Source organism: Strix aluco, chromosome 6 (assembly GCF_031877795.1).
Source record: "Strix aluco isolate bStrAlu1 chromosome 6, bStrAlu1.hap1, whole genome shotgun sequence".
In the NCBI taxonomy this organism is placed as follows: domain Eukaryota; kingdom Metazoa; phylum Chordata; class Aves; order Strigiformes; family Strigidae; genus Strix; species Strix aluco.
Window position 1 is genome coordinate 8,065,058 of NC_133936.1, and position 72,089 is coordinate 8,137,146.

General features: G+C 37.4%; 1 protein-coding gene across 12 annotated transcripts; it reads right to left on the reverse strand.

Annotated features, from left to right (window-relative positions):
• Window positions 1-3,141: 3,141 nt before the first annotated feature.
• On the reverse strand, window positions 3,142-57,988 carry R3HDM1 (R3H domain containing 1). Of its 12 annotated transcripts, none has more exons than XM_074828569.1 (27): window positions 57,783-57,988; window positions 56,161-56,371; window positions 47,875-47,916; window positions 47,338-47,427; window positions 42,025-42,139; window positions 39,402-39,480; window positions 37,861-37,920; window positions 37,639-37,779; window positions 34,979-35,087; window positions 34,786-34,881; window positions 33,374-33,411; window positions 33,241-33,291; window positions 32,871-33,097; window positions 29,904-30,158; window positions 26,411-26,565; window positions 24,756-24,854; window positions 20,935-21,195; window positions 20,326-20,446; window positions 15,294-15,448; window positions 14,576-14,724; window positions 12,241-12,344; window positions 11,457-11,624; window positions 8,252-8,421; window positions 7,887-8,037; window positions 6,361-6,443; window positions 5,496-5,580; window positions 3,142-4,554 (listed from the first exon to the last, which is right to left on the reverse strand). In XM_074828569.1, exons 2-27 carry the CDS (start codon window positions 56,329-56,331, stop codon window positions 4,184-4,186), a joined length of 3,546 nt encoding a protein of 1,181 aa, XP_074684670.1. In that variant the 5' UTR covers window positions 56,332-56,371; window positions 57,783-57,988; the 3' UTR covers window positions 3,142-4,183. The 12 variants fall into 12 exon arrangements, with proteins under 12 accessions (XP_074684670.1, XP_074684669.1, XP_074684678.1 ...); XM_074828568.1 differs by having other exon boundaries at window positions 24,753-24,854; window positions 57,783-57,987; XM_074828577.1 differs by lacking the exon at window positions 11,457-11,624.
• Window positions 57,989-72,089: the final 14,101 nt, after the last annotated feature.

Consider the following 72,089-nt stretch of genomic DNA (forward strand, 5'->3'; position numbering starts at 1 on the left):
CCAGTCTTCTAGGGAAAAAAATATGTTGTGGAGCTGAAATAGGTATTTATAAAAGAAGTTAGTTGCAATTTTAATTATGACTTCCTTTCAGACATCCAAACAAGTTCATACAAGATTAACTCATACCAACAAACATGTCAAATGTGAAGTTTTAAGGCACAAATCAGTGTCATAGCATGAGAATGTAGCTATTTATGCCACCTTGAGAGGGAAGCGGCTTGCATTACCGCATAGGGAAAGTGTATAGTTATTTGAATAGGGCAAGGAAAAAAAAAGGATGAAAGGCATGTTGCATATCAAAGTACCTTATTGGATTCATCAAGCTAAACAATTCTTCTTGTGATTTGACAAAACTGAACTCCCACCTACATACCACTGTCCTGTACCACCTGGATCTTGAAACAACGTGTTTACAGAAGGCCAGTAGGACTAGGGGTGGTTGCAGGTAGACACACTTAAGCCCTGCGGTCTTCAGTACACCACACTGCCACATTTCTTTCTTTGTAGATGTTCCCCTACTTCTCTTCTTAGGTAATTTTTCTAAGTGTGTGAATGAAAGAAAAGGATTTCAGATTATAATGGGTTAAATTTTCTCAGGGAGTCTCAGGTAAGACGCAAGATGCCCATTGCCAACATTTCACTTCATATCAGTCCAGTCTGACTGAAGCACGAGGCACGTGAGGCCGTAGCTCAGCAGCGGAGGCTGTGAGCGGATTCACAGGTGTGCCGTCACCATCCACTCGAATCCAACCGCTGGGCTGGAGGCTTAGAGTGTTCCCAGAGTGTGGAGCTTAAATTTGTTTTCTTAATACTGAATTATCATTTTCACTGTAATATCACAGATAACGCTGAATCTGTTCACAGCTCAGGGATGCATTTCACACAGTAATATAACAGTATTAATTAAAAATTAAAATCAAGACATAGTAGCCTTTGGTGGAGTAAGTAATAGCCAGATTTGTTTGGCTTTTCTGGTTGTTCTTCCAGTGCTTTTTCCTCAGCTGTGAAAGCTGTAAGATGTGTTCCCAACCAAATGAAATGTATTAAATTAAATTACTGCAATATAATTTAAGTCCCCACTTAATCTCTTTTGCCACTATTTGCTTTTAAAATGGCTTTAATGTTAAATGACAGGAAACTCAAATACACTAGAGTACTAGAAAATTTGTTGAGAATGCTAGTTTCACGTACTACGTCTATTTCATGCTACAAAGTGCATTTATTTGCTTTCTCGAACATGATCCACATCTATGGAACAAATCTAGCGCCAGAGGTTTTGTACACAGTCCTGAGACTTGTGTGTTTTAAGTAACGAAAAGGGGCAGAAGTGTGAAAGCCAGGAAGGTACAAATGGTCTTGGTTAGTTTACACCCCATTCACTTACTAGAGTGTATGAAATAGCACAAAATCAAGAATGAACAAGATTGTAAAGCAGAAATATTGATTTCTGTGCCCCCTGTAGACATCAGAGGCCTTTGACACTTCCAAAGTTCTGTTAATTGTAATCTCTGTGGCTCATATCTGTATGTCCAGATCAAAAAAAATGTAACTGCCCCTGTTTTGCAGAGGGAAATGTACTCAGAAAGGGGGACCTGCCTGTAGTAATTGTAGGTAAGTATCACATTCAGGATTTGAATGCAAGTGGCTTGTTAAATCTTCTAATTCTTTCTTCCAGGGCAAGTTTACAACTTACTCGATAAGAATTATCTTATGTAGGCTGTCTTTCCTGTGAAAGGTTGGACCAGATGATCTTTTGAGGTCCCTTCCAACCTGGGTTGTTCGATGATTCTATGAATTAAATATTTGCTGGGCCTTGTTCCTAATCAGTGCATCCCTCCCCTCCCTTTGTTTGGATTGCTTGTGTTCTCCATGCTTACCCCTCATTACACTTGCTTCTTTGTGGTTATTATGGGGAGAGTTATGAAATGAAGTCATGCAGCATTCTTTGGAAATGGTTTGATGTTAGATTTAGTTCTTAGGTCGTTCAGAATAGATGGAAGCTCTCAGCTCTTGACTACTCTTCAACATCTGTGGAAAACCTTGTCCTGGAATGTGTTAGCCACAGGAGGCAGCTGCCTCGCTGGGCTGTGACACCTGTCATTACAGACCTTTAATCTGTTAACTACTTTTACAGGATTAAAACCATAATCTTAAACTACCACTGGAAATGGGCAAGAGGTCATGATGGAACCTGTGTTACTCATGTTCTCTCAGGGCTGTTCAGAGGAGGAGAATTTTATCATCTGCCTAAGCTGGGGCTCTTATCTTTGGTTTTGGGGGCAGTGAACTACAGCAATCCAACCGGAGGAGGAAGAAATATATCCCCTCATTCAAGTAGTATATTCAGTCAAGCAGTACCCTAAGAACTCAAATGCTGAGAAATACCATCCTTTTAGAAAAGCAGACAGGGATAAGTCAGTTTGGCTTTCGGCTAGGGGCTCGAAGCAGAACATTTCCCCCTCTTTGAGGGGAACATCTGTGTGTAAGTTTACGGTTAGTCACGTAAATGCCTGTTGCTACAGCATTTTGCAGAATCAAGTCCCATAGACCTAGTTTATTAGGCTACGTTATTCCCAGACAGGTCAGTTTTCTTCCCAGTACTTTGATTCATCACACGAAGGATTTAAGAATTGAACATGCATAGGACTGTTCTTGCCACATCATGTGTTTATGTGTGGTTGTTCAGGGCTAGGAATTTTTGTATACAAGATTGAAATCAATGCTTTACTTGTCCTCTGTAAAATGTTTTTAAACATAACTTCTACCTTGAGTTCCTGCTTACAGAAGTTACAAATGCATCTTTCAAAAAGTGATAGCCTTAAGAAAGAAACAAGTAGTTGCTCATCTACACAACAAATCAATGCCTGGCCTAAAAATAAAAAAACCAGGAGCAGTCCCTTATGGTGTCTAATCAATTTCTCTCTCTTTTTACTTACACTGGGAAACATTTTAAAATGATGAAGGGCAGGATAACATAAATAAATGCTTCAAGAGGAACAGCAATAGTGGTTCTTTGAGAAGTTACAGTATTTGTGTTATTTTAAAGTTCTTTTCTCATGTTTGAAGGGATCCAAACCATTAACACGTGTTCATCCAGGTTTCAGAAGACTCCTAGAAGTTTAAACAAGGGCACTGAAAAAGTTTGTGTTTGTAAACATTTATTTTCTTGAACTGAAAAAGGCTTGCATCAGCACACATTGTACAGCCTTGCAAATTACACAAATTGAAAAAAGTTTGTTTCATTTATGTGCAATGAATCTTTAACGTCCAGTGAGCATCTGCAAATGATGAAAACTTAAACCATTAAAAAGGTTTCCAGCACTTAAACACAATTATCTTAGCGTGAAAAGGAAGAGAAAGAGATCCATACTGGTGGGAACACAATTAAAGTGCAAACATTTTGTCACTTGTGAAGATACATTTTAGTTTCTTCACATTTTCGCTAAAAAGAAGAAATATTAAAATGTGATTCAGTGAATATTCTTTGAAACTTATTCCCCTTTAAATAATTACTAAACTTGCTGGATCAGAAGTGAATCCTTCAAGGGTACAACCTACTTGTAATTTCTTTTGACATTGCTTGAATGAATCTCAAAAGAAAATGACCATCTAAGGAATTAGTTACTAAAATTATATATATTTTTTTTCTTAAGAAAAAAAAAAGCCACAAGGGACAAAGAACAGGTTAACTTGAAGATTTGGGGTAGTTTGCTAGAAAATGAGTGTAATTTCTTGAAAATGGTTCTCTTTTCCCCTCTACCAATCCTCAGGTTCCTGCCTTGGAATGGACAGCTGTGTGCTGGCTGTGAAAAGGGCTTATAAAATACAAATCTGAATATGGATTTTTATGAATGTTTGCTGTACAATAGAACTTTGGATCTGATACAAGAATTCAAAAATATAAAACAAAACTACTATAAAAGTAGGGGGCATTCCAACAGCATTCCTTGTAGAAAGCTGCCTGTCTCAAAGATGATTCCTTGCTATTGTCTGGGATTAACTCTGTATTTTTTTTTTCTTCATCTTGCTGGATCACTGGGTTATTTATTCTTCAATGGCTAATGTCATATGACAAAACATCCCCGGCATCTCTGCGAAGAGACCAGCAACCCCAAAACATCAAGCCAATCAAGGAGCGGAGGACATGGAAGTAGTAAAGGCTGAGTGTCCACTGATGTAACTGCTACTGAGAACTAGCCCTTTCCAGAACATGAAAGTCGTAGTGCTTCTTGCTTGTTCTCAGCCTGAACTTGTTCACTGAGGTACTACTTTGTTTCTTCAACGCATTCTGAGCAGCTGACATGGTAGGGAACGTAGCTAGAACCGTGTAAGTGGAAGCCAAGTCACTAGGTTTGGATGGCTCAGTGTTCACGCCACTGTCTCCGCTGCCACAGTAACGACGATGGTGCTGCTGCTGCTGTGTTTGTAGACACTGTGAATCCCTTAGCCACCGGATCTTGGCACCAACTTTTAAAAGTTCTCCAAATAGTTTTTCCGCTTCCATACGAGTTATGCCTTCTGGCAGCTCAGTAATTTCTAGAACTTTTCCCACAACTGAAACAAGAAAAGCATTGAATCTAAATTGGTCATTGTACTTAATGATACGACAAACACAATGGAAAGAGTTATTTCATAATTGTATCTCCACTTGGCTGATACCAAATACACAGGCATTCCATTTTTGGTGTTCTAGAGCCTTTTGCTTTCACATTTAGCACTGTGTACAGCTACAAGTGTACAAATAAAAGCTGAATACAGAGGGCCCTCAGAGAGGGAAGAATAATCAACACCTAATTTTGCAGCAGGTCTGAGAACTCACTAGAGCATATCTCACTGGCTTTACCTGTTAACTCTTCACACACCACCGTGCTAAGAAACTAGTCTCTCTTCTCTCAGAAAATCCTCTCCAGTAAACTGTTAGAAAAAGCTGATTTATCTGTAACTTTCTGCAAAGAGTTAATAGCAGGTAACACTTACAACAAAAATTCTTTCCAGTAAAGATATGAAGATAGATGTCAGGTTTTATTTGGATGACATCTTTCCTTACTCAAGCAGCTAATCTGTAGCTGTCCTAATATGTCCCCTGAAATCCATTTGGGAGAAAAGTACAAACTAATTTGTAGTTTATGTTCGATTTTACTCTTCATGCCAGTAAAAGGAAGCAGGGGTACGTATATTTAATGTAACAATATAATAGAACTTACGTCCAGTAAAGTGACCAACTTGCTTTTCCTTTTAGTACCGTCCAATCCTGTCTTCTCTGGTCTTTTCTGCAGCCTTCAAAACTACCCTTTTCTCATTTAACCTCCCCCCTCCCCTCTCTCCAAATCAAGTCCTCCTGGTCCATCCTTACATCTCCAGTGTTTGCCACGTCCATTTCCATCCAATTACTCTTAATTCTGGCCCTTTTCTCCCCTGTGCTCTTCTTGTTACATTCCCAGCCCATCACCATAATTCACTTTTCCGGAGGACTGTGTCAATCAGCAATTTTATACCTGGTTCTCCTGCACCAAGATCTGCTGAAGCAGCCTTCTTTGCTGGTTTCTTTCCCCTGTTTCCATGTCTGTTTCCAGGTTGACACTGGAAAGATTGACATAAATGATGTGTTTTAATGACAATACACCAATATTTTAAAATTTCTAGGTTAGCTCAGTGAAAAACAGTGCAGAGGACTGTCTGGAAAATAATGACCTGTGCTACCATGGTACAGAAAAGATTTTCATGTCCAATTTTAGTCTTGGAGATTATCAGTCCTGCAGTGAGGCACATTCAATCCTTGGCTTCACAACAAAGGGAAGAAATGATGAAAAAAAAAGTCACCTCAAATCTTCTTGGAAAAACACTTCCCCCCCCCCCCCCCCCCCCCAATCCCATCACATCTTCTGGCTGATCCCAGGTAGAACTGAGCAAGGTAGAGGTAGGGGGTCTGTGTGCCTGTCCCAAAAATTAAATACATGGCAAAACTTTCTAGTTTGCTAACACTAATATTTTGGGTTTAGGTTTTTTTTTTTTTAATAAGAAACAAAACCCAGTTTGTTTAGAAATACCCACATGGGGTTTTTTTGTTTGTTTGTGGGTGGTTGGTTGTGTGGGTGTTTTGTTTTGTTTTGGTGGGGGTTTTTTGTATTGTTGGTTTGTTTTGGTTTTTTAAGTTGTTATTCATACAAAAGAAAATCCTTTTAGCATATATTCTCTCTGATTTTTGGAAGTGCTGGCAAATGAATAAACTGTTACTGGAAAGCAAGCACCTTCCACTCATTTCCTTTTCTCATGCGATAGCATATTCCCCTATTCATGGTGGTTATAAAGGTAGTCCTGAACCATTTTTTTTCAGTGTTGCCAGGAGATTGTTCTCAATACCTGTTGGCTTGTTACTTGTCCACGTAACAAAGATGGTGGATTGTATTGCAGGGGTTGGCCAAGCAATGGGTATCTGGCGTCTCCTTGAAGAGAAAGGTAATTACAAGGGTTTTTGTTATATGAAATCTTCCTCCAAGTTCCTCTTACGATGTATGTCTTACACAGAAGAAAAAGCAGAATAACTCTGCACCAAGTACGGCATTTGGCTAGGCTAACAAAATAACATTTGGCATGATCAAATAAATGTCAGCCAGTCACGTACCAATCACAAGGTGAAAAGGTACAAGCTTTCTTGCATTTAAGGATTACACTGAAACACACACTGAAAGTTTTTCTTCACTGCAGTCTTATCTAAATCCTCTCATTTCAAAATGAGCTTAATAAGGCTAAAGCTCCTCTCAGAGTACTAATTTAATCCTTTCCATGGTTATATCCCTGATTAGAGCCAGGTACATCTTCACATTCCTGTTTGCTCCAAGGATCCACAAAGACAATGGAATAGAAGTTTCTAATAATCACAGAAAATTAAGAAAGTTGAGTGGTATACTTCAGAACAGGCAACCTGCAATTTTTACAACAACCTCAGAATACAAAGCAATAAATAACTGAAAGATTATGCAGCAGATAAGACAGACAAGAAATTAAGGTTTTCTTTATCAATAAGGAAGACATACAGAATTTTCCGTAAGTTTTGCTTTAAAGTAAATCTTTCTGTAAAACAGACCCACTAATTTTGAGTTTGTCTTTGCTCACTGGGATTTTTTATCATTCGGTTGTTAAACATTATCAACTGTCACATCTCCGAAAATTCCCTATTTTCTGTTTTTCTGTTAACATGGCAGCAGAGGATTGAAATTCTTCTACAAGGAATTTTTTCTGTCTTTGGGTGGGTACTATCTGAAATACTAACTGAAGTAGCAACAGCATTGGCTAGAGGCTCTAATCCCATCACACTACTTTTTCTACAAAGGAATGAAGAATTCCTGATAAGGCAATGGTTTGATTCAGTGCATCATCAACTAATAAGTGAGTCTGGCAGAACATTTGTCTCGCCATCGCATTTCTATATCCTTTCCCCCAAAAGATAATATGCTCACCTAATGTATTACAGTCAACTAGTCCCACGTTATTTATTTTATCTTTGTAGTTCTAAAGTTATATGCTTTCTGACATTGTGTGTCAAGTTCATGATTTATGGTTAAAGCTTGAAGCTAAATTGTATCAAACATTTTATTAATATTTTCAGTGCTGAAATGGGGAGTTTCACCTGTGAGAAAGCTAGTGGGTTATAGAAGCTCTCACAATAACAAGATGATCAAAAGCTTTTGAGAGTACAGGGAACGGTATCAGTGCAGAGAAAAAAGGTTAAGTTTTACATGATGCTTGAGTGGATTATTTTGATGATCCTGCTTCAATAGCAATACTACTGAAGTGAGCCACAGTTCATCAGAAAATCCTCATATAACTTGTATTTTAAAACATTCAAATAGAAAACATACACACATTTTAGTTAACTAAAAATATACCTTGTCCAGGGACAAAAGGTCTAGAAAACTGGGGCACAATAGAAAGAGGTGTCAGTGTGGGACGGATGTTCTTCATGTTTGATAGCTGAGCTGGTGCTGGTGATTGGGCCGGTGAGGTGACAGGACTACCTAGTTGAGGACTGTGCTGCAACTGGAATAAACAGGTTAGTGCTTTAAAAAGTACCTCGTTGGACAAGCTAACCACCACCTGCACCATTCAAAGACTGAAGTAAAGTTAAAATAGCTATATTAAGTATTCTCAGAGCAGATTTTTATTCTGCAAAAAGAACTTTTGAAAAAACATGCAAAGATGCAATTTATGCAATTTGTAAGTCGCCCTGGAAAACAAACCAAAAGCCTCCTACCTGTGCAGCACTGTCTAAAGTGCTAAGTTCTGCAGACTTCTGCCCCCTTTGATGATCACAGTAATATTTATTCTGTTTCCACTGTGGAGGTGAATGGTTGCGAGGCTGAGGGTTGTTAGGGATATTGAGCTGCATCATTACTACTCCTCCACCTGGTGGTGGTGCTACCGCTACAAGACAAGAAAGCAGTAGGATACAGTTAGTTCATCATGCACTTTAATTTTCATTTTAGCAGAACAGACATGAATTTAAAAAAAAATAAAAGGGAAGTAACAATGTTTTCCTTAAGAAGCTGCTGAATTCTAGAAAACTAGAACAGTATCTTCTGTAAAATTACACTTCCACTATCAGATAGATGTGTGATAGTTAACTTAGAGAGGGCTTCCCAGAACTAGGAGAGAGTGGAACCACTGAAACTCATTAGTGAGAATATTTTCAAAAGAAATTATTCTATTTAATAGTAGTTGAAACTATTCACCATTCACCATAGTTACTGTCAGAGCACTGTCTTGAAGAACGTGATAGTAAGCAAAAATATGCTTTATTTAAAAATAGAAATTGCCTGGTTAGTTTTACATGACATACAGCAAGGCCTGGAATCAGTTTTAGTCTGAGGCAAAATCGCCCTCATTTACAAGTCCTATATAGGAATGTTTTTCTGGGCAGAGCCTGCACACTGATCCCCACACCACCTGGCTGCTGCAGTGGCTACAGGAAGGCCAAGCCAGGGGAGAAGAGCTCCAGAGCCAGCGCTGTTCCATAGGGTTTCTCATGAGGAGCTGTGACGAGAGGCTGCCCGCAAGAGCAGCTGTGTCCTCCCCCTTTGACCTGGCTCTGGCCCAGGTAACTTCTATAATGTCCTGTTTACTTGTAAATGGTTGGTTGCAATTTCCTTCTCTGCTCTACCCACTCTTTACAGCATTTCTCAGAGACCACAATTAATACGCATGGTTTAAACATCATTTAATCATCCACCTTTAAAGGAGAACTCTTCAATCTTCTCAATTTACCACCTACGTCACAGCATCAGTTAGAAGCAGTCAGATACAGATTATAAAATGCATCCACCTTGCATTTTTTAAAATGGGCTATTGTTTTAACTACCCCTGGGCTTCACAAAAAGACTCCTTCGAAAAGCAAACCAAACAATGTAGAATATAATGACCTCCGAATATTAAAATGGTATTAGCTTTTTTAAATTGCATGCTGAAATATTTACTATATTGATATTTATAGAAATAAATGAAGTAATATTAACAAAGTTTTCACATCTATACTTTCTTTTTAATGGCAAAAAGTTTTACCCATGTGTTAGACTGCAATGGAAGCATCAGATATCTGGCCAACTTTAGCAGAGGATATATTAAGAGTCCCTGCTTTGTCCCTATAAAAGCCACATTGTGAATATTTCTATTTTGTTGCACAGCAAAATAAAATATAAAACTACTACAAATCTACTACATAATCAGAATAACATATACCATAACAGTTTCCAGGTGGTAAAGCTGTAATCCCTAAATGTAAACCTGAGATGTAACAGACAAACGTCTATATACACACACCACATTTTACACAAGAAAATTGATTTCAGTTTAATATTTTATGCATATATTTATAAATATTATAAATGCACTTACGTATTACTGGTTTATATTACAGTATTTCGTTCTGCAGCACTCTAGCATACTCTTTTGAATTACCTCTGTTCTGTGAGAACTGAACACCGAACAAAACCATGCTTGTCTTTTGAAACCATCTGCAGCACCATTTCTAAAAGTGTCACAATCCGAAAATGCTATTTAAACTGCAAAAGAAAACTCTGTACATCCAGAAAAATTTGTTCTTTCTACTACTACTAGTTCCACAGCATTTCAGGAAATGAAAATAAATGAAATTATTTTCCTAAACCAGCGTCCTGCAAAATGAAGTGTCATAGAACGCATGAGTCAGTTTGCAGACACTTTATCACCTGTCAAAACCCATGAGAAGGGAAACCCAGAAGAAATCCTTGAAAGGCTTCCCAGATTTGCAGTCTGGTCCTCTGTAACTTTTTCAAATGAAAAGAAACACAACTCTGCTGCTTGGCTGTGTACGTCCTCATTGTCCTTACCTCAGTGGCCCTGATTCATCATCTCATCGCTTACCGAAAAGCATGCTTTTCTTTATTCTCTCAAGATTTGTCTCCCTATGTAATACAGGGCTTCCCCCTTGCCCAAACTTAAGTTGCAGTTTTAAGTCACAGTTTAACATGTTTGAACCAGGCCTTCAAAACTGTATGAAACCAGCACTTCCAGAATAAATTAGGAAGGTAGAAGAACAAACTAGTGTGAGAGCGATTTCAGACATCCTGAAGCGACAGTCTTCCAGAATTAAAGCCAAACAAACTTGAAGCAAAATGGAACCAAAACCAAACCTGCCTGTGAACTGTAATACACTGCTAACCTGGCTATCTTGCCACTTCACTGCATGTTATCTATTTACTAATAAACAGGCTCTAAAAATATCTTAGAAGATAAATGTTTGTAAGAAACACCACATCTCTAGTGGAATCTAGGTCATTGACCTTGGGTTGTTTAATCTGTTGCTTGCGAAATACTGAGACAGCAGGATCTGAGATTGCCCCTTTTTGGCCAGCCAAACCTCTCATCTACCCAGTTTCCTATTGGTGAAATAAAGACAGTACTGCTGCGCTCACAGGATCGTTCTACAATCTCTTGTCTGGAGACTAACCCTAGTGCTCTTAATTTCCCCATCAGTCCATCAATTTTATGGTTGGAAATTCAGAGTTTTTAAGTGTTTGGATCTTAACCTTCATAAACATTCCATGGATATGACAAGCTCTATGTCACTACTGTTTTCACACGCCATCAACACTGCCATTTATACACCTCCTAAAAATTACCCAAATACTTTGTAGATCAAAACATTCCAGACCTTATTTAAGTGCTTCTGCTAAGTGACACTTATCTGTTGAAGGCTGCCGCCAGGCTGCCCCCATGAAGCTGGCTATTTTTTCACTTAAGTTCAGAGTTGTCATTGAAAAAATTACAATAATAGCAATTCAGATGAAGAAATACAAAAAAGGTCTTTGCAGAGAAGGCACTCAGGTTGCAGTTGTTCTGGCAGTTAGCCATGAAATCAATCTGATAATTTACAACAGATTTCTAGACAGAATGGCTTAGATGAAAATCCCAATAAAATATACCTTTTATTGGCTGCATGATGGAAAGACCAGTGGGCGAACTTTTACATGATGAGGGTGGAGACACTATGCTGTAGTGCACAATGGAAGCAGCCTGTTGTGGCTTTGACTTTGATGAAGGTGGCAATAATGTAGGAGGTGATGGCTTCTGACTCGAATGGTTGCTATAAACTATGGAAGTAAAAGCAGTAAATAAGGCTACCATAAAAACAAAACCAAAACACCCCACACAGCTTTGGAGTATTTCATTTAGCTTTTCAGCAGGTCAAAGAGCTACCTCTCCTCTCTGTCCAAACCCAGAATGCTTAGTTTTCACCCTCTTCTCAGGAACTCTTAAGAAAATTGTTCCTCCTACTCCATTAAGTGAAATCTAGAGTGCTTCTTGAGTAGAAGAGCCAGGTATACTGCTTCCAAAATGTACCTTGCTTGTCCTATCAAATGTAAACCCAAATCTCAAAACACCCGTGTGGCTATTCAGGAAAAGATGGAAGTCATTCTGCTGACAACATATAGTTCCCATGTCTGTCTCCACTCACCAGCAGATGTGTAAAGCATTATGATGTACATTATTGAATTCTAAGGAAGTAACGTGAGAGCTTTCAATGATAAACAACTTGAGATGTCAAGTTAATCTACCTCCAACATAACTTCAAAAAATGGAACACAGAAGGAAATATATTACAGTAGTTAACTCTAATCAAACCCTTAATAGCAAATATCCAATCACCCAGCATAATAATAGCTAGACATTTTTGAAGTCTTTCAGTAAAAACTGTATTCCCCCGACCTGCACACTGCTGTCCTTGAAGCTGCTGAGAGTTGCACGGTGATGATGTTCTAGGAAACTGTATTTGCTCTGATCCAGGAGGCTGCAAATATCCTACTGATGAACTGCAATAATAATAATAATAATAAAAAGAACATCACTAACAGGCATTTATGCTACACATCTGATCATGACTGCTGCATTTGCTGTCTACACGTACTGCAAATCACTGAGATTTTATTAATTTTAAAATCAGTATTATTCCCACCTACACCTGAATCTACTAATTCTTCAGAAGACTGAAGTTTCACCTCTTCCTTGGCAAGAACTTACGCCCTGCATACATTAAGAAGCTGTATTAATTCACCTCTTTTGATATACTGTTTTTGTGTCGATAGTGCTGTATCAGTATAAAGACATGTAGAATAATCATAAAAAGACAATTTGTTGTCTTGCCCAGTTAACCAGAATTAACTCCGAGTTAAATCCCCACAGAACCAGCCATGAGGATTTCAGGTGCAGTCCCTCAGGTGGAGGCTGGCCCCGTGCAGCGAGCCAGCTTAGTGAGCACACCAAGGGAGCACACTTCTGCTTCAGGGTGAAGTAACCCAGCTTAAAGAGACGATTGCCTTCCCATGGCTTTTGCAAAGCAGGTGTGGGAAAAGAAAGATAAGGAGATAAATGACCTTTCATTTGTTTGTAATATGTAGGAAAAGGATAACTTTAAAAGTTTATTTATTCCAGGTATTTTTCAAGGCATTCAGGGGAAAAACAGGTAAGTAACAGACACTGGTGAATTCTGTCATACCACTAACTGACCATACAGCCAGAGCCAGGACATCAGGCTGGTGGACCACAATCAGAATGGTGCCTACAAAATCCTGTACTTCATTTCTGTACTAACTGATAAAGCAAACATTCTGAGGGAATGAGAAAAAAAAATTACTTCAAACTGTGGAAAAAAAGTAGGTGTAAACCTGTTGGACTTGCCATTTCATCACAAGAAGTTTGTTCCATCCTTTGTCCCATAGTTCAATTATATAGCTCTTATTTAAAGATTCCCTTCCATTAAAGCCAACAAAACTCAGTGAAAACTAAACCAGATGGTTTTCTATCTGCATGGGATGTGTGCTCTCACACAGCTCCTCATCCCTCTACTGATTATAGTTTTCAATAGTGACCTGTAGCTTTTACACTATTCAGTTCCTGCAGAACAGTATCCTGCTTTCCTTGTCAAAGTGCAGCAACATAACTATTTTGATAAAAGCAAGATGCTGTCATTAGTTGCTAGCCTGCTCTGAATTCTTAACAAATGTTTCCCTGTTCAAAAGAGAGAGACATTCTAAATGATGCAAAAGATCAAGCGACAAAACTTACTTCAAAAAAAGTCTGGGATTATGTCTACCTATGACTTCATTGAACCTCAAATATAACTACAGAGGGATAAAAAGAACCTTCAGATACAAAGAACAGGAATTCAGATTTAAGTAGATGAAGCCATGCAGTGATGACACAAATACTATTTAAGTCTCTGCACTTACAAAAGGATGAAGCAAGCTTCATACTGTTGCTGCTTGTTTAAAAGCTGCAAGTGAGGTATTTTTAAACGATGCACATTTGTAAGTTCAGAAAACTAGAGAAAGAAAAATTTGTAACAAGGATTAATCCTAATGAATTCTTTTAGGTATCTCTATCCGTTCTCTCACAAATACTCAAACTGTGTTGGGGACACATACGTATACACAGGGTGGTCTGTACATGCAGACCAATTTGCTGTTACCAAGGTAGGTAAAAAAAAAGTTATTTATCAAACAAAAGCCAAGCATAGGAAGAAGTTCCTATACTTGTTTCATCGACAGCTTTGTGCCAGCAGGCCTCATTAGCAACACAAAGTAAACCAAGCTCCTTCCAGACACAGCTCCAAAAACCAGGAATAAAAGTCAGTCTCTCTGAGATTCAAATTCTCTTTTCTCTGCACCTTATTAAAGTATTATCTTTGACAAAACCAGTGAATACGGACGGTCATCTTAAACGTTGCAGCAAAAAGGCACTGCTACTGAACACACTGGTGTTTCATGTACAAGAAAAGGAACACAGAAAACTTAAGACGTGAAACTGTGGTAAAGTATCGCTGAAAGTGATATGGAAACAATGTTTTCCAGTCTAACAAGTATGTCCCAATTAAAGCAGTACTGGTTGCTTTAGTTCATTGCATAAGAGCAAAAATAAATAACGTGTCTGTAACTCTGCCTTTAAAATCTATTTTAATATATGCAATACTATAGCAGATCCTGTCAGTTATTACAAGCCAATTAAGCGTAGTTGCTGAGAAATCAAATAACCGAGTTCACCTCACCTTAAATTATTCTGTTGACCTGATGGAATGACACTGTAGTAGACTGGCATCCCTGTTGTGGGCAATCCTTGATTTGACTGACCCGGAATTATAACAGGCTGTTGATATGTCTGCTGGGGCACTGCTTGGGAACCTTGAGGCACCGAAACCTGAAATTGAGATCACATTAAGATTTTCTTCTGCAGACAAGGTTTCTTTCTGTCTCTTGACCATCACCTAGTTTGTGTAAGAATTTTTTAAAAAAATCCAGAAACTGAAAGATTTGGAGTTCTCTAAATGCAGAAGACTAGTGATAACAGTAGTTGAAATAATGGTGCTTTATTTAAAAAAACCCACTTTTTTATCCCCCACTCCCCCCCCCCCCCCAGTGGAAATGGTGGTTCCAAGGGACTCCATCCATTAATAAAAGAGATTCTCTCTACAACAGGAAGTGGGGTGGTGGGGAGGGAAATATTATGAGCTTTTTCTTCCCCATCCTTTGAATCACAATTAACACAGCACTTGACTTTCACCAGGATACAACTTGTGCCCTTGTGATAGATTTTCTTTTCACTTCAACTGTGGAATTTTTTGTTTTTTAATTTCTGTCCCCAGTCACCCTTGACACCTGCTTGCAGCTTTCTACCATTTACAAAGCAATGCACAAAAAAAAAAAAAGAAAAAAAAAGCACTCAAACACAGAGAAGAACGATTGGAAAGTTCTGAATATATTACCCACCTGATAAGATGGCACTGAAGGATATGGAACAATCACACCTTGAATTTGATTCCCAACGTTGTTGTGTTGGCCACTGACTAGATTTTGATTCTGAGACTGATGAACTCCAACTAAACCCTGGTAGTTTTGCTGCTGGCTAGGCAAAACCTGGTAACCTGAAATTATACATTTAAATCTTATTTTGAAATAATGAACACAGTTTACACACAACTGCCCATGTGAAAATGTATGTATAGCATTTTCCAATGACTTTTTAGATCTGACAACTTCATAGCAGTTGAACTTATCATGCATATTAAAAGAAGCCAACATTACAATTAACAGATCTATTCATTTGGATCCAGCATGAAATATTATACGTACTATTTGCAATGCTGCTCCCATGCTTGCAATATTTATTTACACTTTGAGTTACATGCATTAACACCTTGATTTGGTTGGTGAAAGCTGAAAGCATTTGAACAAAGCATGCTAGATAGTATCAAAGCCAATTAATTGTCTATTATTATGAACAAGGCCATTCTAGGTACTTTAGTTTTGAAATTCTACTTATGCTAAATTCTACTGGTACCTCTGGTGCCCTAGGGATGAGAGCATCTTGGCTATGATTCAAAACTGAATCCCATTTCAAGGAAATTTGTGTAAGGCACATGGGCAAATCTTTTGAAAAAGGACAATTTCTACTGAAATCTGTAATGCTAAAAACAACTGGGAACTGAGAAAAATCTTCCAGTTAAAAGCCACGTTCATATACAGTGGAAGACATATTCAAAGTTATCTTGGGGAAAAAAAAGAAAGATTTTCATATTCACACCTCTATAGTGCCTCTACAACAATTTATTATTACTTAAACTGGTATCCTCTGCTATCTTTCCAAAATGGCCTAAAAAAACCCAAAAAACCCGTAAGATACCAAGCATGAGTGCCAAACCCAAACAGGAAATCTGCATATTTATTAGGTCCAACCTTAACGCCCACTTTTTTTTTTTTTTTTTTTTTTAAAAGCCTATAGTGGGTAACTGCTACCATGATCAAAACACATGCAGAACACAAGTAAAGTTCTTCTTCTTGTATTCTATTATACAGGTATGTGCTACTTAACACATCAGCAAAAAACCCATAACTATCAGTGTTTCTGAGACAAAGCCAGTTATTGCTCCAGAATAACAAAACTGGGCTTGTCAAGATGCACTGACGGCAAGAAAAGTCTGTATTGAACTTGGACACATTCACATTCTACTGACCTTGACATTGCCCATGCTCCCTACCTGGGTATGGGACTATAATAAAAGCAAATATAGCTGCAAGCACTCACTGCATTTTTTTTTTTTAAACTGTGTTTAAAAAATTGCATGGTCTATTTTGAAAAGAAATCAGTTAACACAAACCACTTCTTTTGTAAACAAAATCCAATGTTCATTGATTACATACATAGAAGGTACAATGAACACTGTGAATTAACAGTCTCAGCTGGCTGTCTCTGCAGAAATTGCAACAATGAAGACTAAAAAACTTCATACAATCCCATATTGCTTCAGAAAATTGAAGGGAGGGAAGAAGGTTCAGTTTGTTAAAACAGAGAGAGCTATTCATTAGAAACACACAACACACTAGAAATGTTTTCAGAGTACTACACAAAACTTCAGAACAATGCATGCTTGAATTAGGATTAGTAATTAGAAATTTTAATAACTCTTAAGTTTGAACTGTGCACAAAAATCAATCTGTAATAAACAAAATGCTTAAATGTACTTTGTTACAAAATTATCTACAGCACCTAAAAAGCAACAGAATGCGAAATTGCGGTATATGACGGATCCAATCAATACATCTGCAACCTAAACCCCTCATTTCCCAGAAATTGCAACGTAGCTGTGAATATTTTTCAGCTTTTTCTGGCACTTCCAGAGACAGACATGATCAATTTGGCAAGCAGAGAGAACTGGAACAATATAAATTGACTGCCAAGACGGTTCCCCACAGCGTTGAAGAATGCTCTATTTTTAGCTTCACAGTTTCACCTCTGCATAGCGAGTGGTCTGGCAGAAATGCAGCACTCAGCACAAAACCCACACGTGCCATAGCAGACTGTCTCATTACACAGAAATACTCCGAAACAGCAGATAAAAAGGCATGCTTCTTAATATTTACATAATGAAAAAGAAATCACTGTTAATGGAAGAAAAGTTAACTTACAGGATACAGAAATACATTTTCTGTATAACACATTAAGAGTGAGAAACAGCCTTTATTCAAGAACAGAAAAGCAAGTACAATCACTTGGTTAACAGGCTCCGAGCATAGCTTGATTACAACTACTACAGCTACAGCTATTACTACAACTGTAATAGTTTTATCACGGGCCATTCTGAAGCAGAAGCTAGTTGAACTTCAGCTGATGTTCCTACAGTAATCATAGTTCAGAGAAGATTTTTCATCAACCTGTAGTTAGGTTTCATGGTAACGGAGCCCTCATTATCATGGTGATCAGAAATGCCTTTTGTGTAAAGAGTTTTCTTCTCCCAACATCTTTTGGGCAACCAAAGCATTTTTAATAAAAGTGAATCCCCCAAATGTTTCACTTGAAATCCTTTACAACGGAAGCCAGGAAGCAGCTGAAAAAGAGACCGGTTCACTGTGAGAAATGTAAACCTCTCAGACAGTGTTACGGCCCCGAATCCAACAGCTCATAAATAAAGTCAGGCCGCTGCATGATGTTAAACCAAAAGTGGCTTCAGTTGCCATGCTCTCAGAAGCTGCCATCTTTTATCTAAATTTGTGTTTGCAAAGTTATTTCATTGTTAGTAACCACTTTATATAAGATGAATAAACCCCACAGCTTTTATGTAATCCAAGATTTGTAAATTCTCATTTTTGACCAGACACATTGCTACATTAGCCAAGTAACATGCTGCCTTTTGTCTCAAAAATAGCTGTCGCTAATACACATCAACCATTTCAGACGTAGCTGTGTCATCTTAATACAAATATTTCTGGTTTAAAATAAATCTACAAGAGAGACAATTTCAAAATGCACCATCTCATGAGCAGTTCACAGAATAGAAAACATGACACGGAACCTTCCATCTCTAGAATGCTGATTCTAATTTGCCTATAAAGCAGTAAATGAGAGCCTGCAAAGGCTAGCTAGCAATTTGGGAGATTTTGAGTTAAACACTATTATACAGTTGCTAGTAAAATACTTCTCTCTACCATCAGTGCTAGTAAACACCAGGTAATCAAACAAGACTGAATGGAATTATTGGCTGGACCACCCCTTCACTACTTAAATACGATCCCTTGGTGTCAGGGTTACAGGTACATTATCAAAGCAGTAAAGTTGCTCTCTGCATAGCTTTCTTATTTTATTTCTTCTAGGACACAGAGGGATATTTTAGCTGCTGATGCTTTTCACCCTGTCCACATTACAGGCAGCAAAATTCAGTTAAAACTTAAAGAGCTAAAAACATACAAGAAAGAAACTTACTTACCTAATAGCAACGGTTTCCTCCCTTTGCATCTTGGTGCTGATGCACCGTCACCCCGTGCTTTCAAATTCAGATTGTTTTGTTTAGCTACACACGTACACTGGGCTCTCTCCGATTTAGAGAGTTTGTGTGCTATTCACAGAGGGTGTCCCCGTAAACGGGCAGCTAACCCCAGTGGAGCCTCACTTTTTGCTATTAAGTAGTCTAGGCATGAAAAATTCTGAGGAAGGAAAGCAGGTTGTGTAATGCAGTGGGATAACACACCTTTAACACTAGTGGATAAAACAAGTTGTAAAAACAAGTAATTTGTTTTTCTTTGAAAAATGTCAATATACTTTCACTTCAGAAGAGTGAAAAGTGGTGATCTATTTTGCAGGAAACAGGTACTAACAGTATTTTAAAATGATCTGACAACCCTCCCATAAGTGGGCATCACATCTTGATGATTCTGCAATGAAATAATCCTGTGTAAGTTTGTGAACTGAACCCCGAATAACAACTTCAAGTGTTGCTGCTGTTGGAACACTTCCTAGACGAGGAAGAGGGAGCTAACCCTCTTACAGGCTACTTCATAGAACAGCTATAAAGAAATCCAGTTGTTATTTGTAAAAGCTGATCTTTCATCCTATTTCTGTAGAGCAACATATAGGGGTGAGGGGAGAAATTAAAACATCCTTCTTCCTGAAGGAAACTCAAAAGGACACTAGGTGCAATGTATTCAACTAAGACATGGTATAAAAGCCTTATTTTTTAAGGATCTCTGCCACTAAACATCACTAGTTACTTCTCAAAGTTTTGACTGAGTCAAGATATTACTCAGAAGTAACTTTGCTTCAGGAATCCAAACCTTACTGAAGAAGTCATAACAATATTTGTAAGTATAGATTATCAGAATAATGGTAGCTACAGTTACAATTTGTAAGGAAAAAAGAAAACAGGAAAAAAAGGAGACAAATACAGCTTGATAATATTCATAGAAAAGTAACTCAGAAACAGTTGAAAAGTCTTTACTAAAAATAGGAGGAGCAGAAAACTAATTCCAACCACTGAAGTCTCATTATATATTCTATTCAATACCCAGATACCTTTAACCGTTGGACAGAAAGACAAATTAAAACAGTATCACCAGTATCTTCTGCACAGCACTACTTTCATGCCACAACATCTAAAATTAGTATCCTTTGTTTAGAACTTTCAGCTAAGGTACTCCTCTGCAACCTTACATCATTTAAAGGTACTAATTCATCTTACTTTGCAAGTTAGTAACAAGTTAGTAACTAAGTTACAAGTTTAAGTTATTCAGTTCTAAACTTAAAAAATATTATCCTCCTATAATTAAAGTTACAGCATGAACCACTCATAGTAATGGCTCAAATCTCAAGTTTCATGAAGAGCTGATTCATATTTTCCACCTTAGTTACACTTTCTATCCCATATTTGAACTCCCTTATTTGAAAATTTAGAGCAAAATACGTTTCAAAAGCAAAACCAGGAGGAAATGCACAGGAGGTGTTCTAATGAAATGCTGAAAGAGTTCCACAAACCTGTCTGCTGCCCAGGCTGTGCCAGTGGTTGGTTTTGTTGTGTGTTGTAATGGACAGAAACAGGTCGGTATTGTTGACTGGAGTGCGGATACTGATTGGGGGTACAATAACAAGCTGGCATCTAAAAACGAACAATTAAAAAGATTTACTGACTGCAAGTTTATAGAAGGCAGACACCTAAACAAACAATTACATGATAGAAGAAAGATGCAAAACGTATTAAGAGGTGCAGCTGATGATAAATAGCAGTTAAAAATACTTATACTACATAAATTCCCTCTTTAACAGCCAATTTCTTCTACTTTCAGTGCAGAAGTAACAGTTCCCAATTTCCACAAAGAAACATCCAAGACACTAGTAAACGCTGCAGAACATGAGTTTTACCAGCTACAGGTAAACAGGAAAACCTGGGTGATTATTGCTCCTCGAGTAAACTGAAGTCATTCATTTCAAAGCACATAAACCAGAAAACCCTCCCCAACCCCAGAATAAACACACACAGCTGCAGTTTAACAGGGAGCCTCACACCATATAAAAAGCTCATTAATGGAGGAGTGTAATCAGTTTTTAAATACAGGTTGTGGGAGGATGGAAATGGAGCCCTTGTACCTGTGGCACAGGTTGCTGCATATATCCCTGCTGCTGGAGTACTTGCTGGTTGACAGGGTGGCTAGATGTTGAGTAGCCTGGAGCAGAAACTGGCTGCCCAGAAGGTGGTGGAGGTGGGGCAGCTGCGATGATATAACCAGACTGCTGTGGGGGCTGGAGGACTACCGTGGACTGGAACATCGCAGTATGAGGTTCAGCGGGATCAGCAGGTGGCTGGCGGGCAAGACTCATATGGCTAAATTGTGATCCTAGGTTGTCTTGCTGCAGTAGTTCAAAAAAGGGAAAAAATTACATTCACAAATGTACGTTCATGAAAGAAAAGAATAAAATAGCCAAGTATCTCATTAAGTTTCAGATATGCATGTCTCAAATTATTGTGCAATAGCAACATCAGCCAAAGAACAACAGGAAAGACCGAGATGGAACACAGTAGTAAATTATCTTCACAGCTGACAGCAGGAGAACATCCACATTCAGAGACTTCACTCATTTCACTGCAAATATTCCATTTCTGGATTACATCTGCCTCTACTTATTGTAAGAATTCAACTGTCAAAATTAAACTCAGAATTTGTGTCACTAACATTTTCTGTCTGGACTCCAAAGCTTGAGTGAAAACATCTAACCCCAGTTAAAATAGCAGAAGGCATTAGTATTGCTAAAGTAATTTTTGGTTTTAAGAGCTTAAGTTAATGAGGCTCTAATCCTCAGTAACAAGGCACATTCCTCAAACTTGGTATTATACTACATGCAAGGATTAATTTTTTTAGCCTGAAATCAAGTAACAGCTGCAAGAAATGTCTTCAAGTGGTTACCTACTATCTGTATTTTACTAACATCTGGAATGATGATACTGATTGCACTGAGCACTGCAGGAGTTCTGGGAAATTTGAAGTGTCTATTACTGTAACCCCAAGCTCCTTTTCTTTGCAAGCAATTCAGCATCAAATTATCAACATGCTGGAAATTAGAAGTGATCACTAGTATTGTATTTGTCTGCTAAACAGGAAGATATGGTTCATCAAAAGCGGACTCTCCAAACATAGAGAAACATTAGAAATATTTTAAGACCACCTGATCTTCTCTTAGATCATCCTGAAGAAGATAGCAGTTAATCAAGAAAGAGTAAGTGCAAGCTCTGTCTTTTACTGATTAGCTGTGTTCCATTTTATGATGAAATTTTATCCTTCTGAGGCTAAAGATATTCTTAATTACTACTGGAAATATGATTTTGCACCAAAAACTTTATTTAGAATACCTTTACAGCTTAAAAAGCTGTATTTTCATTAGATTAACAATCTAACTTCGGCTTGGGCATTTCATTCTTTAATGATGTTTATTAATGCAACTATAATGCTTTTCTACGTTGGATTTTACATTCTGCTTTTCATAGTACCTAGTTTAGAGAGTAGATACTGACATTTAATTATGAGTTAATATTATCTCTAAAAATGTCCAAAGGATAAACCCAAGCAATGCCCATTTATTTCTGTTACACTACCAATATGAGTAAATTCTGATCTGGTCAGTTTGTCTTACAGTGCTGTACAGTGCAACCACGACTAACTACTGAAACATGGTATTATCAATAATGAATAAAGCAAACTTTCCTGGTACTGACCACACGTGTTGCATTTAGATTATGAACCAAGACCATCAAATCCTTCTCACTAGGTTACTTAAGTTACCATCAGCAGGAATAAATTTTTGAAACTGCCAGCACACTTCGGATTTAAACCCATTTCCTGAATGTGAAATGCTTTGAAGTTATTATAAACCTGAAAGGAGTTTCATTCTCTGCTTTAACAACTGTATGTCTAACAATGATTGTGAGTCACAGCATAGAGACCCCTGAACTAGCTGCTACTAACAGCTATTTAGTCATACGCTGCATAGGAAGCTCACGCTGGTTAATTAACCATTCTCATGTCATTACTACAGAGGTAAGTTACGCTAACTGCAGTCCACAGGTATGCAAACTCTAAAGTAACAGGAGAAACAACATCGCTAACAACAAAACACCCTCCCTGAAGTGCAAATCCTTTTAGAATTGTATACCTAAAGTACACATAACAGTTCCAATAGTCTTAATTATATGCATGCTATAGAATTCAGATAAATCTATATCTATCATTACAAGATATTTCTAATTAACGTTGAAAATAATAACAAAACCAAACCTCTGAATACATACTAAAATGGCTATTGTATAACACTGTGGTGGGTTTACCCTGGCTGGCTCCTAGGTGCCCACCACGCTGCTCTATCATTCCCCCATCCTTAGCAATACAGGGGAAAGAAAGAAGATGAAAAGCTCATGGGTCAAGAAAAGGACTGGGAGATCGCTCACCGGTTACCATCACAGGCTACACAGACCCGACTTGGGGAAGATTCATTTCATTTATTGCCAATCAGTGAGCAAGTAGGATAGTGAAAAATAAAAACAAAACTAAAATCAGCTTCCCCAACCCCCCTGCTTCTTCCCAGGCTCAACTTCACTCCCAACTCTTCTACCTTCTCCCCCTGCATGTCACGGGGACAGGGAATGGGGGCCATGATTGGTTTGTATCACTTTGTCTTTGCTGCTCCTTCCTCCTCAGGGGGAGGACTCCTCACACTCTTCCCCTGCTCCAGCGCGGGTCCTTCCCACGGGCTGCAGCCCTTCAGGAACGGGCTGCTCCAGCGTGGGTCCCCCGCGGGGTCACAAGTGCTGCCAGGAGCCTGCTCCTGCCCTCCATGGTCTGCAGGTTCCTTCAGGGCACCCCTACCCGCTCTGCTGTGGGATCCTCCCCGGGCTGCAGGGGGAGAACCTGCTTCACAGTCATCTTCTCCCCAGGCTGCGGGGGAATCTCTGCTCCAGCAGCTGGAGCACCTCCTCCCTTTTCTCCTTCCCACCTTGATGTCTGCAGAGTTGTTTCTCACTCCTCTCCCTCACAGCATTTTTTCCCCTCTCAAATACATTATCACAGAGATGCCACCAGTGTCGATGACTGACTCAGTTTCGCGCAGCGCAGGGTCAGTCTTGGAGCTGCCTGAAATTGGCTCTGACATGGGGGCAGCTCCCGGTCTCTCCTTGCAGAACCACTCCTGCTACCAAAACCCTGCCACATAAACACAACTCAAACATGTATTCATTAGAGTACCAGAGCAGTGTGGGGAGTTGGGAAGCCTCAAATTTTTGACCTGGACTCTAGTTCAGATTTTGCCTTGAATAACTCTTCTCCTTTACAAGGTTTCAGTTTCAATTTATGTCGGGTTCTTTTTTGTTTATCTGTTTTGGTTTTTTTTTTAAAACACAAAAGACTACTATTATTCATTCCCAGCTTCTATTTATTAAACAAGGGATGCTAGTGAAGCAGGATCATTAAGAGTTCTGGCAAAGAGTTTAGAAAAAGGTAACCTCAAAAACCAGAACAATGATCCCTCAAAATGTATTAGTGTTCAGCAGAAGAGCAAGCAATCAAAGAAACAACAAGAAAGGATGGAAAGAGATTAATCCAGAGACATAAAAAGGTACTGACTGGCCAACAATAGCAAAAAACAATAGCATTGAAAGGCTGTTCCTTTTCAAAGGGAAATAATATATATCTAGAGATATATAGACATAGTCCTAATTGTATACATTTCTGCTGAACTTGAAATAAATACGTTAAAATCTCCGGAACTATTTCCCCCCGCTCAGGTAATATTTTACTGTGACTGAAAAGCTAGCCAGTCATTACACTGGTATCACACACCATCTTCAAACAACCAAGCAAAGGTCAGCATCCACTAAAGATTAACCCGTGCAGAGAGGAGATGAACAGATGATATAATACCACAGAATATTGCTGTGTAGAGGAGACTGGCAGGAGCGGGGGTGGATAAGAGACTGCAGAGTACTGAACAGGCTGGGAAGAAGGCTGCAGAGGCCGCATAGGCTGAAGAAATAACAGGTTTATAAACACAGTTAACATCAGAGCAAGAGAAGTGAAAACAAAGTCAAAGTCTTTTGTAATAGAAAAAAGCAACTCTGCTCCATTACCAGAAAGGGAATGGATACATTTTTTTTTAAGTTCAAGACTGTGGAGAATGAAAACAGAGGTGATTTTCAGTATCTCTGTCTCTCAGCAGAAATACATTTGCTTTATTAGTTATACATTATATTAGCTATGAGTCAGCAAATAGCTTTTATTTGACATTCACTAGTTCTTTAAGAGATTTTCAAAATTATAAAATAAAAACCACATGTGCATTCTAAATACAAGCTGTTTCAAAGCATCTAAAGACAGAATGAATCTACTACTAACCCCAGATTAAACCATATTACTTTCACTTATTCAACAATACTAAAATATTTTCTCTAGATCATGGTTATTTGAACATCAGAGAGGTATAATTGCTGACAATGTTTTGGGCAGGTTCAAATCCAGTATCCCTAAGAAGGCAATCACAGAAGTAGTAAAGAATTTGTGAAGAAAACCACAAATACCACATATAAAACCACATACCACTTCCATAAACTAGATAGTGAGAAAGAGTACAAATAAACCTTTTTCAAAACAGACCATCTCTACTGTGGCATACGCAGGTATCCTGAGCAGAAGACGTGAATAGGGAAAACGAACAAAGATAAAGGTTTAGATGAAGGTCTATAAATAACTTTTTGATAAAATTTGAGAACAATTTGAAAATACCACAGGAGACTACAGCCAGTAGCTTGGTGCCTGAAATAGCTACTGTGAAAAGAGGTAGAACCCTGCATTCTGCTGCCCATACACACTCTTTGCTTTGCTTTTCTTCAAGGGCTGAGGTTATCTTTAATCTGGCCCATTATACTGAATTCCTCTTGTACAAGACGAGAATAAAATACATCCCGTACTTCTGTGTGCAGTTTTGTGAGCAGAGTAAGCCAAACTGCTACTAAAGAGGCATTCATGCTCCATCAGTCCTGTGGTGGTTTGACCTTGGCTAAATGCCAGGTACTCACCAAGTCGCTCTATCACTTCCCCCCCCCTTCTCCCTGGTCCCCCAAGTCCTAAGGCACCTCTTTTGTGCCATGAGTACTGCTTGGGCAGTACAGCCCAAGAATTCATCCAGCTAAAAAATAACCTTAAGACAAGGAGACAGAGATTTCAGTTGGATTAACTCTCTTCCCAGATTGCTGACTAATGCCAGGAGTAACCACACAGCATGCCTAAGGACGAAGGCAGAGCCACTTTTCCAGAGCAATCTAGGCTTGGTATGTTTTTTGATACCGTAACGTTTTCATACTAAAACATTTGTATTTTTAAGAAAAGCTGCCTACCATGTTCAGTTATTAGCAGAACTGATAGTTCTGAAGTCTGGAGCGGAAAAAGTCCAGTTACCCATACCTGTGTAGCTATTACTTCTTAACTTACGCTTCGACAGAACAAACCTACTGATCCCCTGTTATCAGACAACAATACGACAGTATCAGTCATCAACACGAGTGTCATGTGTTTGACATGTGCACCTGTGAGAGGATGTGATTAGCTGCTGGCTGTTGCTGAGGTGGTGCGGGAAGAGGTGGCTGTTGCGGAGGTCCAGGCACTTGGGTCCTAACAGGTTGCTGAGGCATAGGAGGATTGTACACAACTGGAGTGCCATCTGGATTAAGGAATGGCTGACCTGGGAAGTTGAAAGAGAACAAACACAAGCAAATGACAGCCAGCTGCATCATCTAAGTTTGGAGAAAATAAAGACAAATGTATCTACAGTAGGCAAAGTGAATACAATAATAAGATTTGAAAATAAGTCATACTGTTTTATACGACACATTTATGCCAAATCCCCACAAATATATTTATAATACCAATAACTAAAGAGACCTCATTTGACAAACTACATGCAGTTAAAGAACAAAACATTTAAGATAAACAAAGATACCACAGTCTTTACTTAGTGAACACAAATAAATATTTGTTGTATCCTGCTTGTCTTGAAAACTCATTTATAATTAAGTGGATTGAAAAGGACGGGAGTAATAAAGGAAAACCCTACTTTTAAAAATACTACTTTAAGGACCTTTTAAAAGGCCATTAAATGAATCTCCTTTAATCAGTTTGAACACCAGTCAGAACACAGGACAGCTTAAAGGCAAATATTTTAAAAATATATATAAAGCAGTAGCTGTAATAGTATTCCCATAACTGCTAATGAGATTACTGTTAAAGGACTCTCTTCCCCTATTTATAAATGAATTGGCCTTCAGCTTTCAAATACAATAATGTAGTATTGTTCTCCTATTTGTTTGCAACTTCAGTATTACAGCAGTAGACTAGTGAAAAAGAATTAAAAAATAAACTACTTAAAAGTAAATCATAAACAAATAGTGATTTATGTTGGTGCCTGGGTTGGGAAAACCCAAAACAAATCAATGGAACAACAGATTAGCTAGCAAGGACCTGTGTCCAGCTGCTTAATGACACCTCTTGCACTGGCTTATTTTGATGCTTAAGGTCCAAATACTGATATAAATTTTTCACTCCTCTGATACAAATATTTTCTTGTCTGAGATTCTTTCCATAAAGGTATAAACTGAGACTAAAGCCTTTGCACCCTCGCCAGGGTCCTGTCGAAGTACACTAATGCTCCTTCAGACTTCTTCATCCCATCATACTTAAATGCAACTGGCCAACGTAAAACTGTAGAAGTGACTGAAGAGAGGACTGAGGCAAGACATAGACAGGAAGCATGAACTGACTTGCAAAAATAAGCTACATATCATGCAGGTGATCAAGATATATCCAATTTAGCTTAATGGATTTCTCTTTAATGCTCAAGAATTGGGAATGTTCACATAAATAGAGAGTCAGATTTTCTTCTTTGCTTGTACCACTTCCTGGTAATCATGGGAGCTTAACTTGTTTCTGGTCATGACTGAATAAGAACTGCCTTTTCCTAATTACCATCTGCAACTACTGAGAAGAATGACTCTCTAGGCCTAAGGTCACAAGATGCTCTGTCAGAAATGCTGAGAAACTAATCTGTGTTTCTTGAACTCTGTCATTTGGAACAATAAAGCCAGTTATTGAACAGTTACAGAATATGATTTGAGTACACTAAGTCAAAAGTTTATCTGGACCTAGATATTCCTTCCTCTGGAAGTGTACTTTATCTTCTATTAGACACTCATTAGACATCAACATAAACTTCTGTTATGAAAGGCTATTGAGTGGTTTAAATACATAAAAGATGGATAAAATGTAGGAAGAATCACAATTCTGAAAATCACACTAGTTTTAAGGAGAGTCAAGTCTGCCTTTTCTGAGGGGGGTGCAAATAAAGATGCTTTCAGATGAAAAACTCTCACAATCGCATTTGTTTCTCTGCCCTTCCCTGTTGCTATGTGGAAGTCCCATCAATGTAACAGGGAAAATGACCAACAGTACAGGAGGAAGAAAGTGAAACCAATCACACACAGAATATTGACAAGCATGTAACTGAAATGAAGATGACTCAAAAGCTGCTATTTTTTAAATGACAAAACTATCATGTTTTACATGAAATCACTTTCAAGCTGATGATATCATTTCAGTGCCTGCAATAGCTGTTTTGCTGTACAGTAACTCTAAAGATTTTAGCATGGTCATGCTATAAACTCATAATATGAAAAATGACAGCCAACATTCTTCATATTTAATGTAGACTATGAAGTACTCTAGTGTATACGGACACCAAAACCACTTATTTTGCTAGCAAAAGTTCTTCACTAATCATCATACTTGTCTTCAGATGCTCAACACACAATGCAAAATTCACGTGTAAGATGTACAACTGTTGCATTAGCACTAGAAAAACTAAGTCAATAATGCTGTTGTCCAGAACCTAGATCTAAGATGGCAAATACATCCTCCTTCAAATCCAATGGCTATCTGTGAAAATTAGATGCTACAGCTAGTCAATTGTAACCAATTTTTTAGCAGGGTTAGCTTAAACCATTTATACAGTATAGCATTTAAGAGAAACCTTAGGCAGCATATCAATATGCCGAATCAATTAAAAAATATAAAATTTTGTATATAACAGCAATTGATTTATATTAAGGAAAAATAAATTTATCTAATTCAATGTTAAACCTTTTAGTTATAGAAGAGAAATAATTTAATAACTGATCATTTTAACAACCCCAATGAGAAAGCTTTAGTTTAAAACATCACATGCAGTTATATTCAAACACAATAAAGTCCATCTACAGAATGATGAGAAATATATCCTGAAGTATTTTCTTTTCTACAAGGAAAACAAACCTTTAAACTAAAATTTTTAGGATTTCTTAACCTCTACAATGAAGTAAAAGTTTGCCCAGGGAATGCTAATGAATCATTTAATCCAGACAAGTAGTTACACATCTCCTTGCACCTACATTATCAATTTCCTACTACTTACTAAAAATATCAGTATTGGCCAATTACACCAACATTGACTTAATCCTGTTTTAAAACTGACAAACAGAAGTTTAGAAATAGCATATAGTCTCATGCTTATTTCTTTAACTTGTATTAAGTCAGTGTCATGAGCATAGACACAAGAATATGCTACAACAAACAAAATGAAGGATGATAAATTCTTTCAAGTCAATATGAATACTTCAGGCTCTCTCACCTCACTGAAACTGTTTTATAGTATAACTGGGAAAGACTTTTTCCTCTCCCGAAAAAAGCCAAAACAATTAAAGTTATTCCAGATAATAAATCATGGGATCTTCATATTCTGTGCAAGTCACTCATTTAAAATTTTACATATGTTAAAACTCTACTAGAGAAAAATCAAGTGAGTTTACTTATGCCTTTGATCCTACAGTCATGCTTTCTTTTTAAATTAAGTGCAGTGAACAAACACAACCACAGAAAAAAAATAAAGAGAAAAAGAAAAGGACAGTACTGACACTCAGCCTTATGTAAACACTCGTGCATTCTTCTCCAAGCTCTCAATTGTAACAAACACATCCACAAGCGTGTACCAACCTGTTTGAGGGTTGATCAGAATACTGCCAGGCGGTATGCCTGCCGCTTCCAAGGGAAGCAAAAAGAAGCTAGTGCTAGTAGGTGCCACTTGCCCGCTTATGCCACCATCAAAGGAAAGAGAGTTACTAGTGCTGACAGTTGGATAGACGGCAGGCGTGCCATGAGAAGGCTGGCTTAGAGCTGGCACTGGAAGAGGCTGCTGGGTGTGAGAAAGAGAACCCGTGGATGACCCTACACTACTAGAAGACTCTGAACCTAGGAAAGGAGTAACGAGAAATTGTTTTTACCTAGAGACAGAAACATTGTGCTCACTTAAAATATATACTTGTAAAAGCTTACCCTTAAAGCTTAGTGTTAATACATTATTAAACAGTGGCCTTTTCAATAACTCCCCCTTCATCTCCCCTGCAATACCATTACAAGATTCCTTCTGTGAACCAAGGGTCAATTCAGCACTGCTTTGCACTGTAAAGTGAGGCTTTCATATCTAGCTCTGATTTTCTGCACAGAAAATACATGCCTGTGCATGTGCTAATGTTCAGTTCATCCACAATTCATTTAAGGGATTGGTCACTCACTCCAAAATGATGCATGCACGTGTATCAGTTGGATACACCGAAGCGATGGACACACAGCCTGCAACTATCTCAGCAGGCCATGGGGTAATGTGGATGCAGAGGGCCCAAATGCCCTTTCAGATACGCTGGCTAAATTCACATGCTCTGTAGACAGCCTGCATGCAAGCAATGACCATTTTTGCTTTACTACTAGATGTCAGAGATCTCCTCTGACTCACCTGTTGGACAAATTGTGGAATACTAAAATGCCCAAAACTATTTTTTTCCTCCTCTGACAATTTTCAGACTGAAATCAAGAATACAGCTGGAAAAAATGATGGCAATAGGGTAGCTTTAGCCTAGTTTTATGCAACAATTCAAAGTTCAAAAGGAGTATAAAATAGCTCATTGAAAGCAATAATCATTTTACAGATATGAATGACTATAAACATTGCAAGGCAGTGGAGAACCAGGCCCTGAGCTTCCTGAAAGCCAATGCATGCAGCTAAAAGCAATATTCCAAAAGTCCAATATAGAGAGATCTGTACAACTGCACTGTTGCTAGATCACTCTATACCTAGAGCTCTAGGTATACAGTTTATCATACTTTTTATTAAGTCTTTGCTATGATACTTGCAGTACTTGGAAATAACAGAATATAGTTGCTTAAATTTAAGAACTCTTCATTACCAGCCTCTATACAATCTAGAAGAGAAAGCAAGACTCAAAAATGGCTGTGAGGAAATTCATCTACTGTTTGAAGTTACTTTGCAGTCCTTCATAAAAATTACTAATTGTAACCCTTTTACTTGTGTGTATGAAAAGATAGTATAGCTTGAAGCATTCGCTGATGCTATTAACTTTTTTTATTACTAGATTAAGTGAAACACAAAGCTATTAATTGTAAACTGGGCAAAACAGCATATCCCAGCTCTGTAAAGTGATCTTCATCTGAGCAGAGTTGCTTTGATTAGAATGTTTACAAGTGTATCCACTTCTAGATTACATAGAGAAATTAGGCTGAAGCCATCATAATTAAAGGCAATTACATCCTTGATCAAAATGAATAAACAAAACCAAACTCAACACATGCAAAATCACCACAACCTGTTAACTGCAGTGAAGCAACAGCCATCAGGATAGGCATTCTGAACTTTGAATGTTAACTCTCAGAGTGCCAAAATAAAGTTTCCAGTGAAATTTTAAGAACCCATTTATGTTCTTGCAATTCAGAAAACAAAGATTTCTAAGAATGTATTTTATATATACACTATGGTCAGGTTGTAGTTTCTTTTCAAGCTGTGCCAGATAGTACTACTACATTGCTAAATGAAATAACTCAATATGATGGCACAATTTTACAGCATATGCAGAAGTACCTTGGAATGCATTTTTTTTATACAATCATACAATGGACAAACAGAATTTGTAACTGTTTTACTACATTAAGGTATAAAAGATATAGAATGCCTATAAGGTAGTGGTGGTTTAAGGGAAAGCAAAAAATTTGAACAGATCCTCATTAGAAACAAGTTTTATAAATAAGATCAAAGCCAAGCACAATACAGGCAAGCAATAATATTCTGCTTTTTTACAGTTCTACTTCAAATTCTGAAGTAGCGCATCCGTAACCCACCCATATATTACAAGCCTCAAAAATCTCCACAACCAAGATTATCTATTGGATCAAAACTACTTTGGCATTTGGAATACAAATATTTACTAAATTTCATTTTTGACCCACAAAAGATTTATATCCATATTTTCTGAGATTTTGTTTTGACATTAATTACAAGTTAACATACGTTTGAAACCCAGACTCTTGTAATTTTCCCCAACATTTCTGAATCTTAAACAGTACACTTCATTCCACTGATCTTATTTTTCAGCAATCTAAGAATTAAGTAAGCTTTTTAGCCATATTCACTTAACAATGGCACTGAAAGATGACATAATAAATATAACTAAAAATTGATAGGCTTTAATGCTGTTCTCCTCCTAGGTAGTAGGATATCAGTGCACAGCTAAGACTGCACGATGCAGCTTTGCCACACTGAAACTAAAGACTTGAACTCTAGATTTTTAGTTTGTGTAAAGTACTTATGTTGATAAATGTTTTCAAAGCCTTCGTGTGAGAAGAAATGCATTTAGCTTAAAGCCAGCTATAACGCACTTGAAAATTCTACTTCCGAAGTCAGAAGTCTCCATTTAATCAGCTCTCCGAGGCAGTTCTGCACTACAGGGCTAGGTCTTTAGTCGTTCTGTGTACGCAGCACCCACTGTACCCAGAGGGAGCTGTATGCACAGAGCACCTGCGAGACTGAGGCCTCTACATATGCACATATCAAGTATCAAACCACCAGGTACGTCACCACTATGTAACTATGCATTTGTACAGATTTTATTATACCTGTCTTAGACAGCCTGCCTGTGCTTTTGCTGCTTCCAGAGCTATCTCCTCTTGTCAGAACTGATATCCCACTGAAGCTGCTGGCTTTCGTTACAGCTGGCTTCAGATTGCGGATGGAGCTATCAGAGTCGGTGCTGCTCCAGGGACGGGGTTCACAATACTTCAGCTCATTCTCAGTACTGCTCTGATGGCTGTTGGCTGATCTCCCTGATGTTTCCTTATTGATTCTGTAAGTTATAAACTAAACTTTTAGCACAAGCATCAATTGCAAAATAAGGGAAAAGAAAAAAAGAAAAAAAAAGAAAGAAAAGGTGAAATGCATGCATAATACTTTGGGATTTTGTTTTTTTTTAAAGAAAGCATCAAATACCTAAGTATCTGTCGTCTTTGTTGTGTACTATTAGTTTCTTCCTCCTGGATTCTGTTGACATTTTAATAAGATAGCTTAATATTTATGAAGAAAATAGGAAAATGAAACAGAATTAAACTGCAAATTTTCTTACCTTTTATCAGTGAAATAATTCTCTTGGGAACACAGGGACTGAGGGGCAAAGAAGTGTAGAAATTAATATGAATGGCATCCAGAACCCCTACTACAGCGCAGTAACAAAACATGCTGCAATTTGGAGTCTTTTGTATTACACATGCACTTTTAGAGCATCCTCTTTGTATTAAGCTGCCTGAAAACTTAACCACTTTGGTGGATAATTTCCATGTTATGGGAAAAAAAAAGACGATATAAAAAGGCCCATCTACAGGAAGTAAAAGTTAGCATTTGAATAGTTACAATGCTGACCATTTTGTTTATATCAGTATTTTTCTGAGGTTACAATTCTTCCATTGGGCCTTCGCTGCCTTATGTAACTTCCAGCTGATGTGAGACTTCACAAGTCTGTTACCACCACCTGAGTTGCCTTGTCTTCTGCTTGAAAGTGTGAAGTAGAAGATGATGCTGGCTACTGCAATAACTGCACTGAATTCTTTGGGTACGAGTACACATATGCTAAAAAGCAGACAGAATATACAATCAAAAAGGCTATTATTAACTTCAATTATGTTGTCCCTTTGACTCGTAAGATTTGGTACAAAGCTTCTAAGGGTACAATACATGATAAATAAGTACGCAAAAGGAAAAGGTAACTTTTACATCCGAAAGTTCATTCTTTTGTTGGTAACTAAGGTGAACAAAAAAAAGGCTTTTGGAAAACATTTGGATATGGCAAATTTGCCTCTCTGAGAGTCTGGTTTTGGATCTGTAAGAGCTACAGATAAATGTCAAAAAAAGGGCATTATTAGAAGTAAGCATATTTTTTAAGACTATTTGTTCTGTTTCACTCAAAATATAATCACTACTAGCAACTGAATTATAGTTTACAATGTCGTCCTGCTTGATAACTCCAGTAAAGAGAGACTAGACTTCTAGATTTCTGATTGAAGTTTTGCATATGAGGATTTAAATCATTTTACTGTGACCAGTCACAAGATGTGTTTGATATAGACACAAGTGAGAAAAAACATTTTGGGTTTGTATTTTGTTTTGGGTTTTTTTTCTTTTTTAAATAATTAGTGCTCTGAGCCACAACTGAAACGATTGCAGTACCAAAACTCTGTAACTCAAATTTCAGTAAGGGGCAAAATAATGCATTGAAATAGGTAATGCTAGATAACACACCAAAGTAATTCTTGAAGGTTGCTTGAGTTCCATACAGTAGCGATTAGAGAAAACAGAAGATTTCTCAGTAACTTCAATATCATTTAGAAGTCACTCAGGCCACACTAATTATTCTGATCTGCTCAGTCCCTTTCAAAAACAGAAAGTTTCCTGCAAAGAAATATCTTTTAACAAAAACCACATGTGCACATATGTGTGTGAAGTATTCGTACAAAACACCAGAAGATTTTCTTTGATACATACATCTTGTGCAAATATTCTTTCTCTAGCTCTCTGATACTCTTCTTCACGTTCTTCTATGGATTTACTTCTTCTGTCATCTTTTAATCGTATTCTCATCTAAATTAAGTGATACAGTGTCAACTTCTACAGGAAAATAGTATAAATACACAGTCAAATACAGCAAGTGGAAGGAAATAATCCACATGTATTTTACCTGGTTGTCATCTTTGTCTAAACTAGAGTTATCTCTTTTAAGGATGTACCGCTTCTGGAAATCATCACTCTTCTCATCCTTTATATGCTCACAAAACTTTTGGTCAGGTCTGTGAAAAGTCGTTAGAAAGAAAAGATTTATGGTTTTGTAAACATATACTGTACACAGTGGAACAAACTGAAATATACTCAAGATTAATGTTAAATATACTTAATATTCTAACTGAAGTGATAGATTTTGGTTGTCCAGGCAATGGAAAAGGTACCAAAAAACAAAAGATGATGTGTACCCCTGACAAGTCCTGTTCCTGAGGCGTAACAAACCTGCTTTTAAAATCTCTTCCTCCTTCAAAGCTTTTGCTTCAATTTCCATTTAAGGTGGCAAGCAAACCGCATGCCCTTGGGGAATCAGAAGTGCTCTTGAATCCAGACTGGTGCCATGCAATGGATATTGGGCATGCATGGAAGTGAAGATAGGTGCTTTCTGCTAGAGCTGTAATACCTCAGAATTCATTTCAAGGGAAAACAGAAGATAAAAAGATAGGGGAGAAAGCATTGAAACTTACAAACTTCTAAATCAAAATTAGGTGGAAATAAGCAAAAGAAGAACAGTACAATGCAGGCAAGCAAGAGCTTCATAAGATCATGGTGAGAGGATGAAGGAACAGATTATATATATTGTTTTGGCATTTTATCTACTTTGTGAAAGAAAATGAGATCTTTTGCAAACTCTTGTTATTAAAAATAGATACCAAGTACCTAGACAATAAAACTACTACTACCGTAAGAGAAGTTCTCAGACAGACAGTCAGGAAATATTTGTCTAATAAAAGACAAAACATATGTATACTCTTCTCTATTTCTGTTTCTTTATTCATTACCCAGGACATCTGTATAGAGTCAGGAGATCTTTTTCTATAAAACAGCCAAGCCTAACTATTAGTTACTGGATGCCCAAACATAATTAGCAGGCATTTCAGAGAACCTTTAGACTGTCTTACCTCTTTCTTTTAAAGGTCCCTGAATTTACTGCCCTGCAATCACCAACTTCCCACTCCACTGAGACGTCCCAGTATGCACTGGGTTGTTGATGTCAGTAACATCACTGATCAGCGATGGAGCCGGGAATCTGCCTATGAGGAAAAGGTAAGTTTGGTTTTATTCAACATGGAGCAGATCTCCAAGGTTTTCTTTCTAAATTCTTATTTTATATCCAAAGTGATTTAAAATAAGAATACTGAAAACATTAAGAATCTTAATGTCTGCAGGTTAGATGAAATGCCTGCTAATTAGTAACTACACCTATAGGGGGCTTCCAGAGGCCATAAGCTATTTAAATAGGGTCTAGGAAAAAAAATGGACAAAAATGAAGAAATCATCTTTTAACAGTTCTTGTTCCACATTTGAAGTGCTAGGCTGAAGCTTCAGTCTGGAGATGCTGGTAGATGCAAAGGCAATAGATTTGAAAAGTATGGCTTTATAAGTCAATTTAGATAAAGAATGTATAGCCAAAGCAAAAGCACATACATGAATACATAAGTTATTTAACATATATTTAGGCTCTACAGATTTTTCTAGAAACTTTTGAGGATGAAACTGTTCACTTGAGTGAAATTTCAGTGTGGCATATTATTTCAGTTCTACTAACTCTAAAATTAGGGTGGATAATTAGATTTTTTTTTCTCCCAAAGCTACAGAGAGTGTATGTACATAGAGACTAGGATTAGGATTCAGGCACTGCAAATTCCTATTTCCATGTTCAAATCATAGAGCACTTAAAAACCCAACAAAAAAATGGTGTCAGGCAAATGCTTTAAGTTAAATCTAGAAACTAGGTGGCATAAATATACCAACACATTAGTCCTTTGTCTTTCTGAGAGAGAATGAGGAGACAGAGCAAGTGCAGAGGACAGAGAGAACAGCTGGGTCCTTTGAATGAAAAGCTCAACTATGCATGGGTTTTGGAGTTGCTGTGGCCCCACTGCTACTTTTTTTGTAATATTGATTTGCCTAGTGTTTTCTTCAAAAACTCCCCAGCCCTCCAGTAAAGCAGCATGCCATGACTTGTTAACCTGGTTGACACTTCCACTGATGAGATGTCTGTCTTCCCTGCTATGTTTATTTTGTAAGGCCATGTGAGATCTGTAAGCAACATTATTCCAATAAAACACTTCAATGCCTGAATTGTCCCAGTAGAATTTTACAGTACAAAAGCCACAGTTGTGCAAGTCTTGTCCCCTCCCTTCACCAAATCAGAAGTGACCCCTGTTCTAAGTTAAGGACTGGTTCTGCTTTTCAAAAGAAACAAAGAATGTACTTTGTACACTTTACTGGTGTAAAACTTCAAACAGATAAATAGTTGATATAAATTCATAGTTCATGGAAACACAGTTATCAATGCATCTCTGCAAGGAACGCAACAGAAATTCATAGGTTACAGATAACCTTTTTTTTCCCAAAAAAAGTTTAAACATGAAACAGATCACATTATTACACAGCACCGGAGCATGAACAATAAAGATCTTGCAACTACCTCTCCTTGATGCATGGTTCCCAATGAGTAGACCGACCCCTGCTGCTATAGATGCAGCATCATTACATAATATATCCCAGGTGTTTAATCTATGCATCAAAAAGTTTTTTCAAGACTTTTACACTTACATTCTTGTATTGCTAGTTTTATTTACTATGACTGACTTCCCACTCTGGTCCACGTTGTGCTCTAATCCAAAGTAAGCAGCTACCCTGTGCAACAGCATTCTATGGTAAGATGTCATTGGGGGAAACTTTTTTCTTGGAACTCTGGAAGAAAGGAATAGTAGCTTTATTAAACAAACAGGAACACTCTTGAATTCTTTTTTCCTATTAGAGTACAGTACTTACTCATTATTACCAATGAAATCTAAAATTTCCTGTTCTAATTTCAGCAGCATCATTCTGTCCCTGAAAATAAAAACACAGCAACTCACATATGAGACACTCCAATAACTGCAGTTGTATTCATCTTAAGAATACACAGATAAGATCTGTGATGAAGGGATGATGACAGACTGTAAATAAGACCACCAGGTGTCAAATGCAGTATTTTTAGGACAAAGTATTCGTTTTTCACTAAGCTATGTCATATTGGACCTGCCTACTGAAACATGCTGTTCTCATCTCAGAAATCAAGAGTACAAGCTCAACGGAAAAGTACAGTCATTGAGAAGACAGTCTCAAGAAGAACAAAAAGCAGCGACTAGGTTGTTTCTTACTAGTTAGCATGGGTAGTAAGATTTGCAGAGGCCTGAACTGACCCTTGGATTGTGAAGCACATCATAGGATCATTGAAACAGAGTGACAGAGGACTGATAATGGGAGGCACTACTACAACATACCCACAACCAAGTGGTTAAAAGCTGGCACACACTGCAATGTGATGAGATATTAAAATATGAAAAAGCTAAACCTCAAGGTGATAGAAATGAACATGAGTCTTAAAAATGCTTATGACAGTTCCAATAAGTCATTAATATATAATGAAATTAACTGTCGCACAGTCCATAGTTTGTGCACATCAGATAACTAAGCTTCCCAGTTACTGCGTGTGTAAATCCCAAGTAGACCTTCACCTGCCATTTCTTATTTTCATTGGGATGCCTTATGACTTCAAATAGGAACGTAAGAGTCTAGCAGAGGTCCGTGCTTGCTAATTTTAATCTATAGGACAAAATGGTTTGGCCCCTTCTTACAGCTCATTTCACATTTTTTACCAATAAAGTGGAATCTCAATAAATTATCACACTGGAAATCATAACTATGAATGAATAACAAATAGTCGTGGAATAGCTTTTGCAACAGCAGCACAACTCCACCAAGTCAATTTCCTGCCTTGTATGTGTAGCCATAGACTTAGTATGAAACCCCATTGAGGAAAAGAACAAACAAGATAGACATGGACTTGAATTAGGTCAGATTTGGTTTCTGATGTGCAGAGTGAAGATGTGTATCTCTAACTATAGTTATATGGTACAGCTTAAAAAAAAAATTAATTCCTTTGTCTATAAATTCAGTGCAAGGCAGATTAAAGTAAGAGAAGGCAGTTTGGTTTCTAACAAGCAGACACAAAGAGAGTACAAGTTTTAGAGATACAGTATTAGAATCCCTTCAGGGAGTGAAATGCACACAGAACTCATTATTTGCCAATTAAACACTAAAAGCATTTAAACCATTTCAGTGTGCTGAACCTCTGTTCATATAACAGACAAATTACAGTGGATTGGTGTTTCAGATAGCTCGTGCAACAAAATCACATCCTAAATAACTGACATGTAGTGTTAAACATTTAAGAGGGGGAAAAAATGCCACCACAAAAAAAAAAAAAGGTGGTGAGACACCTCAAGCAACAGCAAGCAAAACAAAAAGTTGTCGTTACTGATGCTTACCTGGGATTGTTTTTTAATGTATTTACTAAAAATTCATGAAGATCTATACCAGTGGAATCCGTATACTCTTGGCTGGAATCTAAGGGTGAGGGGGAAGAGAGCAAAATTACGCTTTGAAAAAACACTAATTTTTCCCCAATTATTGCTAAACATATTGTTTATGGATCAATACTATGTAACTATTAGGCATGTTATTCCAAAAATTAAACACTTCCAGTTTCCAGGGAAAAGGTTCACATATAAAAAACAAAACAGATAACCCAACATCACTCCCAATCCCCTAATTCAAGTGTAATACTGAAGCAAAAGCTGCCGATTTATTAACAAATTGCTATATATTTTGAAGCAGTATATCACCTTCAGTCACCCAATCTCCACCATTGCACTCTCGTATACACTTCTGTGGACCAGCAACTGATCTACAGAATTACTGGATGGTGCCTGAAGAAATACTGTAATTCAGAACGTAACAGTTTAACCTTCGTAAATGTTATTTTGTGTTATTAAAAATCCTTGTTCTGTTGGGTTTGTTTTCACAAAATAATGTTCAGAAGTTTTCAAAAAGAGGTCTCACAAACTTCTGCCTCCTTTCTGCTTCAGTGAAACAAAGTATTCAAGGTTACATTTTGTTCTCTAAAATCTGTCACTGGAAGAAATTATTTAACACCGAATCTTCCCTTACATGAACATCTTCCAGAGTTCCAGGTCTTACAACTCAAAGCTATAGATGTTTTAACAACCTTTTTGCCCTAGATTTCTTCCAGGAACTACTCACTTCTTAACCTAGTCTAAAGTTAGGTACAGCTGAAACTAATACCTAGGTCCTAGCTGTTCAGGTATTTTTGTGGTCAGTACAGAGAGCAGTCATTGCAAATTAGCGTCTATTAGCAGTGAGGGGACTACTGCACACAGAAGGGTAGAATTCGGTGGTGACAGAATCTATGCAGGCTCAGGCTTTTTCATTAGAAGCAACAGTGCCAGCAGAGCAGCCTCTTGGCATAGTGGGAAACTGGGTGACCAAAGTGTCCAATTTTCAAAAAATGAGACCTAAATTTTTCCCGGAGAAAATCCAAGTCCACCTGAGGACAGGGAATCTCTAGTTCCCTAAAGAAGGATGATCGTGCGCTCCATTATCTGCAGAGCCATATATTATCGATGAAACCAAGCAAGTCTGAGCATTTATGGTATGGGATCACTTTTGATTCTGACGAGGGGAATCCTAGGTATGCCTGGTAAAATAACTTTGAAGTAAATAATTATTCAATCTTTATTTTCTTAATTTGCAAGTGAGCAATAATTACTAGAAGACTGAAGCTTAAATTCCATCATTTTCTATTTTGGCATATCCTAAATTGGCAAGTCATTAACCTCCAGAGGAGATATTAGGTGAATTCAGAACAGCTACCTCTACCTTAAGTATTTAGTCACTTTGCTCTCAACTCCTCATCATTACCTAATATCTTGGGTATTTATTTTGGGGTTTTTTTTTTTTTGGGGGGGGGGGGGGGGGGGGAAGGGTAGGGTGCAGTTGGAGGTTTTGGGGTTTTTTTCATTTTGTTTTTTTGGGTTTTTGTTTTGTTTTGTTTTCCCCTCCTTGATTTTGGAAGGTGGGCATGTGCTTTAAAGGTTGAGGAAGTTAGCTCTGAAAGAACACCCTACTTTAAGGCATCATTTCAAAGACTGAGATTTATAAATGCAGTTAAGTTCTCCACCCCAGTACTTTTTATTTCACAAATACCCGGCTGACAGCTGGGACAAGATGCACTGAAATGTCACATGAAGAAGGTCTTATGGAATTGAGGGACATAAGATGGACAAGTGCTACCTGTCTCAAAAAGAATTCTAGATATTTCCTACACACTGGTTGGTCTAATGCTTAGATAAACATTCTGGATCCTTTATTTAAAGCAAGAGCTGTACAATGATTTTCCAACTTAAAAACATAAAGTCTTCTACCTTCAAGAGTCATTGTGTTACATGGACAGAGACAGGCTTATGTCATTAATTTTGCAGTTCTTTTTCAGGTTAAAAACCAAAGATTCTTAGCAGATAGTCCTTCAATCCAGAATGCAGGAATATGGAAATCATAATACTTGTAATTTTTATTTATGTTGTTCCACCCTTGCTCCAAAACTTTATAAAAAAAATTCTAGATACTATCAAAAGTAACATAAATGAACAAACAAGAACATTTGACTTCTGTTGAAGAAAGATCAGAAAAAGTAGAAAGGTAGAAAGGTAGTTGTCATTTTCACTAAAGTTTCACAAATCTTGTGACAACAAAGTCTAGGAATAAGATAATATCTTCTATTGACTAGTAAAGTCAGTTTTCCAAAAAACTGAGGGAACCCAATTGCTTTTATGCTGGTCTGCATAGTTAGACTGGCAAGAAAAGAAAAGTATTTGCTGGAGTACATGTGTTTGATGAAGCCTCGAAAGCACTGCATCCTCTGGGGACCAATTCCTTCTCCAGCTCAAGGATATCTGATCTATTTGCTTCATTTGCTAAAAAAAAAAAAAATCCCAATGTTTATGCAGTGATGACCTGGAAGCAAACTGTATTTTCTCTAACATTCCCTATCTACACAGTACACATTTAAATGCACAATGACAGATAGCAAACCTCTTGATAACATTTTTCTGGACAGTTTTTCACTGGATTTTTCCTTTTCCGTTTCATCTTTCGCAGGCTTTTCTTCTTTTTCAAAAGACTGTGACAACTGGATCTGAATTTTCTCCTGTCAAAAGTAAAAATTAGTCATCACAGAAATTATTTCAAACAATACCTGCAGGAAAACTGTTTTGTAATATATTACCTGCAAAATAAAGAAGTAACAAGGAGTATAATTGCCTTTCTATTCTTTCTGATCCCACATGTACTATGTGGCCACAAAATGAAATTATTTTTCAGTAAATCAAAAACTACAGAGAGGACATAGAAAGTACTATACACATTTTAGAATTTACACACACTTCCAGGCCCTGAATGCTATTTCAAAGTGAATTCAAATTACCTTAAACACATATGAAAATATTCCAGTTTTACAGATGCATAAATTTTATACAGCTTCTAAATTTTTAAGTAATGCATCATCCACAATGCTTTTTCCCCCCCCATTTTTCAGTTCTTGACTATAAAAGCTTGTTTCAAGTTTCAATTTGGTTTATACCAAGAAGGAAAAAAATTTGAAACATTTGTTTCATCTCACAGACCAGCATTCCCAGACCCACAAAAAAGGGAAATATTATTTACAGTACAACATATCAAGGCAAAATTTGCAAGCCTTACTGTCATAAAGGCTTAGATTGTTAACTGCCTGTATATTTTGACAGAGTGTCTTTGTGTGTAATCATCTCAAAATGTATAATTGTTTTTATACAAGTAGGTGACCTATCATAAAACCTGTTTCCCAACTACAGCAAAAGAGAGCCTCCCTTTGAAATTAGTGACATAATGGTCCTTTAAATAGTGGAAGATTTTAATTTGTTTTTTCATGCCTCTATTCTTTAAGATTGTCAGTGAAGAACTAACATATTTCAGACAGTAAAAACAGAGGAGGTCAGGGGAAACAGAGACACAACATGTGTCTGAATGAATCCAAGAGGATGAGCGGCAAAGTCCTATAAGCATGAGACTCCCCCATTACGTTCTATCTTGAACTCCCTCTAATATCAATTTTGTTCCCCCAAACGCCAAGTGAGTTGATGCTGTCACCCAACCCACCCAAGAACATCTGATCCTTCCCAGCGCAAAGAACCTGCCCCTGATCCATCATTCTTGCCTATTGCTCTTCTGTCCTGCACCTAATCCTTTCCCATGCAAGTCTTCAGTCTTCCTTCAAACCCATTCTTACCCATATTCAGGCACCTGCTCTAAGCTTCTCCTCCTGTGTCATTCCTCAGACTGGATCTCACTCATATAAGCTGGCCAGAGTTAAATATAGTCAGTATTCACCAAGGCTAAAGACTGTTTCACACACAAACACATCCTTGCACAACCTGCAGTAATGCTCTTCCCTGCCCTAGCACAAGCAATTGCTCTCTCGACCTTGGTCCCTTCAGACCTGGGCAATGGGACCCTGTACTAATGAGGTTGTAGTTAAAAACTAGATTCAATATGCATTTTTGGAGTAACAACTTCTTCAAATAAGAAAAAAATTTTGCTGATAGTTTTATCAACTCTCCCTTTCATTATGATTTTTTTCCCCACATTAAATGTTCTAATTAAGCTTATTACTTCATCAACAGCCTGCAAAACAGCATTATGAATGTGAAGACTTCCCAGCTTTTATGAGATGATCTATAACCAAGTCTAACAAAAAACATTACAAATCACTAGTAATGAACTCTTTTGTGTAATTCTTTCCTAGTCTTGAGAATTCACTTGGCTACAAACATTAGAGTCCAAACCAAGTCTTTGCATTCCTCACCTCGTAAACCTGAATATAATTCAAATGAGCAATTTATTTGTCACTACAAAGCGCATTACACCTATTGTTCACCTAGTAGCTGCATAAGTTATTTGAAAAAGAAACATGTCTTAAGAAATTATTTTTGTCTTGGATCCACCAATACGTTATTCTCCATTTTACAATAATACTCTACAAAACTATCAGTAGATAAAGGAAATTCTCCTAGTCTGATTTTCCTTCACTAGAAAATTGATTGACTACATATTCTAAACTCATCTAAAGAAAAGCATACAGCAATAGTTTAGTCAAAGGATTTCAGCAAGTAATCATTTTCATATTTCTTTTCCCAATGAGAGCTAAAAAAGGAACAGCCATCTGAACAGCCAGTTGTTCTACTACCACCAATTCTACTTCAAAGTGTGATACAACAGAACTGTGTACCAAAGAGTGCTTTCTTGCTATTTTGTGCTATAAAAACTGTAGCATCTAATTAAATATGACCAATTTGACTAGAAAGATGCTGAAAAATCTCTCAACTCCTATTCCCTAAAATTCTTTTAATCCTACCCTGTTTGTAGGGAGTCTCTGCTGCCATACTGATTTAACAGACTTTTCACTGTAACTCAGACCACCTACCTGAAGTCCTCTCATTGTAGCAAAAGAAATTGTCAACAAATCCTGATCAAACAAGAAAAAGCCAAACAAAAACCAAAAGCCTCCGAACCTGACAAATTCCTCTGGCTTAAAACACTTGAGAAAAAGTTAAGAGTCAGGAAACATTAGAGAATATTACTTAAAGGCCCTATGTCCTGGGGTCTTGGGCTTTTTACCAGCAATCTCTAAAACCAACCATCATCTGAATTTACACATAACATTTAGACGAAAGACAGCAAAAGAATAAAGAGGTAGCGTATTTACAAAGGTAAAAGATCAAATAAATCAGTTATGCTCTTCCTCCTGCAATAAATTGATAAGCTTGTACTTTCATAGAACCTTTTAGTAAAGGGCTGCCAGTGCTTTTTAACAGTTAAGCCTTAAAAATTTGTGAGCTCTTACCTAGATTTCTCAGTAAGGAACAGTATCGTTTTTCAATTGAGCAATTGCTCAAGAAAAAATAAACAAGTACATCAGAAAATAAATTGATCTGCTTGAGACAATTTTTCTGGTCTGTCAACCTCTTTCATTATAGCCTTCTGAGGAGAAGCAGTTGGCGGTGACTTGCTAAGTGACTTGTACACCTGCATGCACCTAGGAGTTTTACCTTGCTAGGAGCTGCTGTACACACTAGTGTAGAAGGTGTGACTGTTAAACAGTCACAGGCAAGACTACAGAGTTTCTCCCAAAACTCACACCAGTTCCTAGCTGAGTAAGTCTATTTTTCATCTTATCAAGCGTAACACATTCTAACCATCAAAAATTGGGATTCTTCAAGTATTATCAGCAACTTTATGCTGAATTTTATTCTTAAGTCTTAAAATCCATTTTAAGTAAGAACACAAAACTGGAAGCCATTTTTCAGTTGCAATCACTGATACAACAGAGCAGTGACTTTTCCAGCAAGGGGAAGCAATCACAGGGCTGTGTGAGACAGTCTCTCACTTCACCTAGCCACTGGACCTCCCACACATCCCAAGCACAATCAGTGCATACACAACTTGCTTCAAAGTGTGGGGCTTGAGGCAGCCAGCAGCCAATTGGTGCTTACAGAGGAACTCTTCCATGCCATTCCCAAAGATTCTTTGGGAAAGAAAGCAAAATGGGTGAAGAAATTGCCTGTAGGGGTTGTTACAGAGGATCATGGAAGACCTGCGCCCCATAGGACATGCACTCCAACATCAGAACTTGTAACAAATTCCTACTTCTAACTCTTCAACATCCATTTCTCCACTCTCCAGCGAAGAATTAAATTCGTTCTCTCAGTCATTTGCATAGTTACTGGGACTCATAAGCCATTTTTTCTAGATTATTGTTTCTAAAGAAAACTCACAGCTAGATCTAATTTTGTTTCTTAATATAAAATCTGCTTTATGGTATTCCCTTCATACAAACAACATCTCTTCTACTACTGCAATAATTCCTTTCAAGAAGAACCTTGCAGTACACAGAAGGATAGATTCCCAGAGAACACAGTAACAAATGCCATCTGTAGAGAACGCTTATTATAAGTGTCCGACTTTAAACCATTACATACATGGTGTTGTATAGTGCTGGAGGTTTTAAAAATGCTAACTTCTCTTATGTTTGAAATATACTGTGGATGAACAGCCCATCAAATTAGGCTTCTCTTGTCCTGTAATTAGATACGGTGACTGAAAAAGTTAAATCAGAACTTCAGAGTAAAGAACTAAGCCTGAACTAGATCTCTCAGCCAATTCTGTTAACCTTACACAAAACAACAGGGTTGTAAATCATGTAAATAGCATTACCTTTTCTGCTGTCTTTTAATCTCTTACTCTGCAGCCCATACCAGTCTAAGACTTAGATTTTAATCAAATTAGCAGGCCCAGTTTCAAAAGTTCTCTAGCCAACTCTCCAAATACTGGTATGTTAGAGAAAGACTACAAAAAATGCTTTTCTCAGTTTTCCCAAGAAAAAAAACACAAACCTAAATACTTTGAGGTTCAATCTTAGGAAATTTTAATTAGCTTGACAAATTCCTACACGAGTTCAACCCCCCTCCTTCCCCCAAAACTGAATTACCACTCCCCCAGCAAAACCCCAACCCTGTTCCTTCTACTGGTTCCTTCTGCTTGTTATGAAAAGGGAGACTTTTCACAAAAAGACAGTTCAGAAGCTTTTCAAACAACAGCAAAATAAGTCAACATGCTTTATGAGTAAGCCACTAAGGATAATTTCAGTTTTCTTAAGAGTGAAAAAAGAAAGCATTTTGATGCCCCTCATTCATACATAGAACTAAAACCAGTAACAGTATTTTGCTCTAAAAACACAGACTGGTATGAAGGTCAAATCACGAAGGCTAGATTTTGGTTCAAATTCTCTAAAGTTTTTTTACATATTTTATTCAGCATTTAGGAACTTCTTTGAGTGTGTTGTATCATCTTAATAGACTAGTCTTCAGACATACCTCAGGCATGTGTTAATAGAACTACCAGCAATTATGACTAATATGCAGGAATTCAGTTAAAACACCAGAACTTAAATTGTTTAAATTTTCTAAATATAAAAAGCTGATAAATTATGCTGCATATTAATCATCATTTTTCTGTCTTACTGATGGCAGACAGCACTTCAGCAGTTTAAGACTGCCTCAAGTGCACTGGAACATTACAAACTTAAAAGAACTAACAGAACCTCTCTACCTGTTCCCCAGACATCAACCATTACAGTTCAGAAAAACAAAGCAGCAAATTCTTTGACTGATATTACCACCTTTATTAAAGCCATATTTTTAAAAAATTTAAAATCATATGGTGTCTGCATATATAGAGAGTACTCAGAAGATTTTCTTTTGAACAATAAGTTACTTGAAATTGTTTCAGAAACTTCAGTAATGTGATTTTTACCTGGAGGTCCTGTGATATTTCAGCTGTGGGAGGTGGTGGATATTCTTCACATACAGCAAGGCTCCGAACTAACTTTAACTTTGTGTTTGACTAAAGGAAAGTATGTAAAATTAAAAACTCTGGCTTATAAAAAAATTATATAAATATACCATAAGCCGTTATTTTTCCATTCATTTTATGTAAAACAAAATGGCTGAAAACTGCATTTTTAATATTTTCAGTAGAACAAATAATTTCCTTTATGATGAAAATACCCAAGCAATTGCAGCTTTTGAAGGCACTGTCAGCACAATAGAGCACATCTAATGAGAAGTAAATAAAATCTTTGGGAAAGTGTTTCTCTTCATAACAATAAAAAGCCACCAAAAATATAAAGGCAAACCACAAAAGCAGACAACTAGGCAAGACAAAAATCCAACAGAATAAAACAAAGCTTCAATGCCAAAAAATAAAACTAAAGGCACTTTTCACAAAGTAACAAAGCTTCATCAAGCATGAAGGGCTTCCTTAGCATGCCAGCACACAAGTCTACTGTACCTTCGACCTTTTTGCTGTCTGTCCAAAAGACTGCACTGGCCGCTAAATGATAGGCACAACAGAAAAGGTTTATATTAAACTTAACAGTACAATTTTATTAATGCAGAAGTCTGTATAAGAGAAAGCTTTAACAGTTATTACTGACATGATGGTCAAATCTGTGAAAGGAACAGCAGGTGCTTTTGGCTGAAGGATTATATATCCTCTCCCAATATATGCTTGTTCTTGATTTCTCTTCTTCATGTATCAACAATAGCTATTACAGGAATTTAACAGGAAGCAAGCATTACTCTTGTTCAGTAAAATCCAAGCAGTCTACTCTCTCAGCCAGCTCCTGCATTTTAAATTCTCGTGCCCTAATTTCCTTGGCAACATGACATGGTTTTTATACATTTTCTTCCTATTCCTGAAACCTACCTGGAAAAAAAGATATTGAAAAAAAAAAACTCAAAAAGGGGGAAAAAAACCCCCACAGCATTGCCTCTGTCAGGGGAATGGATGAGGCCCTATCATAAGCAGGTTAAAACACATGGGATTTTTCTTTCATCTTAGGACCTATGAAAGAGGACTTGAAAATGGACTATTTTTTTCCCCAATTTTTTCTTCTTTAACTTAGTAATTTACTATGCATTAACAGCCTCTTTCCCCTCCCAGATCCCTTCTTCTATTACTATTGTTTCTTTTTTAAAAAAAAAAAAAAAAAAAGCATTACCAGAATTTTACTATAGTATGCATGACTGAAAGGTACATTTGAATCAACAAAAGTGTTTAACAATTTCTTAACTCCATGGTTAAAACTGTCTCAACCCTCTGTAACAGTTACACAGGAATAGAAGCACTTACAGTGGTATAACATAAAAGTATTGGTTTTACTGTACAACTAAAACTGATGAATAGACAAGCCTTTAACAGAACTGTTTTTACTGAGCACAGGCCTAATATTTGTAAGGAAAAAATAATATTGGTGATATAATTTCAAATGTTGTTTAACAGACAATATTTCCCCCTTTATGAAAGGGGTATCCTTTCAGAAAGAAACTAAGTAAAAACTCCATTTGAAAACTACATGAAGAGAGCCTTCCTCGCCCGAGGCTCATAGGAGCAGAGGTCTATCAAGTGCCTTAATTTCTTAGCAGGACATACGTGTTGCTAAAAAGAACACTACGCTACAGTAAATGGTTCTACTATGTAAAGGCAGAAGAATCTCTATTTCTCTCATTTTCCCCAAGTCCCAAATGTCTTTTTTGGATGTTGCACCAGCTTAGCTGAAGAGCAGCAGAAGGGGAGCTCATTTCACTATATAACAGGATTTTAAATAGCAGCACTAAAAACTAACTGAACTCATCATCAGTTTTTTAAAGGAAACTTGCTGAGATTTTGAGCAGCAAAGACAGTTCAAATGTTCTCATAACTGGAACAATACAGAGATTTTGAGTTCTGCTGTTACCTGCAAAATATTTTTTTCTTTCAATCAGCTATACTGAAAGCATATATCGCATATTGAAAGCTAGCACTCTGCATAAGCCTGGCAAAGTTTCTATAATACCAAGCTTCTAAACTTTCAGGAACTGGATGATTTCCCAGCCTTGTATCAATTACTCCAGCATCAATTATCTTAGGCGGGTTCAAATCAAGTAGCATGAACTTAAAATCAATGAGCGTTGCCAATGGGGTCCTCACTTCCCTGTCAAAGCAACAGGCAAAAGAATCTACACTTTGGCAATTGTTTACCTTTTGCAAAATTTTGGAAGCTTTGAAGCCAGTATATAACTGAAAAGAGTACAGGGAATCAAACACCCCAGATTCATCATGTAGGGGAGCGGGAAGAGGGGGTAGAAAAAAGAAAAATCAACTTAGTTATACAGGACAAGACATTTTAAACTAGCCAAACAGAATTTTTAATACTGTTAACCAAAGCTTTACAGATAAGTTACTGCTCACTAATTAGATAAGACATACATATTTCAATTATTCTTAAGAGTGATTAAAAAAAAAAAACACAGAGAAGAGATTGTTGCTGGGAAGCAGGAACCATATCACGGTTAGATTTGATTAAGATCTGTACAAAGCACGTATCTCCTCCTCACCTTACCTTAGAAAAGTCTCAGAAATCCACTGCAACCAAAACTTAAGTATGTTTGTTCATGTCAGATAAAGTGAGGTAAACATCTCAAAATTTAATTGAGATATTGAAATTGAAATGATCTAGTATCAATTCTCAGTTCTTTATAAGAATGTTTAAAATCAGTGTGGATTTTGTATTTCAATTTCAATAGAACAAGTTTGATGGTACATTCCTTTAAATGTTTTACGTGTGTTGTATCTCATCTTCCACTTTGATTGCAGAATTACAGTTCTGGTTCCAGGTTGGAAAGCCAACCCAACTGATACTTAAAAGATTCTTTTAAAGATAGGCATTTGCAACCTATGGGGAATAAATTAATCAAAGCAATATAGGATATTCAGGGTAGTAAACTAAGGTATTTGAATACCATGGTGCTCAATTTCATCAGCACCTGACAATTTTTAGGGACCAACCTAACACCAATAACACTGGGGAGAGCTGGGGAGCCACTGCAGAAGGGAGATTCTCCCTTGACTGAATGACTCAAACCTCAAAGTTATACTTAAGTATCACCCATCATATTAAGACTTGTTATCTAGAAACAACTGCCTTGTAAAACAATCCTTTGATAGGTATGGATTCCCTGCTTTCCTCCACGACTTTAAGGATGTTAAAACCTGAAATACAAGCCCCCACATCCAGCTGTAACTGTGAGGAATAAGCACCACACACTTGACAAGTAAGAACCATTGGAATAAATCTGGGATGACTGGACTGCAGAGACAGCTAATGTGAGAAAAGGCTTATGATACGAGGTCTGCACCTGGAATTACAAAACCCAGAGTCCCGCGATATCAACAGTAACTCCGCTCACAAAACTTGAGGATTATTGGGCACAGTTCCTTTCTTGGGCAAAACCACACCAACAGAGGGTAACTACACTCCCACTGGAACTCCAGGACAACGGGTAATCAATGGATGTTGTAGCTGTTAACGCACATTTTCTCTCTTCTCAGGTCCGTGAATTTTAGTTCTGTCACAATTTCTCTGCATTTACTAGGTTTTGCTCCTACAGAGCATCTTTATGTTCCCCATTTGTGAAAAACAATTTATAGCTACTTTAGAATATGTAATCCTCAGTGAGTGCAAATTAAGCAATTTCTTTGTATTTGCAGCTCTCAAAGACTTCTACTGACTTGAGAAAACACTGTGTTAATGAAAGCAAGATTAAAAATAAATTTATGCCTCATTTAAAGTCATTATGGGCATGATTTCAAGACAGTGTTAAAAGCAAGTATTCCAAACAATTGCATAATGAAAATAATGATTAGGTTTTTGTCTTTAAAAAAAAACCCTACAATTTTAAGACCAAGTATTATGCTTCATTTCCAACTACGAAATAAAAAGGAATTAAGGTAGATTTTACCAAACACGTATAATCATATATATCCAGGCTTTCAGTAGGAGTATTTGCCTATTTTCTTTTTTCCTCATTAGCTCCACAGATTACATATATTAAACACAAAGTAAAGATCTGGAGCTGTTACATGCCTTCCTCTATCATCACTATGCTGTATAAACAAGTTGGATAAAAACAGGTCAGGCACAAGATGGCAAATTTAGAAGTGTGAAAGGTTTTGTGAGAAAGTACTATATCTATTTCTGAAGTACCGTTTGGACATTTCAGAGGACAGGCATGACACGACAGACCTGAACAAAGAGTGTTCTAAGGGCATTCAGTTTTTCACATTTCTTCTAAATTAGGTCTCAATTTTAAATCCAGTTAAGGGCTACCTACCGTCCTAAAACCACAGATAGCTTTGTAATACTGAAGCAAAGAACAGCATGGTCTATGATTACTTGCTGTCCTGTATTAGTGAGTACTGACAGCAATTTTCCATGACACAGTAGAGGATGACTGATGGAAAAATAGTTTCACCATTGGACACAGAGGCATTTTCAACAGTTCAAAAGTAACTAAACAGAATCTGCCCGATCTTTTATCTATTAAAGAAGAATGAAATCACATATTTTGGAGCAAAGACAGGTAAATCCCAAAAAGACCAAAACAGCTGGGGAGGAGAGGCAAAGAAAGGCTTCAGAGAACTCAAGCTGTGGAACACAGAGAGAAAAGAAAGGTTTGTGCTAGTATGGAAGGAAGAAACTTATAGAAAGGGAGATGTCTAGTTGTTAAGTAAAAAAAAATAATGTAATTCCTCTAAAGGACAGAGATATCTGCTTAAGTAGCATAAATGCAAACCAGAATTATACTCAGTTACTGCAACAATTGCCTTGACCATATCACATGGTGAATGCATACAACTCCTGTACTCATGCACCAGCCTCCATCCTTCCATGAGGTTTTTTTTGCTGGTGGCATTTTAGTTTTACTCTCCAGCTTGCAAAAAAGCTTGCAAATGCTGTTCCCGATACATAGTGATATGCAGCTTGCTTTCTCTCAGTCTTTTACTGTCTTGGCAATCATCACCCCATCAAGGATCTTATATCTACTTATTAATGATCATTTTTCAGTGCAGAGATGACAGTATTTAAGACTAACATTCTTCTTCCCCCAATCCCCATAATGCATGGATTATAGAATAAGAACAAACCTCCTTTTCCGGATTATACATAAACCAATGTGAATTGTTATGGAGATTTAAAATATTTTTTATTTTGTTGGTTTCGGGTTTTTTTGGTGGTTTTTTTTTTTTTTTTCTTCTTCTATAAAAAGTCTTCCTAATAGTCAATTAAAGGCACTATCCTGTGAAATAAATCCAGGCTGTTTATTTAATTTTTCGTCGCTATTGGCCGACACCTTAACTTTGTAACAGCAGTCCTTACAGTGGATGAAGTGTTGCCTGTCCCACCTCCCAGTGTCAAAGACAACAAACTTCAGACCCTGTAGTCTAGCTAATTCAGAGTTGGTATGTTGTCACCTGACCTGGATAAGATTAACAGGTGGGAGACAACAGTGACTGGTGAAGCAAAACCTTTTTGATCACAAAAACTACCATAGTGCTGACATGCACATGAATTCTGTAAAAGTACTTTTCATATGAGTGCCTCTTATTTCCAGTCCCATTTAAAAGTTACTTGATGGTCACTTCAAAATATGACAATTGAAAAGGTCTTCCCTAACAATCTCTATATCAATTATACTACTCTTGCACTGCTTAAAGAAATTGGAAACACTAGCCATGTACTCTAATAAGATATTTTTCTCATTCACATTGTACCTCCAACAGTGTATGCAAATAGGTTACTGATGCATAACCCCTCAAAATAATCTGGAATTTAGAGCCACAGTTACTTTTCAAAATATAATCACCTGTTTCTGAAACCATGAAGATCCAGAAAAATACCTGAACTCAAACCATGATAGGTTTAGACAAAGGAAATATCACCTGTTTCTTACTTGGCTGTGAAGAAGTTCGAAATAGAGTGATAACTGTACTTGAGACTATTATTGTAGTTTGCCAGTAGGTATAAAACCTATGAAGCAATTAACTACTAGCTAGGAAAGCCAGAACTAAACCCCATGCAACTCCCACCCCCCAACCCATCTTCTGCTATACTCAATTAGTAAACAAAAGAACATAACAAATTCAAATAAGCTTCTGAGAATCTTCTCTAACGTTTCTCAGCAAATCCTTTGCTCTTTTTCCTACCACTATGATAACATTTAACCTGAACTTAATGAAAAGTAGTATATCCAGTGAAATTTCACTAATCAAACTACTTAATCATCCACTAGTTAAACTTGCTGATGACTCTACTGTTCCCAGAAGTTTTGTTTACTATGGACAGGCCAAAATTTTTTTGTATTTTAGCATAAAACATGTTTTCAATGAAAAAGCCTCAAATATATGTCATATATATTTGCACTAACAGCTACCACAGTACAAGTGACATTAATTTTTGTTGACTTCAATTGTTGCAAAGGGCTTACATTCGAAAGGTTACAGTTTGTAATTGACTTACTACCACTCTGAAAATCAACATCCTTAGCCTACAAACTCAAGTTTTTAATCACACTCCTCCTGTAACAGCAATGTTGTGATTCTGAGGGAGACTCCTGGACAAAACACTCACATCCACACTAAATGAAGATGACAGTAAAGCTGTCTCCATCAAACAGCCTTCATTACACAGTTGTTCAGTTCATCTCACATATGCTAGATAATTATTTCAGCCACCAGCTATTACTCCTGTACAAGAACAAAACCAAGCAACCAGCCCCCTCACCAAAACCCACAGCCACTGACAGCACCAAAAGATTCATTTCTCTAGACTAGGTCTGACTATAGAGCAACATTTGTTTGCAGGAAAGCAGATTTGCCACTTAAGTCTCAGAAGTTTCCACACTAAAATCTGTTGAATGAGATTTGTTGAATGAGAAAATGTGAATGAAATTTTTCCAAGTTACTGAACTGTAATAAAATAAACTGTAAATTAATTTTTAAGGCTCACTACTACGATATTAATTGATTAAAGAAAATATCAGCTCAGCTGTTACATCTACCAGCTTTTCAGTAGCAGTTATTTCTCATATTACAGGATAAGTATTTCATTTTAAAGATTTATTTTTTTTCCATAAAATTACCTATTTACACTGATGCCAGCCTTCATAAAGCCAGCAGATATTAAAGTGTAAGACTGTACTGTTATTACAGTGGTCTACAAGATTTATTCGGGAACAATTTAACATAGCAGATAGAGCTTAGTTCACTCAGTGGAATACTGAATTGTTAGTCTTGAACAAAACTACTCCCTAAAGAACCTTTTACTCAATTCTCAATAACAAGAATCTAATAAGCTACTGTCCTTTTTTTGCAGCCCACAAGAGAATACTGCCATACCCCATACCCCAATCAGGATTTTTATCAGAAAATTGTTTATTATTAATCCAAAGACACAAAATTCCTACAGAAAACTAGCTTTTGTCAAACATAAGCTTCTGTGTTTTCTCTTAGAAATTTGCCCTGTTTTCTAGGTTGTGCCAGAAAATTCCAGGTGCTTTCCTTATCTCCTCACCTCATCTAAGACACTTCCAGTCTTCAGTGGCCAAGTGAGCAGCCTCAGCTAGGAGTTATCTAGCTTGTCCCGTGTGAAAGAGACCTACTGTTCAGGACTCTTGGGCATAAACAGTAAGTGCACAACTAAACCTCAGAGGTATTAAATCCCCTGCCATAAATTCTTAACTCATCCTTATTGGTGTGTTCTCCTTTAAGACAAGATATTTTCATACTATTTTGCCTGCCTCCTTCTCACTTGAAATCTGATGTCACAATTTCTTTATAGGTACCTCTCCCACCTTGCAAAGACTTCATTCATATGGATCATCCCTTCAGCGTATGCATGAGGACTGCCTACGCTTTCCTACCTAATAAATCGCATACCAAAATTGTCAAGCAGTGAAGAACAGAGGAAAAGAGAAGGTATGGGGAATACCAGCTACCAGCCAAGATGGGATGATAGCTCACTCCAACACTGATGTAGGGAGAAAGAGGCTGGACCTTCTGCTGGTGGCTAGAGCAGGATCCAGACCTACTGGCTTCAGGAGCTCTAACTTGATTCCTCTGACACCTGGGGATTTGGATTACCTACATCTGATTACTGTAGCCTTATGCTCTACAGTTCTGCTGTAAAAGTTACAGCACTTGAGCCACCTGTAAGGTGCACACAGCTCAAGAGCCCTAGATTGGTCACCCCTACCCAGGGCAGACATGCTGAGCTGTGCTGTACTGTTCATACAAGCAACGCTCAACATTTTAGTGTTTTGATCAAACCACACTATTACTATATAGCGTCTTCTTAACACAGCCCAGTCTCTGAAACTCGGTCAGGATTCAGCAACAGCAAGACAGCTGAGTGCCAAGTTGTTCCCTTGTTCTGCTACAATGAAAAGACAGAACTTCACATGTGCACTCAGAAAAACACAACTATGGACAAACTGTCTGGTTCCCATGAAAACTGCTTATCTACTTCAAACAGCTAAAAATTACTGACTCTCGTATTTACAAGAATATAAACAGAGAAGTGGGGCAAAGGAGGAGAGAGGAAGCAATAATCATGCTACTTGCTTCCCTAAGACTGGCCAAGTTTTCCTAACTTGTACCAAAGAAACATGTAAGAGGATCATGAGAAAGGGAGAGGAACAAGACACAGACGTATTTAACATGATACACTAGTGAAAAATAAAATTAAAAGCTTCTTACCGGCATATTGTTTTTGCTATCAGGACAATTTTCATCCTTTTCTGCTTGAATCTGCTCCTGACTTCCTGATTTTATAAGGTTTTCAACTGGGTCTGTATCTTTAAATTCAGCTTCTGAACCCTTCATTGCATCAGTTTCATCTTTTACAGTAAGAATATCAGACATCCTCATTAGAAAAGGTTATTTTAAAATTCTACAAGAAATATGGAACCTTTAGGACAAAGAAAAAGTGCATCACTGAGTAACATTAATTTTTAAAGATAACATACCTAAACAGCTACCAAAAGTAAACATGACTTTGCTGCAAAAAGGACTCCCCCTCCTGTTATGACTTTTTTCCTATCTTGTATCAGAGGGAGTGATCATTTTCTTTTTAAACACTTCTATCAAGAGGCTTATAATAGCAGGCATCTATAGAAATGAGAACTAAGCTACAGTATAATACCTGCAGGTTTTCCCTTCTGAATTTTAAAACAAACACCCGAGCATCCAGATACTTCAAATCAAACTAGCTTCCAACAGAAACAAGGGAAGCTTTTCTCATTTAAAAGGGAGAATTACATATAGATTTATTTTAAAAGGGTTGAAAGTAAATACATGAATAATAATGCACCAAGTGTGCAAACATTCATATATTTCATTAAAGCTTTTAAGCTTCCTAATTGTCAGGTGACAACTGAACAAATTCTGAATGCAGGAACTGTCTCACCTACTACACATAGGTAAAGCACCGTTACCTACTGCGTTCAGCTCTGGAGCCCCCAACATCAGAAGGACATGGACCTGCTCGAGCGGGTCCAGAGGAGGCCACAAAGATGCTCGGGGGGCTGGAGCACCTCCCCTGTGAGGACAGGCTGAGAGAGTTGGGGGTGTTCATCCTGGAGAAGAGAAGGCTCCGGGGAGACCTTAGAGTGGCCTTCCAGTACTTCAAGGGGGCTACAGGAAAGCTGGGGAGGGACTCTTGATCAGGGGTTTAGAGATAGGACGAGGGGTAATGGTTTTAAACTGACATCTAATCTAAATCTACCCTTCTTTAAGGAAGAGATTCTTCACTGTGAAGGTGGTGAGACACTGGCACAGGTTGCCCAGAGAAGCTGTGGCTGCCCCCTCCCTGGAAGGGTTCAAGGCCAGGTTGGACGGGGCTTTGAGCAACCTGGGCTAGTGGAAGGTGTCCCTGCCCATGGCAGGGGGTTGGAACTAGGTGATCTTTAAGGTCCCTTCCAACCCAAACCATTCTATAATTCTATAATAAATGTAGCGAAAGGAGTCTTAATAAAATTAAGCACTCTCTCAAAGGCAATAAAATAAGAAAGAGACAGCTTTGGTAATTAGCATAATCACAACCATTATCAGTAATTACAATTTATAATAATTTATAGGAGTTTAAAATACTATATAAAGATAACTCTAATGATTAAATCTATAACAGATTCACCCCAATTTTCCTTAAGAAATATGAAATACAACTTACTCAGCTACAGTGCAAGACATAAAACCAAAATTTTTCTATTTCTTAGAAGAAATGAAGAATAAGATCTTAATGCTTGAAGTCCTTCACAGAAAACAAATAACAATCAAATAACACTATGGAAAAGCCTAAGTAAGTATCTGTGACTTAATACCTGATATGTCCTACAGTTTGGGGATTGTGGTCTCCCACAAAAGTAAAATAAAATAATCCAAAGTTCCTTTTCACAGTTGTCAACCAAGGTGTCAGTTGTAATGAACCATCTGGAATCTGGCAGGAGTCGTCCCATGTCCTTATCCCCAGTGTGGAGTCCTGGACAGAACTATGTTGTCTTGAATCAGCAAGAACATCCCTTTCGAATGCCTAAAAATCAAAGGAAATACATGATATTTTTACTTGGGGTGAGAGGAGAGAGGGAACATTGCACCCCAAAACTTAGTAATTTCAAGAAAAAAAGCACTGAAGAGATCAGCATTTGTCATATCTATTCATTCTACTCAATTTATCTAGCAGTAATATATTTTTCCTTAGACTTCCATGATATTTCTGTATTACAGAGTTAACAAGTAATAAACATTTTGTTGGGATTCCTAGTGAGACTGTTTCTATAAGCAAGTAGGTATCTTTCAGAAGAGTCTGAAAAGACAGTTTGAAGTAAGCAGCTCAGCAGGTGTGGAGGAGTAATAGGCCATGAAAACTCACAAATCCCTCTTAGCACAACAGCATTTTTCTCTGTGTCACAGTTAATAATCTACAAGCACAATATATAATCCATATTTTAGGGAACTTGAATTACAGAAGACAATTTCATTTTATTCAAGAAAGTAATTGCCCTTGAATGAGGATTTACAAATTTCTACAAAATTGACAGTGTTCCATCTTCCCTCTCTTTCAGATTTGCTTTTCTGAGAAATAAGTAATATCACCACCCCCAAGGAGGCACGCATTTGAAATGGTAGACAACAGACATCCTAATAGCAAACAAAACGTAACCTATGAACACAGCAAAAATATCCTAAAGAAAAGAACACAAATAACTATCTTTCAAACCTGTGAAAGATACACTGAAATAAAATAGCTGAAAAGGATCTCTGTATTGCATTCCCCAAACACTTTTCTCATGACTAGTCATGGCCTTATTAAAACTAGTACAAATTATAATAAACATCAAGAACACTTCAGCTGAGCTACTTAATTTCCATGTGAGTAACACGATAATTAGAATGATTTCAGGAAAACAAGTGAAAAACATCAGAATTGTTTGAAGTGAAATTAAGAAACAAATGAGACTTTACACCATGGTTACAAACATGATTTTAATCAATGTAGGTGAAGAACCTGCACTACACTGTTCTCTTTCAAAATGAAGAGTTACACTATAGGCAGGAAGAAAGGATGGAAAGACAAGTTGTGCAAGATCTTAACGTCTCCAACAAGTTGCATTTTAGATTAATTTGAAAGCATTTAAGCATTCTACAGTACAAGGCCACTAGAAAGCAATTAATATCAAAATTACAAGGTCAGGTTGTGACAGCGCCCAGCCTTTTATCAGTTTTAATGTTCTGTCAAAAGAAAGAGTTCAATATAAAGTAACAGAAAAGTAGCTAAACAGAACACTGACTTTACATGAGAGAAAAGCCATATCCTGCTTGAAGAAAAACCTGCAGAACCGAAGATGGGAAGCAGGATTTACAATGAAATAAAAGAAAGAAAATACTTTATATTTTCTACATTCCACAACAGCATCACCAGCTTGCACTCAAATTGTTTTGCATACACATAGAGATACTGCAATCTCTTGATTCCTTCCTGGAAGACAACAACCGTAAAAACAGCAGAAAGCAACACTTCAGAAGGTACGTGCACTTAAAGAATGAAGAATAACGTACTTCCCCCTTGTCCCCAAACAAATCCTGCAAAAGGGATTTGGGTAAGAAGAATTTTAGATAATTTAAACAGTCTGTAGCATTCAACACCTCTTCCTTAAGTGCTACGATATCTTAATTCATCATATGTGGTTACAACTCTGAGGAGAACACCTCATCGTGCTGAACTACTCTGTCGGTACAAGTGAGGAGACTGCGATGGCATGAAACAGCAGCACAATGGCCCACAGACTTGCAGGTTTCCTTGCAGGTGAGATTAAAGACTGGCTACAATTACCTCTCTAGATCTGAAGAAACATACAGTTTGATAAGAGCTAGGAGATACTATAGACATTTTGACTTAATAAATCTTGCTGCAAAGAAGTATGGAAAAGAAAGATAAAAGATGGGCTGTGATTCAGGCCTGTAAAAGACTATTCACTGAATCTAATGGAGGTGAAAGGATTATAGATTAAAGAACAAATTGGAAATAAAAAGCTGCAGAAATGTAACAAAGGATATGCCGTACTGTTTGGTTGTTCAGTTAGTTTTTCCAGACAATCCACATGGTGATTTAAGACTTATGAAGCAGCTCAGATTAACAACCTTTACTGTAAACAAGACTTGAATAGAGATGCTGTTTGTTTTTGTTGACTGACATATGATTTGTATTATATTTACAGAAATGTTAAAAAAGATTACAGGCTGAAGACAGGAAAAAACCCATATATGTCCAGTTGCAAATCTTGAAAATTAAGTAAAATTTAATCACTACTCTCTACACAAGTCACAAATGTAGTAACCGTAATCAACATCTTGAGTTTTTTTCTCTATTTCTATCAAATTCACTAAGAGCTCCTGTCCCTTTGCAACACCATTTAAAAAAAATGGCTATCAGCATATTCACTTAACAAAACTCATGCAGCAGACATTTTATTGCCTATGTCAATCCAGAAAACTGATGCACGTGAAAAAAGCCCTTATATTTTCTACAACAATTGAAAACCTGCTTATAACTTGTTACGAACAGATTTTTCACCTGCACATAGATTAAACACCTGCAGATTTTGTGTTATGTAACCTACAGTAGAAGGGACAGAATCAAGGAAAAGCCGTATAGTTTCACTTCACATGAAATAATATTTATTTTTTTGGTTTTATAGAATACAGCTCATTTGAGTCAACTGGAATCACTATATGCACACCCACGAGTAAATGACAAACCCTGTGCTACAGCTTAACAGCAAAACGTGCACAATACAAAGATGAATCTATGCTTACCTGAAAAAAATGGTTTTTTTGAGTAAAAACAGCTATAGGTTAATTGAAATTGGTGATGCAGCCTTATGTTTGTGACCCACAATAGCAAGTTTCTAGTACTTGGAAAACATTCCATCCCCGAAGTTTCCTCTAACTCAGACAATTTTCATAGCTGAGATAATTTGGTTACAGTTCCTAAACTTGCACGGATCGGATTAAAAAAGACTTAAGGAATTTTATGCACTGCAGACTGAGGTGGGGGGACAGATCACAATCCATCCTTATGCATCCCACTTCTTTCACCTCCCCCCACACTGATTAAATTGATTTACACCAAATCCCAACATTGGCCATAGACTGCATGGCAATATAGACTAATGTAGGTTAACAGATTTTAAGAGGGACGTGATACCTCTGTCTTAAAATGATCTAAGCAGTTGAAAGGACTGAATATTAGGGTAGAACATTACCTGGCTTTGCACTTAAAAATTCAAACAGCTAGCAACAGGTCTCATGAAAAAAGCCTTCCAATTATAGTGTCTTTTATAGGTGACAATAGGCACCTACTTTAATAGACAGGAAGTACAAGGACTTGTATGTAAGAGCGGTGAATAACATGTCATATTTATCTACTATAACCTTCAGATTTGCTGTCCCCATCTAAACACTTAGTGTTGAAATATATGCTCTTCCCCTTCACGTCGGTAACACTATACCACCACCATTCATCCTAAATTCTATTAGTTCTCTTTCTGAAAAGTGGCAACCACTTTGTCTAGGCACCTATTCTGAATGAGTCCCTTTTCAGAGGGAAAATTGTTATTATCTGCTGTGAAATGGAAGTCTAGTACTATGTAGGCATACGCTTATCAGTCAGAAGATCATAAAAACTGTCAATGCTGTGCTCTCATTGTTTTCTTTTTCACAACCCTGAGGACAAGTGATAAAAAAGAAGACATCAAGCAAAGCCATTGCTGAGTTTTATGACAGAAGCCTCCTGAATCATGCATGGAAAACCACTGGGTCCTTTGTTTCAGGTTCTGACTTGAAAATAATCAGATGCAAACCCGCTAAATTGACTTGTAATGAGTGAGGATATTTCTGGGAACAGGATCTACTCAACTTAATCCAATTTCTCTAATAGGCATCAAGACTTCCATCTCCTCCTTGCAGATGGAAATAGGAAGCTTTGCTCTGCCCATGACAGAAGAAATGGATTCTTTTTTTTAAAAAAAAGAAGGTAAAAGACAGAAGGTGATTTTTTGGTTAAAATTCCTTTGTTAAAGCTATTATTGATATCATTGTTGTCAGAAAGACCCCAGGAACAGCTGTCAAAATAACTGGTATCAAACAAATTCATGGCAGGAAATTGGTTTAGAGAGTGGGGGTGAAAAAAATCTACACTCGACATGCAAAGGGGACATACTGTCAGTAGAAAGGTAAAATGAAAATTTATTCCTTAAACAGGCTTCTCTTCACCAGATATTTCAACAGAATTCTTCCACAAATCTAAAGAGTATTCCTTGTTGTGGACAATATCCACCCACCTCATTTTTACCACAATTATAAGTAGTTCACCCCCTAACCTGACAGTCAAAATCAGTCAGTGCTATAAATTCCCAGTGAGGCTTGTCGCAAATCATTCAGAAATCTCCAGACTGTCTCAGTGCCTTGTCTCCATACTCAACATTTGTTCTAGTTACATGGCAAGCTGTACTTCTCTTCAGAAGTTGCACTAAAGGCTGGAACTTAATTATCCGTCTGTATTCTCCCTGAAACAAGACCAAGTTTCTGTGAAATAGTACAGAGACATACTTGCTGTACTGTATGTCTACGTTAGACTTAAAAGAAAAGAAAGCAAAACCAATCAATGTATTAAAATTTAAAGCAGGAAGCAGCAGTAGTTGAGCTGTTTTGTCTATCCCAGTACCAGAAGGCCAGCAACCACAGGTAAAACAGGTGAGATGCAGGACCAAGGAGCAGCTGGAGGCGGAGGGAAGTAAACATTAAGGCACAGTGATAGGCAGTAATAAAGTCTTGTATTTGCTCCAGATTTTTACATACATGTGAAAAATTTGTAGAGTTGTTACATTTGTTATATAGTTTCCATATGCTAAATGTGTGAAGAGATACAGACAGAAACTGATTCTCTCTGGTACCTCTAGATTTTCTGCAAGCATTTCTAAAACACTTCATACTTCCCAAGTCTTTCATGTCTTTCAGAAAAGCAGTCCTGGGGAAGATCAACATAGGATGTAATGCAGAAGATTTCTGACCAGCAATCAGGAATCCTCCATTCACAACCACAAGAACTGTCTTCACAATCAAATTAAGTGAAGAGGCTGGGAATGTGCTCAAAACAGTGGGGACAGTTGAGAACAGACTATATTGATCTAATAAAAGATATCTACAATTACACATTTTTGCTGTTGGTTGGCTTTTGCTACATCTTATTTCTTAATTCTCCTAGCTTGGAGTCAGAAGCTGACACTCTACTTAGAAGAAACACTCCTTTATGCATGTACCATGCCCAGAGGAATCACAGTGGTACATTATTTTCTGTACTATTTATGCTGTATTCCATTAAACTGAGAAGAATCAATGTTGGGTTTAGTTACTTCTGTTTGAAGCAGGATTATAAGGATAATCTTCCCTAGAGAGGAAGTATCAGGAAGGGAAAAAATACATAAAAGATGTTCTGCACTAAACAACAATTACCTTTTCTTCAAAAAGACTAGACTAGTATTGTCCTCATCAGGAGCTGTACTGCCTACTTAAGGGAAATCTACAAATTCACCCATTTTTCCTCTGACAGACCTAAGCTTTGTGTAAGATTCATCTTATTTCAGAACTCTATTACAGAAGTAGCTGCATGAGGAAAAAAACCAAAACCAACAAACACTGGCCTCTTACCATAACTTACATAGCAGCTTTGTGCAGCACCTCCCTCAACAGCTTAAGTGGAAGAACTGATTGATAGGTACAGCAAAGTCTCTGGAAACAGACTCTTGCCTTACCCCTAGCATACTGGTGATACAAGTCTTCCTTGGATGTGGAAGCACTATTTTTTTTTTTTTTTTTTTTTTGGAGAAAGGTCAGGACCTTCCCTAGAGAAAAAAAAAAAAAAAGATCTTTGAAGACTCTTATAATAAAAGACTGGCCACAACAAGAGCTTTTCCAGCTATTTCCCACCTCAATTATTTTAGGAAATATTTAAACACAATATAAACATATTTATATTAGCATCATAACCTCAGGGTTCCTGTGATTAGAATAAACACCAACCCTCCCAAGCAACCAAAAACACTGACAAAAAGTTACATTGTTTCTTTGTTAGGATGAAAGGGGAAAATGCTTATGCCTTAAGCAGAGAGATATTAGTCAAAATCATCTCATTCTTATGTTAATAAAAAACTATCGGTATAACTAAAGAAGAATTACTGCATCCAGCTACTGCTTACATCTTGAGGACCACTATCTACACACAGTTCTCAGAAACAATTCATTTTGGCAAGTTAGAGCAATGCCTCAGACAGCTAAATCAACAGAGAACACACTGCTGTCAAAAAGGGGAGGTCTTGCTTCTTCCTTCTTTTCCCTGTAGCCTCTGCCCCATGCTCTTAAAGCATGGTCCCACCTCCACCTTTTCATCAGCTCTGGTGCTTGCTGAGCTTTTCATGGTGGGTTGCAACAAGTGACTGAGAACCATGAAATTCTTTTGATAGGGTAGATTTTGCTGGGCTACTGAGCTATGGTGGTGCACAGGAAGTTTCTATGAGCACTAGCCAGCATGAAGTGAGCAACAAGAGGGGTAGAGAAACAGCTGTACCTCCCTCTTTTTGCAGTGGTGACTTCTATATCATCTCTGCCCCATCAGTCAATTAAGGACACTCTTCAATAGCACCAGCCTAATTAAAATAAAGCTACATGCAGGTGCAGATTAATACTTTTTTTTTTTTTTAGGAAAAAAATAAGCATCTACTAACTGAGAGCCTGCAGATGAATCCTGAGACAAAAGATGGACAACCTGATAGGGACCTATATTTGGAACAGATTAATCCCTTCTGGGAAACTTTCTTTAGGGGAGAGGCGGGAAAAGGACTGGTGGAAACTGCCTCAGGTGATAAAGGAAAGGAAGGGAGAAGGAAAAGTAAAAACAAAAACCCCACACAACCTTAAAAATCCTGACTTGGAGAGCAAGGGAGGATTCCCAGAGGGAGCAACAATTCTGCTGATGAACAGACCAAGCCATGCTCACAGATACTCTGGTCAGGGTCTGCAACGAAAGTTTCGCTCTCCCTTTCTCAGTTAGTGCTTTGCTTACCTCTGTGGCCCAGGGAATCAAAGACTTTCAAAATCTACCATGCAGCTTCTATAAAAATGTAGCAGCTTATTTTAAGATTACCATTCATTTAACAGAGAATTCAAAGCAGCTCTGTACAATTACAAGAGAGAGAAACTGGAATTGGGCAGAGGGAGCTGTTCTTTTTTTCCAAAAAAGCCAACACACACACAACTTTGTGCACATGCGAAATTTCTGCATGTTACCTTACATCTAAAGTTAAACCCATTAAACGGCTAAGGCGCAAAGAATCCTGGCCTCCCTACTGGACGATTATATTGAGAAGGTCTGATCTTAATAATAACATAGCATTTAAATGAGAAATTTGTCTATTACTGAAGCATGAATAATAAAAAAAAATCCCTAATCTTGTTTATATTTATCTAGTAGAAAATGCTGCACAAATGAATCCACGTTGCATTGCATTAAATATACTTACATCAAAGATTTAGGCTTTTCCCAATGACACTATCTACACAGGTTTTGAAGTTATAGCATTCAGTTGTTCACCGATTAATCTATTTACTGCATTAGCATTAGAAGATACTTTTTATTTGATTCAATTTACCAAGCTATTTAGTAATCAGATTTTCAAAGGAACAGTATGATGATAAATCGGAATACAAAAGCATAATGTGCAGTTACTCTACCTCTTCCAAAATTAAGGACTGAAGGTGTCCCAGTGTCTATGCAAATTATGTCCTACTACTGATTATAGACATCATGATAAAATTAACTGGACAGAAACAGCACCAAATTTACCAGAAGACATTTTTAGACTTTGTTGAGAAAACTCCCTCCAAAGGAAATTCAGAAGACAGAAGAAAAATCCCACAATTGTGAACTCGATAAAAGACTCTCACAGCTATGCTTTAGTTCATCTTCCTGCACTGGTTACACAAAGTAATCTGTTCTCTTATTTATCTGTCCTGCCCCTCTATCAGAGGTACTACTACAACAGCAGAAGTTGGCAGAAGAGAACACATTTACACCTCAATCACTGCAGCTTGGCCTGGTGTCTAAACTCACGCAGACCTTCACTGACTGCACACACCAAGATATGGAGCTTAGCACTCGAGTGACCAAGGCACCATCATACCACCTTCCCATCCACTGACTCTGGTGCAAAATCAATAGCCTTGAGAGAAGAAGGAAAGACAGAAAGAGCTGTTACCTTAAAGCACAGCAGCAAGATTCACCAGAACATATCTGTCAAACATCTACTCCAAACCTATATACACTTCAGATAGGTACAGGTTACCAGCACTGTATTGTTTGCACAAGAATAACACTGCGTATCAGAAAATAAAAACTGAAATTTGCTCTTAGTCTTGTAGCTACTATGCTTAAAGATCTCCTTTTCTTTACGGAGAAGTTTTGTGTACCACAATCTCTCAAACAATTTAAAACAATATAGTGACCCTTTGTCACACTCAGGATATAAGCTAGGACATTACCATTGCTCAGAAGAGAGCGGACAGGCTTTTAAAGAGGACACCTTTCACAGTAACAGGCATGTGAGAAGCCAAGATGTTATTTGTAACTATTCCTCCCCCTTTTTTATATTTTAATTTCCGAGCAATAAAGCTCTTTAAATCCTGCCTCACCTTCTCCTGTGAGTCCACTACTGAATGCAATAGAAATGCTCAGCTGACAGCCACAAAGAATAACAAGATAACTCCTTCAGGAATATAGTTGCATACGTGCGAATAAGAAATGTAACAACCAGCAAGACTAAAGCAATCTTTACATATTGACAGAAAACTGCAGTATTAAGGTATTTTATATATATGTATGTAAGTTATATACAATATTATGGAGACCGGTAGGGGTTTGCTGTCGGTATTTGTTATCCATAAACTCAAAAACTCTGTCCTAGAAAACTTTAAATGTACACCGATAGGTTGACAAAACACTGGCATTATACCAGGCTTCTTCAGAGTAACCTGGAGCACAGGCTCCTCAGGAGGGTCAGCCATCCTATTCTGCGTAGAGCACTGTCACCCTCTTAGCAGTTCTCTTCTTGGACTTCACTTCGGACTTTTAGGATATGAACAATCAGAGCAAAGTACATCAAAGGAAATAAACAATTTGGTTTCCTCATGGCAGTTGAAACAGTCCTCAGGATGTAGCTCCTGCTGCAATGTAACATGGGAAAGGGGTTCTGCTAAGGTGCTTCCAGCTTAATATAAAGCAAAGCAGGCTTCATGTATTTTTCTTTGGTGCCAAAATATGCACTTTTAATTAAAAAGAAAAAAATGCTGATAACTTAACCATTTTAGGAAAAGGGAAGGACTGGTGTACTAGGATACTACCTAAGGAAAACACCCCACTAGAATCCATTTTTTGACTAGGGAAACTACATAACATGAACAATGAAAGTCCTCCTGATAGACCAGGAATGTCCAATCCCCATGTTTCAACAGATGCAGGGTTTCCAATGAAATTACAGTTCTAGCATTGAACACAATCTGTGTTGGATGAAAACCAACTTGGCTAGCATATGCATATTGTTATAAAACACAACTCTGTGGCTAGTCCACTCTCATTAGGGTAACTAAAATAATCTTAAATGGTTTATATGCTATTTAAAGTTGTAGCTCCATTAGGATCTGTTCTCACTTTTTTTTTTTAGCTGAAGAGAGAGAGGGAAAGAAAATAATTTCTGAAACAGACTTCAAGACAGTTAACTAAAAGCTATTTTTTATATCGTCTCACTGGCAAGCATCTGCACAGAGTAATGAATGTTGGAAGACAAAAGCCATTTCAGCCTGAACACTATTATAGCATTAACCTTTCAGAAATGATATACCTCAGAAATAGCAAAGCATTAGGTTAGAGGAAAATATATATGTTGAATGGCTAAGTCCCTCCTCCCCCAAAGAACACGTCTGTCTAAAGGCAGAAGGAAAGAACTATTTAGAAACGGTTATGAAATACAACATGACGTCTTTAGTTTTTGCTAACATAGTTCTGTTGGCTTGGAAGGCAAAAAATGAATGCCCTTCTCACATGACATTGCTGTACCAGCAAAAGCTCTGTAGAAACAACTATGCTGACAGAAGATTTTGTTGGCTTAGCTTACATCATTCAGAGAAACCTAACTGACAGCAGAAAAACTCCTCCTGTCTCTTAAGCCGTTTCTACTCTGGGAGCTCTACGGCAGATGTACGTACAGTGCTGTGTTTGTGTCCCCACACCAGCACGCTCCCCCAGCTTCAACCCATTCCATCTTTCAAGCAATACCCAACTCATCCCCTTCCATCGTTATTTTGTTTATATTGCATGCTCACCCATCAGCCTTTATCAGCTCCTTTTGTCATCTTGCATAATTTTCCATAAAATTTTCACTCATATTTAGGAAGACTCCAACATTCCATGAAAGACACTGTGACACCACAGAGCACAAAACTCTGCATCACCATATAATACTGTTGTGTATCTATTTAATACCTTTAGGTCATAAAGTCGTTCAGATCAAGGACCCAAAACCGAAGTATCTATCCTGTTTTAAACTATCAAATAGATATAGTCCATTGTCTTATTAAAAACAACTCCTAAAAACTGATAAAGAATCACCTGTTATTAGATCATTCCCTGAAGCTAGATTTCTAGCTTTAAGGCCTTAAAATGGAATAGAAAAAGAGTCACAACATGCTTTTCCTCTCTCTGTTGGAAATAAAATTATTAGTTTGTGAAAAAAAACCCTGTTTTGCCCTTTATGCTATCAATGCTTACTAAATGTCCTAGAAGTTTTATAGCACAATGAAGTATAAGTATAGCCTGAGCTATTTAAGGTTGCTTTAAAAAAAAAATTTAAGTTTTTTGAAATTAAAAACTTGTTTTATATTACCAAACTGTAAACTAACCAAAGGCATCTTCAAGAGCCTTTTCAGCTCAGCATTAATATTAGTATATTAGAAACAAGATAGAAGAGTACCTAAATATTTTCAGTTCAGATGCAGAAAAAAATTCATCTTGCTACTCAAAACACTCAACAGAAAACGCGTAGCAAATAATTACATGCAGAGAACACATAACATTAAATAAAGTACATGCCATGTACGTGTCCTCGGATGATACAGTAGCAAATTAAAACATTAAAATAGCCAAAGTTTGATTTCTTTCCCCCCCCAGTTTTTTTAACTAAATAAACTGAAGCATTGCTTGTGACTATTTTCAGTGGATATTCTTCAAATAGCAGTTTTCTTATAGGATACAAATCTTCACTTCATTTAGAAAACAGCATCCAGAACTGCACACAGCAACTAACAATTTTTTATACAGAATTCAGGTTTTATTCTTAGAATATATATAGAAGTTTACATTCTTCTTTTGGTATTTCCATCGACAGCAACAGGGAAAAAAAGGGTCTCTAAGACAGACACAGAGATTTCAATTGCGGATGGTAGGAATAGATTCCTAGAGTTACGAGACCAGATTAAAGATTCTGTTTAGGGCCCTAGATACTCAAGATTATGAAATGCGCTTGGTTTTCAAACAAAGTTATGAAGCAAAAGCTTAAAATTCAACAGGGACTTTCCCCCTTATACAAAGAATCACTAACTTGGTGAATTGCCATACCATTATGGTCTCTCCCTGCATAAAGTAAAAGATAAAACACACCAAACAACAAGAGAAATGTGAAAAAACTTTCCATGGGGCACTATCAATACTCTCACCTATGTATTGTTTCCATAGCTTCACAAAATACTACATCGCATTGACAAGATAAATACATACATCATTTGGTAGCTTAAAAATTTGTTTATTATAAAAATCATGTAACAACAAATCAGAATTTTAAAACCGTCTACCTAACAAACATTAATCCTTTAGCAGTGTATTTTTCCTCAGCTTACAACAAAGCCACAGCAGTTCTGATGTCTGCTTCGATAGTGCAGAAACCTGAAAAAAATTTAAATGATGACTGATCTTCACGGAATCAAGTGTCATGATTTCTAATAGCCACCCAAAAATACTTATCTCAACAAAAGGAGATTTGGTCCACAGTACAAAAGAGAGTCATCAACATCCTGCACAGGAAAAAAGCATTTTTTATGTAGCCTACTGTAAATAGTCTTCCTATTTTGATTTGAAGTCTGTTTTTCAGTTCAAAACTTATCTTCAGAAAAAAATTTTGATCTTAATTATAGTTCCGCGTTAGAACGGAGGTAACAGGAACACTAAAAAAAAAAAATCTCTCCCATGTTTGCCACCTAGGGAAACTGCCTTGCTTTAGCGGAGATATTTCTAATGGTTCTCCAATCCTAGCACAAGTAGAATATCCAGTAAATAAAAACTAGCAAGCATATCATTATTAAATGAGATGATATAAGAAAAAGTCTTTTTAAAGTCAATGTTTAAAGAAAGAAGAGATTTAGGGATGCTGATGATCTCTGTTAATCGATTAGGCCTAAAAAGGCTTTTGTGGAAAAAAAGGAAAACCAAATGCAAACGCAATTTGTCTACAGACATTATTCTTCTCCTTTCAGACAGTGTTTAAATACCCTATTTCAGAACTCACATACCTGCGTCATAGTGGCATTTTGCTTCATTATGCAGTTACTGAAGACGTGCTTTCCATAATATCTCATACAAGGCTCTGCTTTAGAGAGCGGACTGCACAGGCATGCTTAACTGATCACTCGGCGTCCATAGGTCCACACTGAAACTGTTGAGGCACTTGCTGAAGCCTCCGAGACGATAGAAAATCAACAGCTGGGCACCGTGCTGTCAGTGACACCCAGCCAGTCACCACGCACAGCCACCAAAACGCACAGAGCCTACGCTGAGCTCCTCAATTCACAAGAACTGATGCAAAAGCCTTCTGAAGCTGTGAATGTGCTATAAAATGGCTGTACAGATTTTAATCACTTCCCCATTAACAGTCAGACTACTCTCAAAATTAAAGTTTATACCATACTCAAAGAAATTTCGAGGTGAAACAGAAGTAGGACAAAAACCACTTGTACTGTAAAGATATTAATTTTCTTTCTAAACATTTTTATTTCTTCAGTCTGGCCTTGTGAACATAACTTAAAAGTATCAGTAAGTTAGTTCACAGTGCCAGCAGATAAACGCAGTTGTCATTGGCAGCATGAATGCCATGATAATTTTCTGGACTGGCACATAACAGCTATGAGAACCCAAATACGGAAGAAAAACATTTTCTGAACAGAGGGGTAGGAGAAAAAAAAGGGAGTTATGATATGCGAATTATCATACTTCCAAAATCAGTATCCAGACCAGGAGCCTATAATTTTCTTGCTTGTGAGAAACTGCTATCACTACCCCATCTGTAGCATTACCCCAGTGCTCAGTAGTACTACTGCAGAATGATAATCCCCCTTCTGTGCTTCTCTAGCCACCACTCTGAAGGATCCTGCATACCAAGTAAGGCTGGAAGGCAAATGGAGCAGTATTTTTAATGTGGGGGCTCCAGAGAGGGGAGGTGTGATCTTGGGAGGCTATAATTCCTGACTAAGAGATCAGGACCCTGTATTTTTAAGTGACAAGGTTAAAAAAAAAAAATAAAAATACATACACGGACAGACATTTCTGTAATGTAACAAACATAGAAAACAGTAAATAACAAAAGCCAACCATAGGAAGATTTAAACAAAAAATACATAAAAATATCTTTTGGTATTGAGACTGCTGCAGTCTGTGACAGGTCTAAATCTCTCTATGCTGGTTATTCCCCTTTTTTGCTACCTCTGAGCTGCATCTTTGAAGTCTCCACTCCTACTGGCTGCAAATGGCAGTGGCGTACACTCCATGCATCTCAGCTGCCATCCCTGACCAGGCAAGATCATATAAGAAAAAAAAGAAAAAGAAAAGGAAGCCTTTTTCCTTTAGCTGAAGATAGCAGCTCTTGGAACACCTGTATTTTTCTTGTGCATGGCAGGTTCAATGTAACTGCTGGCTACCCCTCTTCTCTACTCAACAGTTACCTCCTTACATCACAAGCCAGCTAGTCCTGCTGTTCTAA

Bases quoted from the DNA above. Each gene is read 5' to 3' on its own strand.
- R3HDM1 (XM_074828568.1), bottom strand. From the start codon at position 56,331: ATGAGGATGTCTGATATTCTTACTGTAAAAGATGAAACTGATGCAATG. The intron at 47,428-47,874 runs GTACAGTAGACT...ACTTTCCTTTAG, and splicing joins AGACAGCAAAAAGGTCGAAG to TCAAACACAAAGTTAAAGTT. The intron at 5,581-6,360 runs GTATTGAGAACA...CAATCTTTCCAG, and splicing joins GACAAGTAACAAGCCAACAG to TGTCAACCTGGAAACAGACA.